The sequence below is a fragment of the Aotus nancymaae genome, unplaced genomic scaffold (genome assembly GCF_030222135.1).
Source record: "Aotus nancymaae isolate 86718 unplaced genomic scaffold, 86718_ANA_hifiasm-v0.15.2.pri h1tg000089l, whole genome shotgun sequence".
Classification (NCBI taxonomy): domain Eukaryota; kingdom Metazoa; phylum Chordata; class Mammalia; order Primates; family Aotidae; genus Aotus; species Aotus nancymaae.
This window is the reverse complement of record NW_026988504.1, coordinates 22,797,534-22,854,383: the sequence shown is the minus strand read 5'-3', so window position 1 is coordinate 22,854,383 and position 56,850 is coordinate 22,797,534. Positions and strand designations below refer to the sequence as shown.

Below are 56,850 nucleotides of genomic sequence, written 5' to 3'. Positions count from 1 at the left end.
GCGAACAGTGACAAAAAGGGGCTTGGAGGAGGGGCTTTGCACCCCTGCCCTTTAATGTCCATCTGATACACAAAACAGTCATTTGCAGCCGGGCGTGGTGGCTCACGCCTGTAATCCAAGCACTTTGGAGGCCAAGGCGGGCGGATCACCTGAGGTCGGGAGTTCAAGACCAGCCTGACCAACCTGGTGAAACCTCGTCTTTAAAAAAAAAAAAAGTCATTTTCTTAATCTATGTAAAGGACTATGCTGATGCATTTTTAAGCCCTGCTACCACCAAATGCTGTAGGTAATCGGTAACCCACCCACCTCTCACTGTAGAAATTTTGGAGCCTTGCTTCCTGTATGAGAAACAGGTTGACCTTTTTCTAGTCCAGAGGGAGGCAAAGGGCCGGTCTTGGCACAGCTTAACCTGAACAAAGTTCAAAAGTATTTCCTTGCCCTCCAAGAAACATAAACTTCCTGGTGTTGGAGGTCTTGGTACAATCATTGTAATAGGAATAAAAATTCTACTCCTTTATATTGTGCTTTTTCAGATAACTTTTTTTATTTTTTTTAGACAGTGTCTCACCCTGTCGCCCAGGCTGGGCTGCAGTGGCACCATCTCGGCTCACTGCAACCTGTGCCTCCTGGGTTCAAGCAATTCTCCTGCCTCAGCCTCCTGAGTAGCTGAGATTACAGGCGCGAGCCACCATGCCTGGCTAATTTTTGTACTTTTAGTAGAGATGGGGTTTCACCCTGTTGGCCAGGTTGGTCTTGAATTTCTGGGCTCAAGCAATTTTCCACCTCGGCCAGCCTGTCAAGTGCTAGGAGCACAGGCATGAGCCATTGTGGCCAGCCTCAGAAAACTTTCATGCCTCTCATCCTTGTTCTGGCCTCCATAACAAATCATACATAATCACCATTCCAGTTGTCCACTTTTTATATGAAATCATGATTATATAGCACTGAAATCTCCTTTGACGTGATTAAAAAAAAAAAAGAAATCGTGATTACAAGTTTTCATATATGACTTATAGGTGCTACTAGGAAGTGAAAAATCTCTGCTGAGACCTGAAGAATTAGCAAGGAAAGAGGGTGGCCATATTCCAGGCAGAGGGAACTGCATGGGTCAGGACCCCTAGGAGGAGGGAACTTGGCGATCTCAAGGAATGTATAGCTCAGAAATATTTTAAAGTGGAGTGTGGGAATAGGCTGGTGAAGGTTGAGGCTAGATCCAGGGCAAACTTTCAAAGATTCAGTAAGAAATGTAGACTTTCTCCTTGGGCAATTAATTAAAAAACATCTAGCAAGGCAGTGAACTAAGATTTATACCCAGCTTCCCTCCCCTACACCTTTTTTTGTTTTTTTGAGACGGAGTTTCACTCTTGTTGCCCAGGCTGGAGTGCAATGGTGAGATCTCAGCTCACAGCAACCTCTGCCTCCCAGGTTCAAACAATTCTCCTGCCTCAGCCTCCTCCATAGCTGAGATTATAGGCATGTGCCACCACGTCGGCTAATTTTGTATTATTAGTGGAGAAAGCGTTTCTCCATATTGGTCAGAGTGATCTCGAACTCCTGACCTTTGGGAGGCCTGCCTTAGCCTCCCAAACTGCTAGGATTACAGGCGTGAGCTACCACATCAGGCCTCTTCCACTTTTTTAATTAGCGATATTAATATCTTTCAGAGAACACAGATTTACATTCTAATTTTAATCTACCTACTAGAAAACTTTTCTTTTCTTTTTTTTTTTTTTTTTTTTTTTTTTTTTTTTTTTTTTTGAGACGGAGTTTCGCTCTTGTTACCCAGGCTGGAGTGCAATGGCGCGATCTCTGCTCACCGCAACCTCCGCCTCCTGGGTTCAGGCAATTCTCCTGCCTCAGCCTCCTGAGTAGCTGGGATTACAGGCACGCGCCACCGTGTCCAGCTAATTCTTTTTTGTATTTTTAGTAGAGACGGGGTTTCACCATGTTGACCAGGATGGTCTCGATCTCTTGACCTCGTGATCCACCCGCCTCGGCCTCCCAAAGTGCTGGGATTACAGGTGTGAGCCACCACGCCCGGCTTTTTTTTTTTTTTTAAGATGGGGTTTCACCATGATGGCCAGGCTGGTCTTGAACTCCTGACCTCAGGTGATCCACCCACTTCGTCCTCCCAAAGGGCTAGGATTACAGGCGTAAACCACCGCGCCTGGCCTATTAGAAAACTTTTTTTTTTTTTTTTTTTTGAGACGGAGTTTCACTCTTGTTACCCAGGCTGGAGTGCAATGGCGTGATCTCGGCTCACCACAACCTCTGCCTCCTGGGTTCAGGCAATTCTCCTGCCTCAGCCTCCTGAGTAGCTGGGATTACAGGCACGCACCACCGTGCCCAGCTAATTTTATTAGAAAACTTTTAAAGAGCCGGGCGCAGTGGCTCAAACCTGTAATCCCAGCACTTTGGGAGGCCGAGGCGGGTGGATCACGAAGTCAGGAATTTGAGACCAGCCTGGCCAATTTGGGGAAATCCCATCTCTACTAAAAACATAAAAATTAGCTGGGCGTGGTAGGGCGTGCCTGTAATCCCAGCTAATGGGGGGCTGAAGCAAGCGAATTGCTTGAATCCAGGAGGCAGAGGTTGCAGTGAGCTAAGATCGCGTCACTGCACTCCAGTCTTGGCAACAAAGTGAGACTCCGTCTCAAAAAAAAAAAGAAAAAAAGAAAAAGAAATTTAGCCGTGCGGGGTAGCACAGGCCTGTAATCCCAGCTACTCGGGAGGCTGAGGCAGGAGAATCTCTTGAACCCGGGAGTCATAGGTTGCAGTGAGCCGAGATCACGCCAATGCACTACAAGAGTGCAACTCCTTCTTAAAAAAAAAAAAACTTTTCAAGAACAAAGTTGATAGAGGTAGGAAGAAACTAAGGAGATACTGTTCAACCGTCTTCTAGGCAGGACCTCGCCTAAAATAGCTGAGATTTCTATTTTCTGTGTGTGTTCCTCCAGATGTCTATTTCAAACTCTGTCGCGGGTGTGTGCCAATCCTCTTTCCATACCAACACTGTTACTATCTCTTGGTTTCATCTGCCTAAGCAGGGTTTTGGATGGCAGGAGGATAGGGATGGGGGAAGCAAGGGAAGAACTGGGAGGAAGTGTGACTTTGCACTGTATGTGAGAATTGGCCTTTTTAGGGAAGACCCCTCAAAATCAATAGACAGCCTCCAAATTAACAGAGGTCGAATTAGAGAAGGAGCGTCTTGAGCTGGGGGAGGAAGGGGTGAACTGATTATCGGTGTTTGCAAATTTAGGATCCCACCACCGCGCCCGGCTAATTTTTGTATTTTTAGTAGAAACGGGGTTTCGCCATGTTGGTCAGGCTGGTCTTGAACCCCTGACCTCAGGTGACCCACCCGCCTCGGCCTCCCAAAGCTGGGTTTACAGGCGTGAGCCACCGCGCCCGGCCTTTGCTGTTGGTTTTTTTTGTGTGTGGTTAGCGGTACTGGAGAAGAGAGGTCCGGTCGGGAAAGAATCCTGGCCCTGAAGATTACACATCCGCCTTCGCATCAGCAGAACAGGGACGCTGGGAGTGCGGTCCGTCCTCCGGTTAGTCTGTCCCCTGACCCGGAACCGCACCGGTGCCGCCACTCACCGGCTGCCCACGTGCCGGCTACAGCGGCCACGTGGGGCCATAAGGAAACGCGTTTAAAAAGGTTTGTCCCCTACGCTGCCCAGTACGGAGGAAAACCGGAGGAGAGCGCAGGAGGAAACTGTACTGGCTAGAGGCCGGACTTGCAGGAGCCCAGGACTGCCTGGGGCGGGGCCTGGGGCGGGGCTTGGTGTCGACCGCTAGCGGGGAGGGCGGGGCCTGGGACTCTGAAGGGTGGGCTTTGGAGAGCAGCTGGCCGACTCTACATTGTTGCTTGGACTCTTCGGCTTCCGCCCTGGAGCAAGCCCTGGAAGCTGGGCCGCCATGGAGTCCACGCTGGGCGCGGGCATCGTGATAGCCGAGGCGCTACAGAACCAGCTAGCCTGGCTGGAGAACGTGTGGCTCTGGGTCACCTTTCTGGGCGATCCCAAGATCCTCTTTCTGTTCTACTTCCCCGCGGCCTACTACGCCTCTCGCCGCGTGGGCATCGCGGTGCTCTGGATCAGCCTCATCACCGAGTGGCTCAACCTCGTCTTCAAGTGGTGAGACAGCGAAGCCCTCCGGCATCCTGGTCCCCGCCCCCGAGGGCCCCGAGTCATGTGTAAGCGCTGGTCTCTCTCAGCAGCTGTCTCAAGGGCCTTCCCACCCCTACTCTAGTCCCTAATTTTTTCCCTTTGAGCATCTTTGTGCAGCTTGGACTCAAACCTCAGAGTCCACCCATCCTACTCATTGGACCAGTGTTCCTCAAACTGGTCTGATCGAGAAATCACCTAAGGTGCGTGTCTAAGATGTAAATATCCTATCCTCGTCTCACACTTACTAATTTAGAAACTCCAAGGGGTTAGGAACTTATTTTTTATTTTTATTCTTTTTTTGGGGGGGAAATATATATATATATATTCCCAATATATTATACTCGCTCTCTCTCTCTCTCTCTCTCTATATATATTCTCTTTATATCTATATATAGATAGATAGAGAGAGAGAGAGAGAGAGAGATGGAGTCTTGCAGTCACCCAGGCTGGAGTGCAGTGGCACGATTTTGGCTCACTGCAACCTCCACGTCCTGGGTTCAAGCCATTCTCCTGCCTCAGCCTTCCCTGTAGCTGGGATTACAGGCTCGCACCACCACGCCCAGCTACTTTTTGTATTTTTAGCGATGGGATTTCACCATGTTGGCCAGGTTGGTCTCGAACTCTTGACCTCGTGATCTGCCCACCTCAGCCTCCCAAAATGCTGGGATTACTGGTGTGAGCCACTGCACCCGGTGAGAATTTATATTTTAACAAATACCTATGGTGATTTAAGTGGAGAGTTCTACCTCTCAACTTACTTTTTCATTCATCTATTCATTCATTTGCTATAATTTTTCAGAAGCATGCTTAGTGCTGGGCATCAGAGTAGCTGCTAAGAACAGAGACACCTTGCAGATTAATGTGTGGTCCTTGGACCATACGCAATGGCATAGGCAGCACTTGAAACTAGCTAGAAATGCAGACTCTCAGGCCCAGGGCCAGAGCTACTGAATCAAAATCTGCATTTTATCAGGGTCCCCAGTTGATTCCCTGTGTGTGTGCGCGGTAAAGTTTGGGCTAAAGCTCTGCATTCCAGGGAACACTTTCCCTTCTTTCTCCTTCATTCACTAGTAGATGACTCTTCACACTGAGACTTAGAAGCCAGGAAGCCCAGGGACATGGGTAAAGGCCCTGTGGCCCTTGGGACTGGGCATGCAGCCACAACTCCCTTCACCTCAGCCTCTATTGCCAGATCCCCAGCCTGGGGGAAGAAAGGGAGGCTCATACTAGGTACTTCTTTTTTTTTTTTCCTTTTGTACTCCCCTGCTTTGCTCTGTTGGACATACTAGGTATTTCTTTTTTTTTTTTTTTAAGATGGGGTTTCACCATGATGGCCAGGCTGGTCTTGAACTCCTGACCTCAGGTGATCCACCCACCTCGGCCTCCCAAAGTGCTAGGATTACAGGCGTGAGCCACCGCGCCTGGCCATACTAGGTATTTCAATGGGCTGCAATGACTTGCTGAAACAGCCTCATCCTTACGGTAAAGGGAACCACAGTGGTCTCTTCAGTTCCTTCTTGCCTAATTGCCCTTTGCTTTGTGCTCTCTCCTCCCTCAAAGTCTATAAGCCTCCCTCTCTAGTCCTTGTCCCCCAAAGATCACAATCTCCCCCAGACATTATTATTATTATTATTATTATTATTATTGAGATGGAGTCTTGCTCTGTCACCAGGCTGGAGTGCAGTGGTGCAATCTCAGCTCACTGCAACCTCCACCTCCTGGGTTCAAGCGATTCTTCCGCCTCAGCCTCCTGAGTAACTGGGACCACAGGCATGTGCCACCACGCCCGGCTAATTTTTGTATTTTTAGCAGAGACAGGGTTTCACCATGTTGGCCAGGATGGTCTTGATCTCTTGACCTCATGATCCGCCCACCTCGGCCTCCCAAAATGCCAGGATGACAGGTGTGAGCCACCGCACCTGGCCTCCCCCAGACATTAATATTAATGGCTCCCAAGTGGCAAAGCCCCTATTCATTTTCCTTTCTTTCCTCCTTTTTTTTTTTTTTTTTTTTTAATTTTAATGACAGAGTTTTGCTCTTGTCGCCCAGCTTGGAGTGCAATGTCGAGATCTTGGCTTACTTCAATCTCTGCCTCCCGGATTCAAGCGATTCTCCTGCCTCAGCCTCCCAAGTATCTGGGATTACAGGTGCATGCCACCACACCCAGCTAATTTTTGTATTTTTAGTAGAGACGGAGTTTCTCCATGTTGGTCATACTGGTCTCAAACTCCTGACCTCAGGTAATATGCCCACCTCGGCCTCTCAAAGTGCTGGGATTATAGGTGTGAGCCACTGTGCCTGGCATTCTTTTTTTTTTTTTTGAGATAGAGTCTCTCTCTGTTGCCCATGTTAGAGTACAATGGCACAGTCTTGGCTCACTGCAACCTCTGTCTCCCAGGTTCAAGTGATTCTCCTGCCTCATCCTCCCAAGTACCTGGGATTACAGGCGCCCACCGCCCGCCTGGCTAATTTTTGTATTTTTAGTGTGGGGGGGGGGTGGTTCACCATGTTGGCCAGGCTGATCTCAAACTCCTGACGTCAAGTGATCTGCCTGCTCAGCCTCTTAAAGTGCTGAGATTATAGGCGTGAGCTACCACGCCTAGCACCCCCATTCATTTTCTAAGTGAGCACTTGATGTATACTAGGCTCAGTTTTCAGAGGCGAGAGGCAAGTGCCTTCTATATCTGCCTTCCCAGCATGCCGCTTCCTGCCAGCATCTCATTTGCTATCCCATCTTTTCTCTTCCTGGCCACAGCAGCCTCTTCAGTGTGTGGTTTCCCAGGGCCCAGCCAAGCACTTGCTAGACCAGAGGATTTTGAAATTTTTTTGGCCTCCTTATTCTTTCTCAACCTCCTGTGTCCATTTCCCACTCCCATTTTCAGACATGAGAGGCTCACATAAATTTAGATGTGGATAATTCAGGTTGTAACTGGGGACATGGAGGCAGGGGTAGTAGGAGGGTTAGTGAGGGAGAGAGAGCTGGGTCCTGGGCTCTCTATGGATGATAAGAGCTGGCTCTTCAGTGAAAGGGGATAGAGTGGGATGGCTGAGTATTGCAGAATGCACACACATGCATGCCACAATCTCTTGCCCCTGTATCAGTTTTATTTTTTATTTTATTCACTTTTTTTTTGTTTTCTGCTCCATCACCAGGCTAGAGTACAATGGCATGATCACAGCTTACTGCAGACTCAACCTCCTGGGCTCAAGTGATCCTTCCCACTTCAGCCTCTGAAGTAGCAGGGACTACAGGTGTACCCCAAGACGCCTGGCTAATTTTTGTAGTTTTTGTAGAGATGGGGTTTTATCGCCAGGCGCGGTGGCTCACGCCTGTAATCCCAGCACTTTGGGAGGCCGAGTCTGGTGGATCACTTGAGGTCAGGAGTTCAAGACCAGCCTGGCCAACATAGTGAAACCCCGTCTCAAAAAAAAAAAAAAAAAAAAAGAGATGGGGTTTTGTCCTATTGCCCAGGCTGGTCCCAAACTCCTGGACTTAAGCGATCTGACTGCCCAGCCTCCCAAGTAACTGGGACTAAAGGTGTGCACCACCACTTCTAGCTAATTTTTTTTATTTTTGTTGAATCTGCGTTTTGCCATGTTGCCCAGGCTGGTCTTGAACTCCTGGCGTCAAATGATTCTCCAGCCAAGGCCTCCCAAAGCACTGGGATTACAGTCATGAGCCACTGTACGTGGCCCCAGGCTAGTTTTTAAAAATATTTCCAGGCTGGGCACGGTGGCTCATGCCTATAATCCCAGCACTTTGGGAGGCCGAGGCGGGTGGATCATGAGGTCACGAGATCAAGACCATCCTGGTCAACATGGTGAAACCCTGTCTCTACTAAAAATACAAAAAAATTAGCTGGGCGTGGTGGCATGCGCCTGTAGTCCCAGCTACTCGGGAGGCTGAGGCAGGAGAATTGCTTGAACCCTGAAAGCGGAGGTTGTGGTGAGCCGAGATCATGTCATTGCACTCCAGCCTGGGTAATAAGAGCAAAAATAAAAGACTCCATCTCAACAAAAAACAAAAAATATTTCCACAGGCTTTGAGGGTTAAGGGAAAAAAGAAAATAAATAGTGTGCTTTCTTCCTCCTGTTCTCAGGTAGAAAACCATGGCAAGGTATCCATGGATTCCTTGAGAGCAATGTACAGAATTGGAGCCCCTTTTTGACTTCACTCCTCAGGCCCTCTGGAGTACTCCGTGTCCTGCTCCCCTTGCATCTCCCTGGCTGTGTGTGCATGTGGAAAGTCATCTTGCATCTGTTCTCTTCCAGGTTTCTGTTTGGAGACAGGCCCTTTTGGTGGGTCCATGAGTCTGGGTACTACAGCCAGGCTCCGGTCCAGGTTCACCAGTTCCCCTCTTCTTGTGAGACTGGTCCAGGTGGGAAGTCTCAAACATCCTCCCTTTCTCAATGTGGTTAGGATTCAGGTGAACATTTCAGAGTACTTTTTCAGCCTGGGTGGCCCAACCATAGATCTAGTCTCCCAATTACTGGCCCGGAGAACAAAGGAGCCCCAGAGAGACCAAGCTGAGTGATGGGAGGAGGGCACTCATGCTATGTACCAGCTGCCCACCTTGTATAGAGTACAGCCAAGAGACACAGGTCAGGATAGAAGCTTGAGCGCAGTGACCTCAGGTGGCAGTAAAAAGGCCTCAGAGCAGAACGAGCTATGGATCAGTGCCGGGGAAAAGCTCTCTTCTCAGCCAGGAGAGGCAGCTGTATTATTGGGGCATCACCAGAGGCCCTGGGTTCTGCCTCCATCTTCTCACAACGAGCTTCTGGATTCGCTGGCAGGCAGCCCTTCTGGACACTGCATGGTCACAGGAGCAGCCCTCTGGCCCATAATGACAGCCCTCTCTTCGCAGTTGGCCACTCGGACCCGCAGGTATACCCTTGGTATTGCCCACAATTGGGAACAGGGCTGATGGCACCATGTACCTAAAAGACCCAGCAGCATGGCAGCCTGGGAGCTGGAGTTCTGGGGTCCCTGGGGTGTGTGGTCAAGCCATGGGGTACCTGGGTGCTACAGGAGGCCGAGCTGTGTATGGACGCGCTCTGAGCTCCTTGCCTCTCTTCTTTCTAGCCACTGGGTAAGGGTGATGCCTACCCTGGCTTATTGCACGTTCCTTTTGGCGATTGGCCTGTCGCGGGTCTTCATCTTAGCACATTTTCCTCACCAGGTGCTGGCTGGCCTAATAACTGGTGAGCAACTGGGGCAACGGGGTGGGCTGAGAATGGATGCCTTTGGCAGTGGGAGGATCAGTCTAGGATCTTCCCAGCTTTTGTAGAGCCCACCCCAGAGGCCTCCCTTATGTCTCAGTTTGTTCTCTTGCCAAGCTGCACTGCAGCCGGGGGTGGGGGCGGGGAGGGTCATATCCCTAAACTCCTTGAAGCTGCTGTCACTCCACTCTCCTAGGCGCTGTCCTGGGCTGGCTGATGACTCCCCGGGTGCCTGTGGAGCGGGAGCTGAGCTTCTATGGGTTGACTGCACTGGCCCTCATGCTAGGGGCCAGCCTCATCTACTGGACCCTCTTTACGCTGGGCCTAGATCTTTCTTGGTAAGTCTCACTTTGAAGCCTGGACGGGCCGGGCCCTGTCCTATCTTGCCTGCACTTAGCCTGGTGGATCTCTGGTTCATTATAGCTAAAAAAGGACACATTACCTATTCACATAGACTCTCACAGGCACAAAGCAGAACATAGGAGTGGGCCCCAGGGGCAGATGGCCAAGAGGCAGTGGCCTTCTACGTTCCAGTCTCTCCTGGCAAGGACTCTTCTTCCCCACAGGTCCATCAGCCTAGCCTTCAAGTGGTGTGAGCGGCCTGAGTGGATACACATGGATAGCCGGCCTTTTGCCGCCCTGAGCCGTGACTCAGGGGCTGCCCTGGGCCTGGGCATTGCCGTGCACTCTCCCTGCTATGCACAGGTGCGTCGGGCACAGCTGGGAAATGGCCAGAAGATAGCCTGCCTTGTGCTGGCCATGGGGCTGCTAGGCCCCCTGGACTGGCTGGGCCACCCCGCTCAGATAAGCCTCTTCTACATCTTCAATTTCCTCAAGTACACCCTCTGGCCATGCCTAGTCCTGGCCCTCGTGCCCTGGGTAGTGCACATGTTCAGTGCCCAGGAAGCAGCACCCATCCACTCTTCCTGACTTCTTGTGTGTCTCCTTCTTTCCTTTTTCTCCCACAAAGCCAATGTTCTGTGACCACCACACTCCAGGAGGCAGCCCCATGCCCTTCCAGCCCCCAAGCAGGCCCTCCTCTAAATCTGCTTTCCTACCACCTGGTCTTAGCCCGAAAGATGGGCCTTCTCTCTCCCAGAGAAGCTGGTCCTCCCTTTTCCTTTCCTCTCAAGCCCCCAAAGAGCAAAGGCAACAGCAAGACCAGCGGGTTCCTGCAACACTGTGAGGGGCAGCTGGGGCGGCCCCAATAAAGCCCTCAAATACTTTGAGATTCCTTTCTTGCCTGTGCGTACCTCTCCATAGGAGGACTTGCCTGTGTGTGCACAGGCGGAACCCTTGCCAGGCTGCTCCAGCAGTCTCTGTGCCACCTCCAGTCTTGTTTCCAGGGGCAGAGAGGCAGGAAAGGAGAGGGCTGTAAACTCAGATAAGACCTCTTGGCCCCTGGATCCCCTGCCTCATCACTGCCTAGGCCACATGAGAGGTCCCATGAGATGCTTTGACTATATTCAGTGTAACCCTGACTTTCACCTACAGGACAGATCTTGCGCCCCAACCTCCAGTTTCCTAAAATGGCTTCTGGTCCAGGGGCTGGAGCAAAGAGTAGTGTTTTTGGCTAGGAAGGAGGATGAACTACTCCATTTGGGAGCCCAGAGAATAGAGACATTGGCCCCAGAAGGCACTGCCAGAAACAAGTTTATTTACACAAGGACACACAGTGTAACGGGTTACAAAATCCTTAACTGAAATCCATATCCAGGGAGACAAAGCAAGGAGTGGGTTTACATGAGAACCAGACCAGCCACAGGGAGAGGGTGGGCAAGGGGCCCGGAGTCTGGGGCTCAGCAGAGAGGCCTGGTACACTGGGCCTAGCCCCGTCCCCATCCCCCAGGAGGATCTAAAACATACACACATAGCGCACAACGAACCAATGAATCGATGGTGCTGGGGCTCCTGCCCCTCCCCTGGCTCCCTCAACCCTGCTCAGGCCCCCAATAGGATAATAAATATGTAAACAGATTGGTGGGGCCCTGGAGATGGGAGGAGAGAAAGTATATGTGGTACTGGGGAGGAGGAGGGAGGAAGAGTCAGCCCCCTAGGAGCCACTTCCCATCTTTGGTTTCCTACAGGCTGGACAGCATTCCCTGGAAGCCTTGTAGGCCCACAGCCCCTGGCAGGGCTCCTGGGAAAGAGAAGGGGCAGCACTCAGCCCCCTCCTGGTCTTAGCTCCCTTGGGCTTGGGGCCAGCAAAGGGAGCCCAAGAGGTATGGAAGCTCCAGCAGAGGGCCAACTCCTGGATCCCTGGGTTCTGGCCTTACCCCTTCAAGAACCCCCACTCTCACCATCCCTAGGCTCCAAAGCAAAAGGCCCCAGGAGGGAGTGAGCCCCTGCCCCTTCTCCCTGCAGCATGCTGGATGGCTAGGGAAAGCTAGTCCTGACAGCAGGGGGGCTCTCACCAGCTGGAGCCCCCCTGCAGGGACCACCTTCTCCCCCTGCCCGGGCTGTGCCAGCAGAGGGACAGGGAGGCCATCCAAGTAAGGTGGGGAGCAGGCCTGGTTCTGCAGCTCCTCCTGGCCCCTGAGAACCCAGGAAACCAGTCCTCTCCTTCCCCACACACTTTTCATCCCCTCGGCCCCGGGAAAGGGGAAGCAGGCCCTGAAGAGTGTGAGGCAAGATAGCCCTGCTCACAGACCGCAGCCATGGCTTGGGCACCAGCCTCCCATCAGTGCTGAGACCAAGGAGGAGGAGGAAAGGGATCTGTGCAGAGATGCAGAGGACGACAGAAGGGGAAAAAGTGGAGAATCGCAGAGTGGGTGCCCACCTCCCTTCCACTCTGCATCTTAGTAGTGGACCCTCCAGATCCCCCCGAGGCTGAAGAAGGGAGGAGGGTGAAATTAAGGCATTTCCCCCCAATCAGCTGAAACCAAGGCACCGACTACCTGTTCCCTCCTCACTCGAGGGGGGGCCCAGAACTGGAGGGTACTGTCTGGGTCCCGTGTCCACCTTGAGCTGGCCCAGGCTCCAAGGGGGAAAAGGACAGAATGCAGGAAAATGGGTGGAGGGACACCTGGGTCAGGGCTGGGAAGACACCTCCCACCCCCTGCAGAGGGAGCAGGCTTCTAGAGCTGAGGTGGAGGCCACAGGACTGGGGGCCTGAGGCAGCGTGGAGGAGCAGGAGGGGCAAGGCTGAGAGACCCACACGGCACACCTTGTTGAATGTGTGACTTTTTGTTTTTAATAGAAAAAATAAACAAAATCACAATGGTGAAGCCCAGAGGGATGGGGGCCGGGGCATCACAGGGCAGGCTCCTGCTCCATGGGCTCCTCTGCTGGCCTGTTGGGGACAAACACAGGGGAGGGTGTTGAGTTGGGCACACCAGCAGGGGTGAGGGCAGAGAGGCGGCAGGCGTGCTGCTTACCTGGGGCTGTGCTCCCGGGCTGCCGCAGCCTGTACCTGCTCAGCCCCCACCGACAGCAGGGCCATGGCGCTCACAGTCTCAGCCTCCTCGGTCTCACCTGCCTGGGCCTCCCGCAGGGAACAGCCCAGACCAGTGGCGAACTTCTGCACACAGCTCCAGTGTTTGCCTGTGGATGAGAGACGGGCAAGGGGTGAGGGAGGGCAGACAACACCCACATGAACTGCTCCAGTCCTGGTGCTCCCACAAGCTCCACCCCGCCTTGGCAGCCCGAGCCCCTCCATGAGTCCCCACGCACTCTGGATCTCGATGACTTTCTCTAGTGTGGCCACTGCATTGATGTTGGGCTTTTGCTGCAAGACTGCCTCATCCAAGGGCTGCAGCTGGCAGGGGAAAGAAGAGAAGGCTTAGGGTGGGGAGTAGGGTTGCGATACGTACCCCTCTAACTGCCCCGCTCGGCCCCAGATATCGCTCATGACGGGCAAACATGGTCTTTTTGGACAAACCCATACTCAGAAAGCCTTCCCTGGCCTTTAGCTATTCCTTAGGACCAAAGAAAAGCTTCCTAACGGGCTCCCAGTGCTGGCTGGCCCCTCAGCCCCCTGGCTTGCCACCTCCCAGCCCCTTCCCACCCCTCACCTCTACACTGAGCAGAGCCGAGACACAAGCCTCAGAGGCATCACAGATGGCGGTCAAGTCGTGGCCTCCCTCCAGGGCCAGCACCACCCGGCCCTCTGCCAGGGTCATCAGCTGTCTGGTCAAGTGGCCAAAACCTTTGGGGATGGGTGAAGGGAGGAGGATGAAATGGTAAAAGGTATTCAATTCAAGAGTCAGTAAGAAAAGGAGAGAAAAAGAAACAGGAGAGGCGTGGTAGCTCATGCCTGTAATCCCAGCACTTTGGGAGGCCAAGGTGGGTGAATCACTTGAGGTCAGGAGTTCAAGACCAGCCTGGACTATATGGTGAAATCCTGTCTCTATTTAAAAAAAATTTAAAAATTAGCCAGCCATGGTGGCAGACACCTGTAGTCTCAGCTATTCAGGAGGCTGAGGCAGAAGAATCACTTGAACCCAGGAGGTGGAGCTTGCAGTGAGCCAAGATTGTGCCACTGCACTCCAACCTGGGCAACAGAGCGAGACTCCACCTCAAACAAAAAGAAAAAGAAAAAGACAAGAGGTGGGACAAATAGCACAAAATATGATGGCAGATATAAACTCTAATAGATCCATAATAAAATACAATGGTGGCCCGGCACAGTGGCTCACACCTGTAATCCCAGCACTTTGGGAGGCCGAGGTAGGTGGATCACAGGAGATTGAGACCATCCTGGCCAACATGGTGAAACCCTGTCTTTACTAAAATACAAAAAAATTAGCCAGGCGTGGTGGAGTGTGCCTGTAGTCCCAGCTACTCAGGAGGCTGAGGTTGCAGTGAGCCGAGATCACGCCACTGCACTCCAGCCTGGGCAACAGAGCGAGACTCCATCTCAAAAAAATAAAATAAAATAAAATAAAATGTCCATGGGCTAAATGCCCTATCACAGTCAAAACATTAACAGACTGGCTAAAGACTCCGATGACCAGCTGCTTTCAAGGAGCATCACTGCAACACCAGGGACCACAAGCTCCATCGCTACAGCTCCTGCAGTACGAATGCTCTACCCTCTGCTACCCCATTTCCACCTGCCGGCCCCTCAAGGCCAAAGTTGGCAGAGGACGATTTGGGGGAGTCATCAAGATGATTCCAAGTCTAGGCCCTGCCCCTGCTTTCCCCATCCCCTGCAGTATCAGTCTGTTCCCTGCCCCACGCCCCACTGGACTCTATCCTCACTATTCCACTTCCTCCCTCTATCCCCCAGCACGCTTACATCTGGCGGTGACAGAATAGCCACCCAGTGGAGACAGATGTCCTTCAACAGCATCAAACCCGGCAGAGACTAGGACCACGTCAGGTGAGAACTCGTGGGCAATGGGCATCACCACTGTCCTGCAAAGGGATGGCCCAAGCTGAGCCTGGCAGATGGCCAGGCCAGGCGTCGTCCCACTTATCATGCCAGAGACAACCCCCTCTACCCACACTGAACTGAGTGCCTTCTGTCCCCTCCCACCGCAGGGCTCGGGGGCTCCCTGTGACTCCCATGGCCCTTTTTAGTCCCTACCTGAAGGCTGTAAGGTACTCCACGTCTCCAATGGGGGGGTCCACACCTCCTGTCCATGCCACATTGACATTGTACCCCACGCCTGGCCCTCCACCAACCTGGCACCAGAGTTGGGGAGAGGGCTATTCTCACTGCCTGGGGATCCCAAACATTGCCCCTGCCCTCACCCCTGCCCTCACTGCTGCCTCCAGGTCTCACTCCACTGACCTCTGCTCTGCCTGGAGGAGCAGTCAGATCAGTGTGGTCCTCCCTCTAGGAGCCCAGACTCCCCAGGTACTAGCACCACCGGGCCTCTGTGGCTCCCAACCAGGTCCCACTGTGCCACCTCCCAGAGGGGCCAACAGAGTCTGCATTTATGCCCAGGAGCTCTACCTCTTCAGGAGCCCCAGAGCCTGGAAAGAAGTTGCCGTTGTCATAGCGATGCAGAGAGATGTAGAGCACAGAGGGGTCATTGTAGAATGCCTGCTGGGTGCCATTGCCATGGTGAATGTCCTAGGAGGGGAGGTGGAAGCATCAGGAAAATGGATGCAATGGTCACAATTCCACCTGTCAGCTGGGTGCTGTTACTCATGCCTGTGCTCCCAGCAGTTTGGGAGGCTGAGGGCTGGGGGGATTGTTGAGCCTAGGAATTCAAGACCCACCTGGACAACATAGCAAAACCCCAACCCTCAAACCAAAAAAACTCCACCGGCCCCACCCAAACCGCATGGTGGGCTTTGGGGGTATACCCACCCTAGCCACAGGGCATCCGTATTCTGTTTACAATGGCATTGCCCACCCCACGCTTCTCTAACTAGGGTCTGAGCCTCTGTGGTGTGGCACTGTGTAGGGGATACTCAAAGCCATGGGAATGGCAGATCTCCTTACAGAACCCATTCCACTTCACAGTTTTGGGGAAAACATTAAGGCTAATAGGGAATTTAAAACAAGCAGATCACATTCTTTTTCTTTTTGTTTGAGACGGAGTTTCACTCTTGTTGCCAGGCCGGAGTGCAGTGGCACGACTTGACTCACTGCAGTCTCCTCCTCCCGCGTTCAAGCGATTCTCCTGCCTCAGCCTCCCAAGTAGCTGGTATTATGGGCATGTGCCATCACGCCCGGCTAATTTTTTTTGTATTTTTAGTGGAGATGGGGTTTCACCATGTTGGCGAGGCTGGTCTCAAACTCATGACCTAAGGTGATCCACCTGCCTTGGCCTCCCAAAGGGCTGGGATTACAGGCATAAACCACTGTGCCGCGCCTTTTTTTTTCTTTTTTTTTTGAGACAGAGTCTCACTCTGTCATCGAGACTGGAGTGCAATAGCATCATCTTGGCTCACTGCAACCTCTGTCTCCCGGGTTCAAGTGATTCTCCTGCCTCAGCCTGCCGAGTAGCTGGGATTACAGGCTCTCGACACCACACCTGGCTAATTTTTTGTATTTCCAGTGGAGACGGGGTTTCACCATGTTGACCAGGCTGGTCTCAAACTCCTGACCTCAAGTGATTCACCCACCTTGGCCTCCCAAAGTGCTGGGATTACAGGCTTTGAGCCACTGTGCCCAGCCACAAACACTTAAGATTCTGAAGAAGGATCCAACATTTACATAAATTTTTAAGCCAGAATTGGGCTTCCAAGAGATTTCATCCTTCCCGAGGCTCGCTCCTGGCCACTTCCCCAGCTCACAGAGTGGCGTGTGCCTTTGCCTCCACCATTAGGAGCAGGGTTTGAGAAGCACCTGTGGTAGCATAAGCAGAGTGCTGGGGCCAAAAGGCCTGGTCTGAAACCCAGTGCCAGTATCTCCAGCAGAGTGGCCTTGGGTGAGTCACACAATGACTGACACCTTCATTTGCAGAAATGGACATCCCTGTTCTTACTACTCAAGGTGGCCATAAAGTACTCATTGGGTTCCTGGTATACAGTCCCCCCGTAGTCGTAGGCGGTGGGAGAAAAAATCGGCTACTAGCAATGGCAGCAGCATCACTACTGTCCATAGGAAATCCTGGGACTTCATTGCTTGAAGCTGCAACGTGACGGCCAAGATGGAACAGGAGCTAAATGTCTTTCTTAGAGAGGAGGGAGCCCTGCTAGAATGTGAGGTTAGTCATCCGGCAGGAGCCCCAGCACCCTTCCTTCCGCACTGGGCACCTGAGGACGAGGATGACTGGGCTGCTTGGAGGTGGCGCTGGGGGAGGGGACTTCCTGAAGGCCAACCCTGGTCCCAGCTCTGCCCACCCCTGCCCAGCCCCACCAGCTCACTGCCTACCCAGTCCACGATGAGGACCTTGCCCACGTTCAACTTCTGTTGCAGGAGTTTCGCTGTGATGGCTACGGAGTTGAAAAAGCAGAATCCCCTGAGGTGGGTGGGGGAGAAAAAGGCGGGAGGTCAGCTTCAGCATGATGTTTGCAAGAGACAGGAAGGGGCGAGGGCAGAGAATCTAGGGCACTCACATGGCTGTGGACTCCTCGGCGTGGTGCCCTGGGGGCCGGATGATGGCAAATCCATTCTGAAGAGGTGCGGGCAGAGGTCAGGGACAAGATCCAGGCAGGAAGGCCGTGGAGGGGGTGGCACAGGACAGAAGCACAAGCCAGGCAGGGAAGTGAACACAAACCAGAAAAGCAGATCTATATGTTCAACGCACAGTTTTGCTGGGTTTTTTGTTGTTGTTGTTGTTTATTTTGGAGACAGGGTCTTGCTCTATCACCCAGGCTGGAGTGCAGTGGCGCGATCATGGCTCACTACAACCTCGGCCTCCCAGGCTCAGGCAATCCTCCCAACTCAGTCTCCCGAGTAGCTTGGACTACAAGCACACGCCACCATGCCTGGTTAATTTTTTGTAGAGACAGTGTTTCACCATGTTGCCCAGGATGGTCTCCAATTCCTGGGCTCAAGCTATCCGCCCGCCTCAGCCTCCCAAACTGTTGAAATTACAGGCGTGAGCCACTGTGCCCAGCCTCAACGGACCATTTTGAATGCCAACCATGAGGCCTGAGCAGGGAGATAGTACTTCTGCCTCGAGACACCCGGGAGTGCACTAGGCATTAGTGTCTTTTTCTGGTCCCTCATACACCTTAATCCCAGCTGACACCTCCTTCCCACCCTGGTGTCCAAGAATTGGGCTTGCAAAGGACAGTCCCTCACTGAAAGGAACCCAAGGCTGCCCCTGTTCTCCGCCTCTAGGAGCAGGACCATGCCAAGGGGCACCGAGGTCACAAGCACATGCTCACCTTGAGCTCTCCCGCAGCCACCTTGAAGGCCAGCTCCAGCAGGCAGCCCACCGCCATGCGCACAGCACTGGAGGAGTGCATCTCATTCCACACAGTGTCGCTGTCCACCTGCAGGGCAGGAGAGCAGGCTTCAGCATGCCCCCTGCAGGGGGAGGGCAAGAACAGGGAAGGCACCTGGACAGTGGGCCAGCCACCGTGGGAGGCAGGGAAGAGACAGCGCTGGGAGAGCCGCCCACCCACCCCCACTGCTGCACTTCCTACTCACCCCGATGCCCCCACAAGGCAGCACGGCATACATCTTCTGGCTGATGGGGCCTGCAGGGAAGAGGGACAGAGCTACACTACAAGTGGCCTCGGGTGGATCATTTGAGGTCAGGAGCTCATGACCATCCTGGCCAACATGGTGAACCCCCATCTCTACTAAAAATACAAAAATTAGCCAGGCACGGTGGCACATGCCTATAAACCCAGCTACTTGGGAGGCGGAGGCAGGAGAATCACCTGAGCCCGGGAAACAGAGTTTGCAGTGAGTTGAGATTGAGCCACTGCACTCCAGCCTGGGGAACAGAGCGAGACTATCTCAAAAAAAAAAAAAAGAAGTGGCCTCAACTGCCAGGGCTACAGGCTTAGCCACTAAAAATGAGGGGTCAGACCCAAGTATAAGGCCTTGCAGCCCACACCAGTTGGGAGCTGTCAGTCCCGTTCTTGGGGATGTCCTACCTCTAGGGTTGGAAGGTAGGCAGAGAGGAGCATGATAAGCCTGGAGGGGAGCAAAGCAGTCCCCCCAGCCGAGCATCCCCGGATGGGGATCCTCCTGCACCGCACCCGACACATGCTCTATGTTAATGGCGCCCTCTGGAGGTGTATGATGTGATAACTGCCACCTCTGCAGCAGTGATGCCCTGTGCCCAAGGGGACAACCCTCCTAGCCTGGCTCGGCGGTCCTCCTGACAGCCCCCATCTCACCCTGGCACTGGACATGCCCTGCCCACCCGCCCACGTGCCAGCTCACCGAGCAACTTCTTGCTGTCCAGCTTCTGCCGGTTGAGGGGGCTGGTCCCATAGAGCAGGGTGTGGTATTCAGAGTGCACTGTCTGGATCTCGTCTAACGTGGCTTTGCGACCCCGGATCCGCTGTCAGGAGGATCAGTCAGAGGGGTCACAGAAAGGCGCAGCTCTCCCAGCCCCTCTCCGCCCGATAGCCAGGGGCACACAGAGCCACTTGCTGGCCTCCGGAGCTCCAAATATTTTTGAGAAAGTAGACCCTGGCTCCATCATGACCCTACTCCAGGATCCTCCCACAGTCAGCTGGGGACCATGCAGGACTATAGGCTGCAAGGGATGGAATGGAGGGGGGCAGGGGGGGTGGGGGGGCAGAGAACTGGCCCCTAAGTGTGGGGGTGAAGAGAGGATGAGGAAGAGGCATGAAGAGAGGCTTCTCTAACAGGGAAACAAAGGCTGGATTTCAGTTGAGGGCCAGAGGAAGAAGGGGCTCCCTTACCTCGCACTTGCTAAGCAGGCCTGTCTCCTGCAGCCGGGACCAGATGCTCTGGATCCGGCCAGCATGTTCAGGGTGCACATGTGTGTTTCCGCACATGCACTGGTGCTTTAGCATGAACGTGTCGTAGACCACACCTGGGCCACAGACCCACTGTCAGCCAGCACTGCTCTGGGCCCAGGGTCCCAGCCTGGCTACCTCGATCCTCAGCAGGGTTCATGGAGCTCTCTCCGACCCCCAGGTCCAAATTCCTCCCCACCGCAGCCACCCTCCCACACACCTGCCCCCTCTCCGTTTGTTTGTTTTTCTCTTTGAAACAGGGTCTCGCTCTGTCAGCCAGGCTGGAGTGCAGTGGCGCTATTGGCTCACTGCAGCCTCAACCACAGCCCCCACCACCCTGTGTTCAAGCCATCCTCCCACCTCAGTGTTCTGAGTAGCTGGCACTACAGGCATGCGCTACCACACCTAGCTTTTTTTTTTTTTTTTTTTTTTAAAGAGACGGGGTCTTACTATGTCGCTCACACTGGTCTCAAACTCCTGGGCTGGGCTCAAGTGATCCTCTCTCTTTGGCCTCCCAAAATGCTTGGATTACAGATGTGAGACACTGCACCTGGCCTTTCCTCTCCAGCCTTTGCCTCCTCTCAACTCCTGAAATTCCTTTGCTCCATTATTGCCTGTCGGAAGCTTCCGTGCTCCTCAACCCCAGCAAGGCTGCCCTGGACACCCCACAGGTCCGATCTCTGCCGGCTGTACCCCTCAGCTGCACCCTTCTCACAGCACCTCCTGCTCCCCCTCCTACCAAACCCATGTCTTGCTCCCCACTGGTGACATGGGACCGCTCTCAGGGATGTCTGTGTCCTCCCAGAGCCCAGCCTGTGGCAGCTTCATGGGGAAGAGGACTCTGGTCTCATCCCAGACCTCACAGGGAGAAGGAAGGGAAGGTCGAAGGGCAGGGCCCAATAGGGGCAGCAGGCTCTCTCTACCCAGCACTTCAGGCTATGGGGCAGTCCTTCCTTCCGTGGGGTGAGAAAGATGCTGCCCAGTGGGCAGAGGTGGAGCTACCCATTCTCCCAGCTGAGGCAGAAGGCCCTGCCACTACCACGAGCAGCTCTGGGGTACACGTACAGGGAGAGAATGAAGGCCTGTGTCCCTGCCTTTCAGGGTGCCTCAGGGGCTCCAGCAGCCTCTTACCCCTGCCTACTGGCTAGACACTACGCACAGGCCCCCTGCCTGGCCGAAGGACATAACTGGTGGTGGGGACTCACCTGTGGTGAAGAGGTGCTTCACAGGCTGGTCTGGAGGGCTCTTCATGCCCCCAGGGGCAGCAGGGGAGGACTGGGTGCGGCCCAGGGCCTGGTGAGGCACAGTGGCCAGGCTGAGGGGCGCCTGGTACACCTGCAGTGGCTGCAGCTGCTGGGCATCTGAGAATAGCTGGAGGGGATGACAGTGGGAGGGGGCCTAGGTCAGACTCAGCCCGGACAGGGGTGAGGGCAGGGCCTCCAGGGGAGTCCCAATCCAGCACTTTTCTTCTAAGTCTCCTCCTTCCCCCACCTCCTCCCACTTGCTCCCTCCTGGGACAGGAGACATATCTCTGAGACAGAGAGGGATGGGGGGGATGTGATGAGTCACATCAAAGAGTAGCATTGAGGTAAGAGGCTGAGAGGGGCGGGGGCGGGGGGGTGGGGCGGGGGTGGGATGAGTCAGGCCCAGAGGGCTCCACTGTGTCCGCAATGAATGGAGTGCCAGCTAGGCGCGAGGCAGACTGTAGTAACAGCAGGGGCGTGTGTGTACACACGCGCACAGGCACGCACAGGGACCGACGCACAGCCGGCCCTACGCAGGCAGAAACGCAGATACAAACAGGCCATGTGTGCACACGCACACAACCACATATGCGCGTGCGCGCGCACACACACACACACACAGACACAAGCAGAGAGGCAGACCAGTATCATAGATGCAGGGAGGGAACTGGCAGCCTAGGACAGACACAGCTCTGAGATCAACACAGACAGCTCCCCCTTCTCCCGATGGCCTCCTTCCCACTCCCCTTTTGCTCTCTACAGAACGCTGCTCCTGCAAGGCCTGGAAACTGCAGATGGGGGAAAGGGAAAGGCAAGGGCAGAGGCAGCAGCGGGGAAGGATAGAGCGGTGGTGACTAAGGGCTGGGACCACGGACCAGGGATGGGGCTCACCTTTTTGTAACCAGCACTGGGCTCCTCCGAGTTGGGCCCCTCCTCAGCACCACTCTCGCCCTCCTCGTCCTTGACCTGGATGCAGTCCTCCTCCTCCCCATCCTCCTCCTCCTCCTCCTCCTCCTCCAGGTCTTCCTGTGTGCTCTCACTCTCTGTGGAGCCCTCCCGGGGCATGGTCAGGGCTCCCTCCCCCAGCAAGGCCTCCTGCTGCTCCGTCAGCTCCTCCTCTGTTTCCTCAGGGTGAGTGGTGGGCTGCCTGGGCAGCTCCCCTGTTTTGGTGAGGATCTGGTAACAGAAACAGAGGCACATCAGCTGGGAGCAGCCTGTAACCCAGACCGGTCTATCCTTCCCTCCCTCCCTTCTTCCAGGCAGAGCTTCTATGTGAGTTAGAAAAAGGCCAGGTGGCTCCTCTGAGAGGAGGCCTCTTTTTTTTTCCTTCTTGAGACAGAGTCTCCCTCAGTTGCCCAGACTGGAATGCAGTGGCTCGATCTCAGCTCACTGCAACCTCTGCCTCCCAGGTTCAAGAGATTCTCCTGCCTCAGCCTCCCCAGTGGCTGGGATTATAGATGCATGCCACCATGCCCAGCTAATTTTTGCTTTTTTTTTTTGAGATGGAGTCTTGCTCTTGTTGCCCAGGCTGGAGTGCAATGGCGTGATCTCGGCTCACTGCAACCTCCGCCTCCTGGGTTCAAGCGATGCTCCTGCCTCAGCCTCCCGAGTAGCTGGGATTACAGGCACCTGTCACCATGCCCAGCTAATTTTTGTGTTTTTAGTAGAGAACGAAGTTTCACCATGTTGGCCAGGCTGGTCTCAAACTCCTGACATCAGGGGATCCACCCACCTGAGCCTCCCAAACTTCTGGGATTACAGGCGTGAGCAACTGCACCTGGCCTGAGGTGGACTTTTCTCCCAGCCTGGTGCTCACCTGTGTCCTGCCCCCAGCACAGCCCCAGGCCATTCACCTCTCTAGGCTCACCTTGCCCAGCTGCAGCTGCTGCTGCTTCTGCTTCTCCAGGAACTGCTGGTGCTGCTGTTGCATGACCAGCTGCTGCAGGGCCTGGGGACTCTGCGGCAGCGGTGAGGACTGAGTGCGGCTCAGGGGCCGATGCCGTGGGAGCTTGCCCACTGTCCGCATGCTGGTGGCCACACGTTCACCCGTCACTAGTGGGGACTGCCCGTGGAGCGGCACTATGGAGTTAGGGGTGACGACTAAGCACCATTGTCAGGGCACCTGAGTGCCCCCCAAGCCCGCATCTTGCCCCCATATCCCCTCTGGAATACCACCACCTAGTCAGGAAACACCCTGGGGGACCTGGAGCACCCTCCACCCAAACCTGAGCCCCATTCTTCCTCTTCCCCACGACTGAAGAGTTTCACAGCTCTAAGGTACCACCTCCAGGAAGCCTTCCTAGATTCACCATCTTTTCCCTTTGATTTGCTCAACTGAATAAACTGAGTACACATGTAGTCTGGAGCCCTGTTTGAGTGAACAATGACTTGTTCTCCCCAAGTGCAACAAGGCCTCCTTGATCGTGGACCCCCGTGGATCATGCCAGGCCAGGAAGCCCCGGGAGCCAGGATCATGTATCTTTCAAGCAGAATCTCTTCTAATGCCAACAGGTACTTAAGAGCTGTCTAAAGCTGTGCTGTCCCATCCCATGGCTACTGGTTACACGTGACTACTGAGCCCTTCAACACAGCCTATCTAAAGTGAAATGTGACGTAAGTGTGAAGTATACACTAGATTTCAAAGACTTAGTATGAAACAAAAAGCAAAATATCTCACTGGTAACTGCATGTTGGTCAGGCACAGTGCAGCTCATACCCGTAATCCCAGCACTTTGAGAGGCCAAGGCAGGAGGATGGCTTGAGCCCAGGAGTACAACAAGACCAACCTGGGCAGCCAGGCACAATGGCTCATGCCTATAATTCCAGCACTCTGGGAGGCCGAGTCGGATAAACTACCTGAAGTCAGGAGATCAAGACCAGCCTGGTCAACATGGTGAAACCCCATCTCTAATAAAAATACAAAAAATGAGCTGGGCGTGGTGATGCATGCCTGTAATCCCAGCTACTTGGGAGGCTGAGGCAGGAGAATCACTTGAACCTGAGAGGCAGAGGTTGCAGTCAACTGAGATCATGCCACTGCATTCCAGCCTGGGCAAAAAGAGTGAAACTTCGTCTCAAAAAAAAAAATTAGCTAGGTGTGGTGGCTGATGTCTGTAGTCCCAACTACTCAGGAGGCTGAACCAAAAGAACTACTTGAACTCAGGAGGCGGGGGTTGCAGTAAGCCGAGATCCCGCCATTGCACTCCAGCCTGGTGACAGAATGAGACTCTGTCTCAAAAAAACAAAACAAAACAAAGACCAGCCTGGGCAACATAGCAAGATCCTGTCTCTACAAAAAAAAAAAAATCTTAATTAAAAAATAAAAAGCTGCTGGGTGAGGTGGCCCACGCCTATAATCCCAGCACTTTGGGAGACCAAGATGAGTGGATCACAAGGTCAGGAGTTCAAGACCAGCCTGAGCAACATAGTGAAACCCTGTTTCTACCAAAAATACAAAAATTAGCCAGGCGTGGTGGCGCACACCTGTAATTTCAGCTACTTGGGAGGCTGAGGCAGGAGAATCACTTGAACCTAGGAAGCGGAGGCTGCAGTGAACTGAGATCGCACCACTGCACTCCAGCCTGGGCGACAGAGCAAGACTCTGACTCAAAAATAAAAATAAAAAAATAAAAACCTCATGGCTGGGCATGGTGGCTCACACCTGTAATCCCAGCACTTTGGGAGGCCAAGATAGGCAGATCACCCAAGGTCAGGAGTTTGAGACTAGCCTGGCCAACATGGTGAAACCTGGTCTCTACTAAAAATACAAAAAATTAGCTGGTGTGGTGGCAGGCGCCTGTAATCCCAGCTACCCAGGAGGCTGAGGCAGGAGAATTACTTGAACCCAGAAGGCGGAGGTGGCAGTGAGCCGAGATTGTACTGCTGTACTCCAGCCTGGGCGAAACTCAGGAAAATAAATAAATAAATAAAAAGATATGCACATGTATTACAGAAATGCTAATATTCTGGATATACTGAGTTAAATATATGTCGTAAAATTAATTCCGCTTGCTTTTTTTTTTTTTTTTTTGAGATGGAGTCTTGCTCTATCGCCTAGGCTGGAGTGTAATGGCGCGATCTCGGCTCACTGCAACCTTTGCCTCCTGGGTTCAAGCGATTCTCCTGCCTCAGCCTCCTGAGTAGCTGGGATTACAGGAGCCCACCACGGCACCCAGCTAATTTTTGTAATTTTAGTAGAGATGGGGTTTCACTGTGTTGGCCAGGCTGGTCTCAAGCTCCTGATCTCAAGTGATCTACCTGCCTTGGCCTCCCAAAGTGATGGGATCACAGATGTGAGCCACCACGTCCAGCTCCACTTGCTTATTTTTACATTTTTCAATGTGGTTGCTAGAAATTACATATGCAGGTTGTGTTATGTTTCTACTGAACAGCACTGCTCTGGGATGTGAACTCCAAGATGGCAGCAGATTTTGTCAAGAACAGTGCCTGGCATCCCATAAGGTAGCCCATGTTTCTAGATTGTGGAAGAAATCCCTGCTGCTGCTGATGCTGCTGAGGGGAGCTGTGACAGCAGGGCTTCAGAGTATCCCTGGCCGTTGGTCCTGACCTGAGCCCATCCCTTGCACAGCTGCCTGCCCACTCACCAGCAATGAGGGTGCTCTGCTGCCGGGCCTGCTCCAGCAGTAGCACGTGCTGCAGCAGGGAGGCATGTCCATGGGGGCTCCCGTCACCCTCCAGTGCCACGCCCAGCAGGCAGCCAGGGATAGAGGATGTGCTCATGAACTTGCCGGTCAGCATGCCACCCTGCCGAAGGGACTGGAGGGCCTGCCTCTCGGCCTCCTGCTGCGTCGACAGCTTCGGGGAGGCCTGGGGGGTGGAGGGAGGGGCTTATACAGCCTCAGTCCTGCCAACTTTGGACCAGCATCCCCATCTACCCGCTATCTACCCACCAGCTCTGGGTAGGGCCAAGAGATCTCCCTTACAGCTTTGGAAGAGCAAAAGCCCCAGCTGGGGGCATCCAGGACCTCTGACCTCAACACCAGAGGGAGGACGGGGTATGTGCCCTGTACTTACGGTGAGGTGCGAGTTGGTGACAGTGACCGTGGCCTGCAGCCCTAGGGAGATGTTAGGCAGAGAGGGAGATGTGTAGAGGCTGAACTGGTTGGGGGAGCTGTCCAGAGGGAGGGCTCGGTGCTGGGGGAGCATCTGGGAAGTAGTCAGAAGAGACAAATATAAGAGTGACCAAAGGGGAGGCGACAAGGGAGGGCAACCTGGGGCCAAGGCCAAGGTCTCTGAATGGTGCCCAATTCCCTCTACCCTGAGCTCCCACTGAGGGAGACTGAGCCATCAGAGCTCTTCACAGTCCTGTGGGACAAATCCCCCTTCGAGGCAATTAATTCCAAGCAAGGATTCTCCAGCCTATTCATGTGGGCAGAGAGGTCTCTGGTGGGCACTCAGCCAGACAGACTGGAAGGAGCTGTACTCTGTCTTCCAAGGGAGAGAGAGCAGCTCTGTCCCACCCCAACCAGCCCTCAACCAGGCCTGTACCTCGGTAGGGATGTTGGGAACTGAGCCAGTAAAGCCATTCTCAGCGATGGTGCTGTGGGAGCTGTTGGGAGAGCTAGGGCCGGAGCCTGGTGCGCTGTTACACACGGACGACGCTATAAGAGAAGTGGCTGTCACCTGGGCCTGCTCTGAACTAGCCCCTGCCCCCGATTCCCAGACCCTCAGAACAGGTAACAGGAGAGCAACCCTTACCCCCAGGCCCAGCACCTGTGATTTCAACAGCTCTCTTCTTAAAGGTGCTAATAACAGTCCCATCCTTGCGACGCAGGAGGGGACTGCTTCTCCGCTCTGCCACCTTCTGTTTTAGCCTTGAACGCACTTTCAAGTTGGGTTCAGAGGCTGGAGAGAAGGTAACCGAGATTCAGATACATGCATAGAGCACACACCTGCAGCCGAGTCCACTGTGGTCAGGCCTGACCCTGCCACAAAGCCCACCCCTGCCTCCCAGGAGCCATATTCTGGGAGGCCAGGTTGGGGACTCACCTGTTTTGCGGAGGGGAAAGTCGTCTCGACTGTCGTAGGGCCCAGGCAAAGGCAGTTTGTAGGAGGGAGGCGTCCCAGGGGGGCCGCTTTGGGGAGGGGAACTCTGGTCCAAAGAAGCATGGTGGGCTCCCCTGGAGGTAGGGTTGGGGATGGAAGCAGATCGAGGTCACCACCCAGCCTGCTGGACCTGCCACCTGGCAATCTCCACTTAGGAAAAATCCTTTGTATACAGGAAGAGTACATGGATCTCGGGGAAGGAATGAGGAAATAAACAGGGATGGGGGCGTCCTATCTCCAAGGAGAGATTGCAGGGCCTGTATATGGGCACCAGGCAGAAGCCCCTTGCCATCCTGTAGCCAGGCAGCCCCTAAGCGGCTCACCTCTGCCCACCCACGCCTGCCCAGGGCCATTACCAGCATTTGGGGTGCTGTGGGAGGGAATGGTTGAGGCCGCCTGGTGTGGGCTCCTTTGACTTCGACAAGAGGAATTCCTGGAGCCTCAGCTTTACCTCGGTGCTGGCAATGGCACCTGCAGGACAGGGCACAACTGACCTGGTTGCTTGGGGCCAGACCCCCCCACGGCAGGGGCAGGTGTCACGGGCAGGGCCTCAGGAGGTCCCAGGAGGCCACGCCTTACTCTCTTTGCTCTTCTCCTTGTTCCGCAGGATGAGCAGCTGCTGTTCCAGCCGCTGCTTCTCCAGCTCTTCCTGCCGCTGCTGCTCCCGCTGCCGCTGCTGCTCCAGCTCCTGCTGCCGCTTGGCTGCCAGCATCTCCTGCTGCTGTTTGGCTGCCAGCATCTCCTGCTGCTGCTGCAGGGGCATGGGGAGGGAGGCAGGAGTGAGCCAGGCCCGGGCGGGGGTCGGAGGTCGGGGCAGCCCCCCGCGCCCCCCTCGCTCACCTTGAGGTGCTTCTGCAGCTGGACCTCATGCTGCCTTGTCAGGTGGTCATGCTGTTTCTGGAACTCAGCGAACAGGAGCTGCTTCTGCAGCTGCTGCTGCTGCTTGAGTGCCAGGAGCTCCTGCTGCAGTTGCTGCTCCCGCAGTGTGGGGTCCACAGAGCCCACCAGAGCCCCCCGTAGCTCCACAGGGCTGGGGCTGCCTCCACCCCCACCCCCCATGGAGCTGGGCATGGCTCCTGGCAGCACCGGCTTCACCTCCACTGCGGGCAGAAGAGACAGGAAGGAGTTAGCAGACCCAGCCCCAGACTGCAGGCATGCCTGGGGCCCAAAGGCTACAGGGTAGGATTCTAGGAGACCCAAACAGAACAGAGATAGAGGGGAAGTCAAATCCCTCTGCTCCATGGATGCAACATTTTGCCTTAATTAAATGAGGCTGAAGCCATGAAATTCAATAGGAAAATATGGGCCAAGCGCGGTGGCTCACACCTGTAATTCCAGCACTTTGGGAGGCTGAGGCGGGCGGATCACTTGAGGCCAATAGTTTGAGACCAGCCTGGCCAACATGGTGAAACCCCCTCTCTACTAAAAATACAAAAATTAGCTGGGCATGATGGTGCACACCTGTAATCCCAGCTATCCAGGTCGCTGAGGCGGAAAATCTCTTATACCCTGGGAGGTGGAGGCTGCAGTGAGCCAAGATCTGCAGCTGCACTCCAGCCGGGGCAACAGAGCAAGACTGTCTCAAACAAAAAGAAAATATGCATAAGCATGAAGCTGTACCTGACAGATTTTGAGTACTAAACACATTTTATATATGTGTGTATGTTTGTGTATGTGTGTATGTGTATGTGTGTGTGTGTGTGTGTGTGTGTGTGTGTGTGTGTGTGTGTCTATCTACCTACATATATATTAGAGACAAGGTTTTGCTGTGTCACCCAGCCTGGAATGCAATGGCATGATCATGGCTCACGACAGCCTCGACCTCAAGCAACTCTCCCGCCTCAGCTTCCCAAGTGCTGGGACTACAGGAGCACGCCAATGCACCAGGCTAATTTTTAAATCTTTAGTAGAGACAGGGTCTCACTATGTTGCCCAGGCTGGCCTTTCACCCCTAGGCTCGAGTGATCCTCCCACCTCAGCCTCCCAAAGTGCTAGGATTATAGATATGAGCCACTGCCCAGCCTTCAACATGTTAATTTTGTCATTGATAATCAACACACCTCTGGGCATTTTATAAGAATGACTCATTTAAATGTCATGGTTAGGTAGAACTTGGGTACTATTATCACCCCATTTTCCTGATGAGGAAACTGAGGTTTAGAGAAGTTGAAGTAGCAACCAAACACAGCCAGGCAATCGAAGAACCAGAATGTGAGTGCAAATCCTAAGCTTTTAACCACTGTCCTGTGACCACTCCCATTTCTCAACACCATGCTCCATGCAAAGCCTCATACTAGAAGAGAAACTGAGGCACAGAGGTTGGTTCTAGAACTGATGGGGCCCTTGGTAACTCCAGGAGAGGCTGGTGGAGACCTTCTGGATATTCCTATTCTCTGTCCTATTCTGGGGCCTCATCCCTACCTGGGGCAGGAGGGAGAGGCTGTGGGAATGGGGGTGGGGTGGGAACAGAAGGCCTTGGGGAAAGGGGGTGCAGGGCTGCACCAAGCCCGGGACAGGAGGGGGCTGGGAGTCAGACTCGCTTCCTTTGCTGGATTATCTCCTTTCAACAGTTTTATTGTAATTACCCTGAAAATGCCGCTATATATAGAGTGAGCCAAACAGCAGCTGTGCCTGGGGGGAGGGGGAATGAGAGGATGGGCGGGCAGGCAGCAGGGAGGAGGTGGGAGGAGGAGACAGGAAAGGAAAGGGAATCAGACAGGAAGAAGGGTAAGGGCAGGGGGAGGGCGGGAGCTTCAGCAGAGATCTCAGAACTCTCGTCCTAGGGAGAACCGTCTGGGGAGAAGGAGGCTGCCGGGGAGGGGAAGGCAGTGGAGGGAGGGCCTGCTGGGTTCCCAGACCTTGGCCAGGCCCCACGTGGACAATGGGCCGAGCGGCTCAGGGAGTGCACGAGGTTCCAATGGGCTTATGGGAAGGCTGGGTCTCCACCTCTTTGTCCCTACACAAGGTCTTCTGGTCACTGCATGTCACTCTCCACCACTGCCCTGTGGTTGTCAAGACAACTGGGCAAACACCACACCAGCAGGGAGCCCCAAGCCCAGCCCATGCCCCACAAAGCCTCCAGCCAGGAAGGGGAAGGCAGGATACCTCACTGCCTGGGAAGGCGGAAGTGAGAGAGGCAGGGCCAACCCATTCCTGTTTCTCTTCTACTTCTTTCTCCTAAGAAAGCCCTCACTCTCCTCACTGCAGCCCAGGGAGGTCACGAGGGGCTGAGAAGGCCCTCCTGTGGCAAAGTGGCCCACTCCGGCCCAGGGCTGGGCAGAAAGGACTCCAATATTCTTCTGGCTACCAGTGCTTCTGCCCTCATGAGCTGGCCTCTCTCCAGGCCACCCCCAGCATTAGGAGGAGAGAGAGAAAAAAAAAAGTTGGGTTTTTTTTTCTGAGAGTCTTACTACAACCTCCACTGCCTGGGTTCAAGCGATTCTCCTGCCTCAGACTCCCAAGTGGCTGGGATTACACCATGCCCAGCTAATTTTTGTATTTTTAGTAGAAATGGGGTTTCACCATGTTGGTCAGGCTGGTCTTGAACTCCTGACCATAGGTGATCCACGTGCCTCGGCTTCCCAAAGTGCTGGGATTATAGCCCATCGCACCGGCCGAAAAATTTTCAAAGAGAGGAAAGTGGGAGGTGGGAGGTGGCAAAGGGTGGGCTAAGAGAGGCCCCCACACCTGTGTAGATGGATCTGGATCTCTCCAGAGAACCTAGCACTGAATGAGTGTCACCAAGCCAGGAGCAAGACCTGCTGGAGGCTCAGGCCATGCCGCCGGCACGCCTGGAGTATGGCCTCTGGAACCCCCTGCAGGCAGGGTGGGGTGGGAGACAGTAAAGGCTAAGCACAATGTAGATGTCGCAGTCCCCACCAGCCAGCCTCTTCTCCCCCAAGCATGACTGGGAACATTCCTCTGTGGTTTGCCCGCCAGCCGTACTGACGACTCTGTGGCCACAAGGCCAGAGCCACATGTGCAGAAGTGGCCAGATGTGGCCAGAGGGTGGGGTTACACATACTCACTCACCCTTCTTCCCAACCCATGTCCTGCCCCAGCACCAGGAGGAAGGGTCCTTGGAAACTGCAGAAGGCCTTCCTGGAGTAGCCAGCCACAGTCCACGATGGTGGCAAGGAAATGGCAGCCAGCTCAGGACTCCTCAGCCCATGAAGTGCTCAGCAAGGCCCTGAGCTGGCCGGACGGTTATCTGTTCTTAGGCCAGGCTGGCTTGGCCCGTGGAATTCTGATCACTAAGCCAAGCGGTGGACGGGCTTCAACCTGCTGCTCCCGGCAGTGGCGGGGTTGCAGGAGCCGGATGCCAGCCAGCCCGCCCGCCCAGGGAAGGGCAGGGGTCCAAGCATGCCCGGCTCCCGGCAGATAACCCTGCCTCAGGCTGGAACTGCTGCCAGCAGCACTGGCTTCCCTTGCAGGAGCCCTGCAGAGAACACACGGGCTCAGGAAGGGGAATCTCCCACCAGACTGTCACTGCCACTGCAGCCGCAGCGATGTCAGGCCCAGAGCTACAGTGGGAGCCACAGCCCTATTGGTATGCAGGTGGCAGGGTGGGCAGAGGGCTCTGCCACGCAGCCTCGTTCCTATGCGAACTGGAAGCACAGGCGACTCCAGAATATTAATTTGCAGGGCCTGGGTGGCATGCAGCACCCCGGGGGTTTGCCAGGTGGCAACCTGCTCCACCCAAAGTGGAAGGGGCCATGGCTGCTTGGCCTAAGTCAGAGAAAGGAGGGGCATGGAGCCCCGAGTAGATCTGCCAGGCACAGACCCTGGAGCTTGGCTAGTCTTGCACTCTCAATGATCTGTGTCCTCTGTCAGCCTGGCATGAGCAGAGCAGATGGCAGCAGCTGCCATCAGCACCAAGCACCTGGAAGGGGAACTGGGTGTGTCATGATAGGAAGAGGCTCTTGGCCGCCTCCTGGTGGACCAAAGGTGGCTGGGGACCCTCTGGGAAAAGAAGAGGGTAGTTGGGCTGGGCATGGTGGCTCGCGCCTGTAATCCCAGCACTTTGGGAGGCTGAGGCAGGAGGATCACCTGAGGTCAGGAGTTCAAGACCAGCTTGGCCAAGAAGGCAAAACCCCATCTCTACCAAAAAATATAAAAATTGGCCCAGCGCGGTGGCTCAACGCCTGTAATCCCAGCACTTTGGGAGGCCAAGGCAAGTGGATTACTAGGTCAGGAGATCGAGACCAGCCTGGCCAACATAGTGAAACTCCGTCTCTACTAAAAATACAAAAATTAGCTGGGCGTGGAGGCAGGAGACTCGTTTGAACCCAGGAGGCAGAGTTTGCAGTGATCTGAGATCGAGCCACTGCACTCCAGCCACCACTGCACTCCAGCCTGGTGAGAGAGAGAGATTCCATCTCAAAAAAAAAAGCCAGGTGTGGTATCGAGCGCTTGTAATCACTAAAAAATACAAAAATTAGCTGGGCATGGCAGCGGGTGCTTGCAATCTCAGCTACTCAGGAGGCTGAGGCAGGGAGAATTGCTTGAACCTGGGAGGTAGAGGTTGCAGTAAGACTAGATCATGCTACTGCACTCTAGCCTGGGTGACAGAGCGAGACTCCATCTCAAGAAAAAAAAAGAGGGCAGACGAAGGGACACTGTTTCTAAGAGGATAGGTCAGGAGTTCTAGCTAGCAAAGAGCCCCACTGAAAGGCCAGGGAGGGCCGGGCATGGTGGCTCATGCCTGTAATCCCAGTACTTTGGGAGGCTGAGGCTAGCGGATCACCTGAGGTTGGGAGTTCAAGACCAGCCTGACCAACATGGAGAAACCCCATCTCTAATAAAAATACAAAATTAGCCAGGCATGGTGGCACATGCCTGTAATCCCAGCTACTTGGGAGGCTGAGGCAGAAGAATCACTTAAACCTGGGAGGCAGAGGTTGCATTGAGCCGAGATTGTACCATTGCACTCAAGCCTGGGCAACAAGAGTGAAACTCCATCTCAAAAAAAAAAAAAAGAAAAAGAAAGAAAAGGCCAGGGAAAGGTCACAGAGTAGGACAAGGCCCTGGGTCCTTCCCTCACCCCGCAGGGCCTCACTCTGATGGGAATCAAGAGGCCAGGCGCCTAACAGAGCCACCTCCTGTGGAGGTCGGAGGCAAGACTCTGGGGAAAAGCCCTGGGCCCTCACACCTGGCTCTATACTTTCCTCTTTCCTGGGACCAAGAGCCTTCCTCCTCCTGGGAGTGGTGGCCTCAGGAACAAGCAGCAGCACCATCCTGTCCTCTGGTTTTCTGCAGGGCTGACCACCCTGCCTCCATGGGAAGTCCTAGCCTGGGTGGCTGGGTAGGCGGGGCTGTGTGTTTCTAGCTATGCCAGAGCCAGGAAAATAGCAAAGCTCTGGCTCAGGAGCTGCCCTGCCCAGCTCACAGGCACAAGTGGCCATGGGCAGCGCACCACCTGAGTGACACTTCCTTCCCATCCTGCTGGGCCTGCCTCCTCTTCAGGAACCCCATTAGTCCAGTGGGGGCTTCTGCGACAGATTCTTCAGGCAGCTTGAGGGAAAGCCTACCCCTCTGGGGGAGATGATGTAGGTGCTCATGGGGCAACCCCTGAGACTACTGCCAGCACAGCCTTGGTCTACAAAAAAGGGTGTCCAGGCAAAGAGACACTGCCTCCAAGCAGACAAGTGGCTCTGGGCCATGAGGGGCAGGTTTTAGCAGTGCCTTGGGAACAAGAGTTCACAATAAAAATCATCTAGCTTCCCAAGAGCAAGGCCAGGCCTCCCTCCTGCTCTGAACACACCACGAGCTGCGGCCCAGCTCCAAGCCCTCTCTCAGAAACAACACCTCCAACTCAGAATCCCTGTGACAGGAACCCTGGCCAGTAGGGAAATGGAACCTTCAGTTCCCCCTAGAGAAGCCCTGGAGGGAGGGAGCTGCTGGCACAGTGCGGACCCGCCAGGCAGACCCAAGAGGCTTAGCACCCGCCTCTAAAATAAATAAAATATAATAATAAAATTAATTTTTTTTTTTTTTTGAGACGGAGTTTCGCTCGTTACCCAGGCTGGAGTGCAATGGGGCGATCTCGGCTCACCACAACCTCTGCCTCCTGGGTTCAGGCAATTCTCCTGCCTCAGCCTCCTGAGTAGCTGGGATTACAGGCACGCACTACCATGCCCAGCTAATTTTTTGTATTTTTAGTAGAGACGGGGTTTCACCATGTTGACCGGGATGGTCTCGATCTCTTGACCTCGTGATCCACCCGCCTCAGCCTCCCAAAGTGCTGGGATTACAGGCGTGAGCCACCGCGCCCGGCCATAAAATTAGTTTTTAAACAGACCCTGCTCCAGGAGCCACCAGCCCATAAGGCTAGGAGAAGGGAACCTAGGGGGCATAGTGTACAAGGCATGGGGCATTATTATTTTTTTTTTTTTGAGACGGAGACTTACTCTGTCGCCAGGCTGGAGTGCAGTAGCACGATCTCGGCTCACTGCAACCTCTACCTCCTGGGTTCAAGTGATTCTCCTGCCTCAGCCTCCTGGGTAGCTGGGACTACAGGCATGTGCCAACAGGCCCAGCTAATTTTTGTATTTTTAGTAGAGACCAGGTTTCACCATGTTGGCCAGGCTGATCTCGAACACCTGACCTTGTGATCCACCCGCCTCAGCCTCCCAAATTACTGGGATTACAGGCATGAGCCACTGCGCCTGGCAGCATGGGGCATTATTATGCCTCTTGAAATGTCTATACAGGACATAAATCAGGCCCGTGCAGACACTCCCCAGATCTAAGGAGCTGCCTTCACAAGAGTAGAGAAAGTGAAAGGGACCTTGGAGATCATGTTTGAACACCCTCATGGCACAGGCGAGGAAACCAAGCCTCTTAGGCTGCTCTGCAAACAATCCTACCAGCTAAGCAGCAGCAAAACAGGGATCTGAACCCAGGTGTCCTGACTCCCCGCGGAAGGCAGACTCCCGCTCAACACACACATGCAGCCTGGTTCCCATGTGGGGGTGGTCATATGTGCTCAGTGTAAGCCAGCTCGGGGACAGCTGAGGGTCTCAAAAACAAGAAAGAGGGGATGAGACGGGGGAGGGGTTGGGGAGGTTGTATGGGGGCTGGTGTTCAACTTTGCTCCTGAGCCCCCTTCTCTCCTTGGGCTAAAGTCCCCTCAGGGAGGAAGATCACTGACCAGTGGTCCCCAATACTGACAGAAAACAAAGCCTCCTCTCAGAACCCCAGGAGGCCCCTGAGGCCAGAATGGTTCCTGTGCTCTAGGAGCACAAACTGGACTCACTGACAGGCCCAGCACATAGGGCTGCGTAGGTTGCATCCTGAACATGGGCTGTCAGCTAAAGAGGTGAGTTGGGGCTGAAATCTCGCCCAAGCTCCAACTGCCAGGCCACGCACACTGGCATGAGGATGTGTCCACCCAGAAGAAGGGCCACCTTTTAAAAATCTGCACAAAAGAAGCTTTTATGTGGATTAGCAATGTTCCTACCCAGAGACCTGAGTTCAAACTCCAGCTCTCACTTACTGTGTGACCTTGGGCAGGTTCCTTTTTTTTTTGAGATGGAGTCTCGCTCTGTCGCCCAGGCTGGAGCGCAGTGGCTCACTGCAACCTGCGCCTCCCGGGTTCAAGCGATTCTTCTGCCTCAGCCTCCCGAGTAGCTGAGACTACAGGTGTGCACCACTACACTCAGCTAATTTCTGTATTTTTAGTAGAGACAGGGTTTCACCATGTTGGCCAGGACAGTCCCAATCTCTTGACCTTGTTATCTGCCCGCCTTGGCCTCCGAAAGTGCTGGGATTACAGGCATGAGCCACCGTGCCTGGCCAGTTTTCCTTTTTTTAAGAGACAGCCCTGGGTAACTGGCCCACCCTAGAGGGCAGAATCTGCCACCAGCACCCACTCCCTCAGGACCTCCCTCACCAGGCTGGGGAGTCAGCAGCTTCTAATTACCTTGTTCTGTCTCTTGGAGATTGGGGAAAGGCTCTTGTTCCTGTCCTGGCCTGAGGGAGTTTGGAAGGAGGCGGAGAACAGCATTTCACACCCTGAGCCCATGACGCTGTGACACCGATGACCCCTCCCCAGCAAGGACAGTTTCCCATGATCTATTTCTGTGCTCTTGTGTGACTAGTGAGGCCAATTTAGGCTCAACAGGTTCTACCACAATTCAGATACTATTTCCACATAGGCAAGCTGGGTCTGACTCTCACCTAGCAATTTTCACAATTCCTTAAGTAACACAAGTGAACACACATCACATAGTGGTTAAGAGCAAGGGCTCTGGAGTGAGAGGATGCTAGGGTTCAAGTCAGGCGCTCCCCCTTCATAGGGCAAGGTATGGGGCACCTCCCTGTGTTCCATGCAGGCATCTGTAAACTAGGAGGCAGAACAGCACCCACCTCCCAGGGTAGTTAGGCTCTCGAAAATGCATGCGGAGGAGCCTGGCACAGGGCCCGGGAAGATCAAGAGGTGCCAGGCAGGGCTATTATTAATGTCCTGACATTTTTTGTGTCCTGACTCTTTTGGCAACCTAGTCAAGCCTGTGGACCACTTCTCAGGATGTTTCCCTTTTTTTTTCTTTTTGAGATGGAGTTTCACTCTTGTTGCCCAGGCTGGAGTGCAATGGTGCAATCTCGGCTCAATGTAACCTCCACCTCCCAAGTTCAAGGGATTCTCCTGCCTCAGCCTCCCAACTGGCTGGGATTACAGGTGTGCACCAGCACACCCAGCTAATTTTGTATTTTAGTAGAGACGGAGTTTCACCATGTTGACCATGCAGGTTTCGAACCCCTGACCTCAGGTGATCCACCTGCCTTGGCCTCCCAAAGTGCTGGGATTATAGGCGTGAGCCACACACCATGCCTGGCCATCTCAGGATGTTTCTAAACTGCATAAAATCAGCCAGGCGCGGTGACTCACACCTGTAATCCCTTGGGGGCCTGAGGCAGGCAGATCACTTGAGGTCAGGAGTTGGAGACCAGCCTGGCCAACGTGGTGAAACCCCATCTCCACTAAAAATACAAAAATTAGCCAGGTGTGGTGGCTCACGTACTCGGGAGGCTGAGGCAGGAGAATCGCTTAAACTCAGAGGCAGAGGTTGCAGTGAGCTGAGATTGCACCACTGCACTCCAGCCTGGGCAACTGAGCAAGATTCCGTCTCCAAAAAAAAATTTAAAAAATCAAGTGCACAAAATGAAATACTTAGAATTCTGAAGTCTTTTAAGTGGGGCCAACTTCACAGACCACCTGGATTCTAAGGGTGCCAGCCTCAGACTCCCACCAGAGGGATGTCTTAGCACTCATTTCAGACTGTCTGAAGGTCACTCTGTGGTCCTGTCACAAACAAGGCCTTCCTGTGGGTGGCACACAACACAAGCTGGTGCATCCAGGGGCTGGGTATCGATGCCAGAGAAGGAAACTCTGAGAGCAGCCTCCCTCCCACTCCCGCACTTCCAGGCCATCTCACCTGCCTCACTGCCTCCAGGAAGGGCCACTCTGTGCTCTATGGCTCAGGCCACAGCTGTAGGATCCCTTTTGTCCCTCAAAAACATTGCTTAGCACAGATGAGCACAAGTTTCGGTGTTTGCTCTCGGACCCCCCCAGCTGCAAGCAGTCCAAAATTCTTCCCCAGTCTCTAATCTCACTAAGCCCCACTGCAGGAGAGAGAGCTCTCCAGTTCTATTCCACATCCTCCTGGGGTGAGGACATGGGAGACCCTAAGCCCCTCTTCCCACAAAGCAGACACAACGTGAAACTGACCTCAGAGACCCTTAGAGTGTCAGGGAAGGAAGGGCCTGAAGATCAGCAACTCAATTCCCCCAGTTTTCAGAGAAGGAAAGTGAGGCCAGAGAAGGAAGAGACTTGTCCAAGGTCACCCGGGAAGGAGATGGAAGACCCAGGGCTTAATCCCAGCTCTTCTGGCTCTCTCTCTGCTCCCCACTAAAAAACAGAAGGGGAAACACTGAGGCCCAGTGTCAAACTAAATGAGGGATGCAACAAGGAGCCAAACTCTGTATTAAGGATCCAGAGACCTAGACAAGGGCACCTGGTTGGCCCCAGAACATCAGAGCCCAGGCATGCAGAGAGAATGAGGTCGAGTGTAGGGAACCCCCAGAAACTTTGAGGCAGACTGACTCAAGGACCTTAAGCTCAGGGGATCAGAGCCCTGGTGGAAGGCACAAAGCACCTCTCACTGGTGCAGACAGACTTAGTGGTTGACCCTGGGATGCTCTCTGGAGGAGACGCAGATTCACGTTTCCCAGTCTAGCCATTTTCCAGCATACACCTGGGCACAAACCTACCGGCAAGTAAAAGGTACACTAACCATTCAAAGTCTGCAGCTGTTGCTAGGACTGTTTGCTCCACACCTGGGGTGGAATGCCAGTGGCTCCAGAGCAGATCCGCCTCCATCGCCAAGCACAGCACAGCCCTGGGTGTCCAGCAGGGTGCCCTGCCCACCTGGCTGTTTGCCATAATCCCCCATTCCACTGGGGTTTAGACACCTGCTCCCTGGCAGCTGGAAACATCCTCTCTCCCGACTGACAGGCAGCTGGGAGTTGGGTTTACCTCTCTGGGGTGACGGCCTCCCTCCTCCTGCACAGGCCCTTCTCCCAGGAGTCCCAAGACCCACCAAGGCCTTCCAGGGATGCTGATGACCCACTGGCCGACTGCTGGGCCCTGCGACCCCTGTTCACTCATCCCTCACTCAAAGCATGGTCTGAATCTATTCGCATCAGAATCACGTGAGACATGAGTTTAAATCATTGGCTCCTGGGCTGCCCTAGAGAATCCAAACCTTTGTGGTGAGGACAGGGTGTCAAGGCCTGAGAATCTGCAGTTTAATACCTTCCCTTGGTAATTCTGATGCACCCAAAAGTTGGAGAACCACTGCCTCACAGTGTCCCCAGGCTGCCTGCACTCATTTCTGCTGCCAACCTGACAGCTGTTACAGCTGTGTGTGTGGACACAGTTAATCTGATTTCCTGTCTGGCAGCTGTGTGGCAGGGAAGGGAGAGCTGAGGGTCTCAAAAACAAGAAGAGGGGATGAGGCGGGGGAGGGGGGCAGAGGAGGCTGTATGGGGGCTGGTGTTCAACTTTGTTCCTGAGCCCTCTTCTGTCCTTGGGCTAAAGTCCCCTCAGGGAGGAAGATCACTGACCAAATGGTCCTTAGTATTTACAGAAAACAAAGCCTCCTCTCAGAACCCCACCAGGCCCCTGAAGCCAAAATGGTTCCTGTGCTCTAGGAGCACAAACTGTGGACACTACACTGACAGGCCCAGCACATAGGGCTGTGTAGGCTGCATCCTGCACATGGGCTGTCAGCTAAAGGAGTGAGTTGGGGCTGAAATCTCGCCCAAGCTCCAATCGCCAGGCCACACACAATGGCATAAGGATGCATCTACCCAGAAGAAGGGCCACTTTTTAAAAATCTGCACAAAAGAAGGTTTTATGTGGATTAGCAATTTCCCTACCTGAGTAGGAACCAGAGACCTGAGTTCAAATTCCAGCTCTCACTTACTGTGTGACCTTGGGCAGGTTCCCTTTTTTTTTTTTTTTTTGAGACGGAGTTTCACTCTTGTTACCCAGGCTGGAGTGCAATGGCGCGATCTCGGCTCACCGCAACCTCTACCTCCTGGGTTCAGGCAATTCTCCTGCCTCAGCCTCCTGAGTAGCTGGGATTACAGGCACGCGCCACCATGCCCAGCTAATTTTTTTTTGTATTTTTAGTAGAGACGGGGTTTCACCATGTTGACCAGGATGGTCTCGATCTCTTGACCTTGTGATCCACCCGCCTCGGCCTCCCAAAGTGCTGGGATTACAGGCGTGAGCCACCGCGCCCGGCCAGGTTCCCTTTTTTAAGAGAGAGGGTCTTGTTATAGCACCCAGGCTGGAGGGCAGAGATCATGTCTCACTGCAGCCTCAAATTCCTGGGCTCAAGCAATCCTCCTGCCTCAGCCTCCTGAGTAGCTAGAACTACAGGTACATGTCACTATGCCTGGATAATTTTTTTTAACTTTTTTTTATAGAGACAGGGTCTGGCTACATTACTCAGGCTGGTCTCAAACTCCTAGCCTAAAGTGATCCTCCTGCCTCAGCCTCCCAAAGTGCTGGGATTACAGGTATGAACCACCATGTGCAGCAAGTCCCTTAAGCAGGTCCCTTAACCTCTCTTGAGCCTTCTCAACTATAAACTATGGCTATGGCTCATGCCTGTACTCTCAGCACTTTGGGAGGCTGAGGCAGGCGGATCACAAGGTCAGGAGTTCGAGACCAACCTGGCTAACACAATGAAATCCCATCTCTACTAAAAATACAAAAATTAGCTGGGCATGGTGGCGCATGCCTGTAATTCCCAGCTACTTGGGAGGCTGAGGCAGGAAAACCACTTGAACCCAGAAGGCGGAGGTTATGGTGAGCCGAGATCGCACCACTGCACTCTAGCCTGGGCGACAGAGCAAGACTCCATTTAAAAAAAAAAAAAGAGAGAGATGTTAAAGAAAGTACCTGATAGCTTTGTCACTTAGTGCATTGTAACAGTTCCACTCTCACCCTGAGTCTTACCCGTCCTATCTTCCTGTCATGCTTACACCTACATACCTACACACACAACCAAACCCGGAAAGTCTGAAGAGCATAAACAAGAACATTCACGGAAAGCCCCAAGGCCAAACTTGGACCCCATGGCACTTCCCAGTGTCCAAAGCATTCCTTCCTGGCACAAGCAGGATTCACACCCTGCCTCCACGGGAAAAGCTGACTCCTCCTCCACGCCTTCTTATAAAGTCCTGCACATTGTCTGGGCATCATCTCCACCCAGTACAGGACAAAGGGGAATCCAGGGCCCACATAAGGAAGGCAGAGAATTCCCCAGCTCAGTGTCCTTGAAACTCCCATACTAGAGTTTAAACTCCCAGGCTCCCCAGGCCAGAACTAAGCTTGGATGCTGGTAATGCCCACTGTGTACTGGGGGGCTGTGGCAGGGTGGCCAGGCAGTGACCTCACCCATCAAGGGAGACCTCTGATCACCATGAGCGGATGCTGAGATCCGGCCCCATCTTCAGGAAAGAACAGCAAAGTGGCCCCATCCTTCGGTAGGTTAAGACTCTGTCTCACCCGCTGGGTGACTCACTAAAGCTGTCTCTATTCACCTAGAGGTCTGAGCCCCAGAATAGAGGCCAGGAATCCTGCCAGCAATCCTGGACTCCAGCCCTCCCCATGCGACATTCATTCATCCATGTGCCAGGCACTGTGCTAGATGCTGTGCAATGGCAGCAACCAAGACAGCCCAGAGAGCAAAGACTGTCCCTAAAATAGGGTTCCCAAGATGCTGCTGGAGGTGGCAGGCAGGCGCACCCTCAAAAGCCCCTTGCTCCAACCCCTTAGGCTTGGGAAGTCTGTGCAATTCACACTGTCCAAAGAAGCATCCCTGGACACCTGCTTTTTCAGCCACAGGCTCTTGCATCCTGTCTGGAGACCGATCAAGAGATGGGGAGAGGGGGTGGGGAGGGAAACACCAGGCCGCCCGGGCCCTCATGGCCGTGTTTATCTGGGGTGGATTTTTTTTAACCCAAAGGTTAAAGTGTTTCTATTTGAAACATCTATTTACATTCCAGAGTCCAAAAAAAAAAAAAACAAGGCAGCCGAGCTCCAGGCCTATATCTGTCCCTAGCCGCGTCACAGACACAGCATCAGAGCTGCGCAGGGGGAACATTCTTAGCCCTCTCCCCGAGCCGCTGAGGTGACTCACACCTCCCTCCTGCCAGCATGGACCAAGCCACCACTCGGAAGGCTTGGTCCACCCCCAACACCACCAGCCAGTGTCGGGGGTGGAGTGGGGAGACAGGCATCTGGAGAGAGGGGCTGCCTGGGGGTCCATGCAGGGGCAGCCAGGCTTAGGGAGGGGATGAGAGAGCAGGATCCCAACCTTCGAGGTTTCTGGGGTACAGTCTGAAAGGAGGTGAGTAAACAAGCCAAGGAGGAAACTCCGGGCCAACTGCTGGCTGCTGCTGGTAGCAAGGAACGGAGGGGACAGGGCAGGATGGGTGGACCTGATAAGCCACACAGGGTAGAGCTGCCTCAAGCAAATGCTCCATGATTATTCTGCCTTTCAAGAGACCACCTTACGTCCCAGAGGCCATGGACTAGGGGCAAGCAGGCAGTCTTTTGCTGGACCTGTGGACTCCAGACCAGGATAAGAACCAGCCATCTGGGTTTATTCCTCATCCCAGGGGCCTGTGTAGGTGGCTCCCAGGCATATGCCCCTACCTCAGGGGACTTCGTGGGTACCCTGTAGAGCTGGTCCTCAAGGTTACACCCCCATCCCAGCCCCAGCCTACAGGGCTGGCCCCAGGGTAAGGCCCCTATCCCCGGGGCCTGCATGGATACCCTGAAGGGCCATGCCCCTACGTGAGAACACTGCATGGGTATCCCTGCCCGGGCAGATGATAGGCCATGTTCCAAAGATCTTCTGAATCCTCCCAAAACATTCATTCTCTGACACATCCAAGTCACACTGCAACCTTATCCCTCGGCAGCTCAGAGCCAAAGCACAGGGACCTGCAGAGGCACACAGTTCCCACCTTCCAATTCGAAGCTTGGGATGCACACCCACATATCCATAGGCAAAGACTCCCCATTCACACGCACACACACAGACACCCACACTTGAGTGCCAAGTCACTACCAGGAGGGGCCAAGCAGGCATGGGTCCAGCAGGCCCCTCCCTGGAGGAAGCATCTTGTGGTGCCGGCCTGGTGGGAGGCTGTGCCAGAAAGGCTTGATGCTGCCAACAGGTTCCCGGGAGTGAGGGAAGGAGTGGCCCAGCTCTGGGGGACCCCACCCCTAGCCAAGAGCCAAAAAAGGTTACTGCTGAGAGGGTGGCAGGATTAGGGGGTCCTAAGCCCATCTGAGCCAGAGTAACACCTCTTCATCCTCATGACATGGGAATCAACCCAGACCTGGGGAGAGGAGCGCTATCGGGAACTAGCTAGGGGCAAAGGCAGCCAAGCCCCTCAATATCTGAGCTGTCAGCTTCTGCCTAACTCCATCACAACTGCACCAAGCCTCCCCAAGTGTCTGATTCTCAGGAGATTCCTGGCTGGGGACTTGGCGGAAGTCACTGGACTTGATGCTCTAGTCCTTCAAGCCAGAGGAGCCGGGGTAACCTTTATTCCTGTGGACACCTAGCTACGCCTTCTACCCCTGCCCAAACCTGGGGAGCGGGCAGCAAGGAGGCGGGTCACTGACCCACTTCCTCCCCTCTGACCACAGTGCCAACTAGGCCAGGATCCTCCAGTAACCCCCAGCCCCTAGCAGCAGATGCCGACCCTGCCAGAGACCAAAGTGACTGGAAGTGAAGCAGCAGAGTAGAGCTGCGGGGCACAGGGGAGCAGCAGGCTCTGGGCAGGGAGGGCAGGGGCCTCTCTGAGCAGGGATCCCCCAGCCCTGTGTATTCTCAATGAAACTCTCAATACAGATCTACGCAGGACACTATCTGCGAAAGGCTCGGAGCCAGATGCTCAGCCCAGGGACAAGGATACCCGATGACAGAGGGCAGGCAGGGACACCAAGGCACTTACCTGTCACAGGGATGCTGTGCAGAGAAGTTCGAGGCAGGATTTCCAAGGATGGTTCCCGGCCTGACATCCCATCTGCTGAGAAACAGGATTCTGTCTCATAGATGGTCTGCAGCATCTCCACAAGTCCCTGAGCCTTGGGCACCAGCAGCATGCCAGGGAGGGGGCCGCCAGAGGCGGGAAGCCAGCCCAAGGAAAGGTGGTCAGGTGGCCCGCACTGCGCAGGGGTTCCCTCAGGCCACTGCCAATGGGACCCGCACTGTGGGGAAGTGCCTCATCCGGCCTGGGCACTCCTGGCGGCAGGAGGGGCAGGGAGGTCCAAGAGCTGCAGGCCCAGCTCTGCTCTAGAGGGGCATCCGACCACCAGCCTTTCCTTGGTTCCCGGGAGCTGGGATATGGCTGAGCACTTGGGACAGGAAGGGGAGCTCAGCGGGCAGGCGGGCTCTCTGTGTTCCCTCCCAATCCTGGGTGACAGCTCTGGGCCCGGCTCCCTGCTCCTCCTTCCCGAATGAGCCGCCGCCGGCAGCTGGCAGGAGACTGAAATAGCAGTTGGGGGAGGGCCCTGTCTATAAATAGGTGGAGCATGCTCAGGGAGCTGCGGGCCGGCTGCCAGGAGGCCCCATGGGGGGGGAGGCGGTTCTACCCCAGGAGGAAGCGCCAGGCGAGGGGGATGGGAACGGGGGAGGGCCTGCACTCAGGGCCAAGGCCACAGCGCTGGGTGGCCAGAGGCTGGGCTGGGGAAGGGCGCCGGCCGGGGTACCCATGCATCTGGGAGCGGCTCTGACTGCTACTTTTGGCAAGCAAGCCAGGGGATGGAGACCAAGAAGCCAGACTCAAGCCTCCGTCTGCCCTCTTGCCTTCCAGAGCAGGTAAAGGAATAGGAAGGGTCTGGGAGAGGCTGGCAGACAGGCACCTTCCCTGGAGTTCTAACAGCCCCATGGAGGTTTGCTTAACTTCTGCCCTCCCACAGAGCTGAGAAGGAGTGGAGTGCCTCCTCACTCCTTCAACCAGCAGAGAGACCCCCGAACACCTGCCAAATGGCAGCTCCCTCCCGCTCGTTCTGGACTGTCGCCTCCAGAGGCTGCTCAGTCTCAGCTTCTTTCTAGGGGGTAGGGATATTCTTCCTGGGCAGACAAGGGTTCCCTGGTCCCCTCTCCTCACCCCAAGCCTGGGAAAGCGGACCAGGGAACACCTGTCCATTCTCGCAGCACAGGTAGCTCCTCCCTAGCCATGTGCCAGGTGTGGTGCTAAGAACATCACATACATCATCTCATTCTGCATGGTGACCTTGGGAGAGAGGTACAGATAGGAAAACTGAGGCACAGGGAGATGGTCACTCACCCTGGGTCATACAGCTGCTTAGATGGCAGGGCTGGATGTCTGAGACTCAAGTCTGAGCTCGAACCACCACTACACTGCCTCCCATTTCCCAGGGTTTCTATGAACAGGTACAGTAAACCCTGTGCTCAAGTAGGAAGAGACTTGAGGTTGGTGCCTTGCTAGGGAGAGTCAGGAGTCTTTCAGCATCCAGCCAGTCCCCACCAGCCAGCCTCAGGCCTGGCAGCACAGACTCTGCTCCCTGGGTCCTGGTGCTGGTGTGCCGTGAGGACCGGTGCCACTCCCATGCCCTCCCCACCGCTGGCCTGCCCCTTCTCCTCAGGTTGTGCTCCCACTGGTACAGAGATCCCACTTGACCCCCTGACCTCACTAGAGCCTTTTAATAGCCTGGTTATTCCTGTGTCTGCATCCCCCTCCCCCTTCCTGATGTCACAGTTGCTATTTTGGAGCCCCCTCCTTGCCCCCCACTCCAGGCATGGAGCCAGGGACACCTGTCCTCTCTCTGGACTGGATGACCTCACCCTCTTGTTGGGAGCCCAGGAGGAGCTGGCCAACCAAGGACACAGTGGCTGTGGCTCCTGGAGCCCAATTTCCCAGCCAGCTTCCACCAGTCAGGGATGGCAAAGGGGTCCCCTGCCCTCAGACTGGGAGTAGGAGGATTGGGGGGACCACACCTATAAGTAGAGGCAGGGTTTGCCAGGCCCTAGACTGGCAAGATGTATATGTTGCGAGGAGGTACCCAGTGGACCAGGAAAGAAACAGGGGTCTGGAGCTGCAGTTTCTAAGCCAGGGCAGATTCTAGAAAAAGACAATGGAGCAGTACTCCCTCAGAGGCCTAGCGCTGGTGGACACCTCACTGTATGTCCGGGGATCTCGTTTATCACCCCTTGTCCCAAGCTCATCCTGGCCAACAAGGCCCTCTCTCAAGAGGAAGGGAAGGGAAGGTCTCCATCAGCAGGGTGATGGGCAGCAGATTCAAGGGAGCCCAGAAAGCCGGGAGTAGCAACCCCTCCCAGCCTAGGACTCCACCCACCCAAGCTAGGAGCAACCAGAAGGGCTGGCTAGCCCTGTCCCAGCTCTCTCTGCCTGCCCCAGGCACAGGAGTGTGGCAGGAGAGCCCTGTTCTAAAGAAGAGGAAATCATCAGTTACCAGGACTCAAAAGCAGGGCCCCCAGAACCTGGAGCACCCAGACATCGAAGGAAAGAGGCCTTCCTGCTTTGGGAAGATAGGAGCACCCAGGACATGGACACCCAGAGGTGGCTAGAGCTGGGAGCTTGGAACAGCCTCGCAAAGTGTCAGACATGGCCAGAAAATCCTCAGTGCAATTCCCAGAATCCTCCGAGGGAATGAGAGAAGAGGTCTGGGATGGGGACAAGTGTCTTTTTTTCTTCTGAGATTCAGGTATTACAAGGTCCTCCTAATGTCTAACTTCAGTCCTTCATGCTTTAGCCCCTCTCCTTGCAGTTCATTTCTCTTTTCCATCCTCTCCCATCCAGTGCTCCCATGTATCATCCCATAAACCTTACAGAGCACCCACCAAGCATCGGATACATGAGCTTCACCCAGACCCAGGACTGTCCTCCCCAGACTCACTCCACCCCTCCCTCAAAGGCTGCACTCTGACCTCCTAGCTCTCTGAATCTGAAGAAGGAAAGAGCCTAACGCTGGCTTCAGGTTCCATTTCCTGAGCCCAAAGGCTGCAGGGGTGGGGGGACCCTGACCAAAGGGCAGAAAGCAGGGTCTGCTTAGCGCACAGTGAAAAAGCTCCTGGCCGAGGAGCATCCTGAATGGAGTGTGAGATGCCAGCTTCCCTAAGCCCCAGATACATCAGGCCTGCCTGCCCTCCTGTTCTTTCCCGCCCTTCGAGCCCAGCCGTGCTGGAGCCCATCGGCAAGGCCTGGGAGCCGCCATGTGCCAGGTCCCAGGCTAGGTGTTGGCTGAACTCTCTCATTTGAAGCCAAGTCCAGGAAAAATGTGAACACCTACTTTGGCATATTCTACTTCCCCTCAGGGTTGACCCTGCCTCCTCTGGCCATTCCATTCTAAGCCTTCAATCCCTTTGGAACGACAGAGCAGGGAAAAGGAGGGGAGAAGCAGGCCCCAGTCTGCAGTGAGCACAGAGGTGTGCCAGGAGGCATCTCGGGAGAGAAGGGAGGCCGGGTGTCCACTTCCCAGACCCCTGCCCCATGCCAGGACTGACCCACTTTCTCACTACCTGCCTTCCCTGGGGGCACAGAGGCAGAGCCTGAGGCTGGGAGGCAGGATGCCGAGGTTCCTGGCTCCACCCCACACCCATGCCCCAGTTTCTCTGGTCACCCAGAGACCAGGGTTGGTGGGGGGGAGCTGCCCTCCCTCCTGGGAAAGGGAAAGAGAGAAAGTGTGAGGGTTCTGGGAGGTGCTGGGCAGGCAGGTGTTGTTATGAAGCTTATCTCCCTCCCACACTGGGGAGAAGGATCCTGGCCGTCTCCTCCATGGCCCCGCTGCCACCCAGACTGGCTTGCACAGTGGGCCTCACTCTTGCCTGCTCTTCTGGGCAACAGCACAGAGGAGAGGGTACAACTAGAGCTGGCCTGGGTCCCAGGCCCCTGGGCAGCTCCTCCAACCTGGTTGGGCAGAGCCTGAGCTGCAGGAAAATTCTGTCGGCCTTTCAGCCCCACTGAGGAGAACATGTAGAAGCAACCAGTTCCAGAAAAAGAAAGTAAGCCTCAATCCTCAAGACCCCTTTTGCCTGAAGAAAAGGCAGAGATCAGGGAATGTTCTCAGGGAAGCGGGCAGTCCCATCAACAGCCTCCACCCGTGCTTCCAAGACTGCGAAAGAGGTAAATAAGGTCAAAGGCTGGCAGGCAGCCCAAGCCAGAGGGAAGTGATCAGCTCCCACCTCCCTGGGTGGTGGGCCCCAGAAGGAAATCACTGGCAGTCTCCACCTGCTGCCCCTCACCAGAAAGTCTCTCTTGCTAACATGTTCCCCGTGACCGGCAGAGACGGCTCATCTCATGTTTTCTTCTGCCTTCCACAGGCTGAGCCTGTTGGTGATACTCAGTGAGGACTTGCCACACAGAAAAAGCTTTACGAGGAGAGGAACTGAGAGGAACTACAAGCTCTGCCCCTTACCCAGCCTGCTGCTCTGCACTCTGGGGAAAGAGGCAAGTGCCGAGAGAAGTGAGGAGAAGGTGGGAGGCACTCAGGGGCTGGAGCAGACCCTGGGGACCAGCCATTTCCATCCTTCCCACCTCTGTCTCCTGCCCCGGGGCCCCATACCTTTCCTTCTTGGGGCTCTCTGCAGGGTATCTACAGGGAAGTGGACACCCGCGTGCTCTGGCTACAATTCGTGGTTTCATTTTACTTCTGCGGAGTTCCAAGGCATGTGGTTTCCAGACTTCTGCCAGGCACTGGGCACCCCAGCCCTAGCCCAGATGCCAGCCCCAGCTCTGGGAATAGCAGATGCTAGGCCCCTCAGAAAGGAAGAGCTGGGGGGAGGCTGGCTATCTCCTTGGTCCAGGGCAGCTAGAACCCCATAACTGGGAGAGCCAGTCCCAGAATCCCAGGAACACTCTGCAGAAAGGACCTCAAGCAGACATCCCCAAGCAGTGGTCCCAGTTCCAAAGCCTCTCAACAGTCCTAAAGTGAGGTTCCCATCCCTAGCCCCCTCCTTTTTTCCCCTCCTTCCCCCACACAGAGAAGACAGCATCTCCCCCTGCTGGGGGGAGCTGGAAAAACCAGCCAGGAGGCAGGACCCATCCACAGGCCCACTCGGATGCCCCTCCCAGCAGGGCCCAGCAGTGACTCTCAAGCCGCCGGCCTCCAGCGCTGGTGGACACGCCCTGCTCCTCCAACACTCCTGTCAGCTCCCGCAGAGGTGGCTGCAAGGGAAACAGACCGCCAGCGTCTGGAAAGGTAACCCAATAACTTCATCTATCCTGGGTTGATTATGATCACATTTCCCTGCAAGGGAAAGAAACCCCAAAGCTGGGAAATATCCTTTCCAAGCCACCAACAAGAGTTAAGACCCCAGCCCCATGGGAAGCAGGGACTGGAAATGACTCCCAGACAGGTCGGCGTCACAACTCAGAGGAAAGAAGCCACTGGCACGACTGCCCGACGCAGCTGACCTTGCTGGGGTAGTGTCCAGCCGAGACATGCAAGGGACAGATGAGGACCCAGGCCTCTCCTTTCCCTTCGCCACCCAGCCTCAGAGGAGGAAGCAAGAAGGCAGAGCTAGACAGCCCACCTGGCCCAGCACCTATGGGCTGAATGAGGGCAAGGGCAGAGGCAGGAATACCTGACGGGGAACTGCAAACCCTGCAGGAAGGATGACAGGGAAGAAAATGTGGGGTGGCGTGGATTCCTCCCTGATGCTGCTTCTGTACAATCCTGCAAATGGGTATTCATCCTAAGCCCTAATTGCCCTTATCTCTAAAAGGAGAAACATCCACCCACCCCTGCATAAAAAGATGGGAAGTATGACGGCCATGGAGGGCTGAAGTTGAGCAAGATGGACCTTTAACACTGCGGACGGAGACAGCCAAGGAGACGGCAGCCATTACTCTGACCACACTGCCCCAGGACCCTCCCTGGAAACAGCTGAGGGTCTAGCTCAGGCCACCAGAACACAGCCTCCCAGGCACACATCCAGACCCAGCTGCACATAAAGTTGCCTGGAGTCCCCCCAATAGACTATTTCTGGTAGCACTGGACAGGGTCCTAGGAGCAGAAAGGAACAGGAAGGCTCAGAGTAAAAGACCCCAGATTAGGAATCTACCATGTGCAGGGCACAAGAGAGGCAGTCTACCTCCGAGGAGAGCCAAGACTCCTCTACACATGTCATCTCGCTCCCACCCAACGCCAAACACCCGCACATGGAGGTTAAGGCCCAGTGCCCTTGGAAACCTCCACTGAGAAAAGAGTATGGAACACAAACATTCCACCGAGGAAAGAAGCCACCATCACAAAAAGGAAGCTGGGCATTCCGCTACAGTAAAGAAATTCCTCCAACATCATCCCAGACCGCCCGGAGAGATCCAGGGACACACATATCCCCTCGGGCCCACCTGTCTTGGCTAGCAGAGCAAGGTGGAGCTGGAACGGAGCACCCCTAAGTTGGGAGGGCAAGCATCGGGGGCAGAGTAGGACCCATGCCTTCCCAGGACCCGGCCAGACCGTCGACCCCTCGTTTCCCAGGTCTCCCTCATGGGCCTTTCTTGTAACACTTCTCCACTCCTGACCCCCTGATTCCCTTACAGCTCAGACAGAAAGGTCAGCTGGCCTGGACGGGAAACCCACACAGCCCATTGCATCCAAAGCTACCCCAGGGTGCTCTTCTCCAACCTCCCAGCTCTTACCCGACTCGTTGGGAGAGTTCATGCCGGCTCTGGGCCCGCAGGAAGCTGGCGTTGGGGGCTGGGACGGGAGGGGGTGGAGCTGCGGTGATGTCAAGAGAGACAGACGATAACAGACAGACGGACGGGACGGGAGCCCGGGGCCGCCGTGCCTCTAATGCCCATCCGAGGCCATCCTTCGGGGCGAGGCAGTCAGGCACTCAGAACGGCATCCCTGGGGAGAGATGGAGCAGGGTTAGAGGCCCCTAACTCAGGAATCTGAGAGCTGAAGGAGACCATGGAGCTTGTCAGTTTAACCCTGGGGATGAAAGGGATGAGAGGGATGAGAGGGAGGGATACCTGCCCACAGCCATGGTGGAAGTCAGCAGAACTGGAGAGACCCTGGTTTTTACTAACTGATGAGGCTCCCAGAGCCCAAGGGATAGGAAATGGCTATGGTGGCCACACCCAACACACCCCTTTTCAGGTGAGTGTCTACTGCCAGGTGGGGAGACCCTATAGATTCCTAATGGTGCCTGCCATGGGACTAGGTGCGTACCAGAGGAGAAAGTGCAGGGGGGCTTCTGGCCTCTATCCACAGCAGCGGGGAGATGCAGGGTTGATCTGGAGTCCCTGACAGAAGTTAAGGAAGAAACTGGTATCCCAGCCTCTGTAGCCTAAGCCGGGACTCCTAGGGGAGTCTTCTCCCCACTTTCTGATCCTTGTGCCTCTCAACTCTGGAAAAATGATATGCTTCTGTTTTGGTCTCCCCCATTCAACAACAGACCAGGACAAGAGCTCCTGTTTCCAGGAACTGAAAAAGTCAGAGGCCTCTCCATCCCAAATCAAGTACCCATGGCCTGGCAGGTGCAGGGCCCCAGCCCAGGGCTTTGTGGATCTTGTACGGGTAGTGCTCTGTGTAAGGAGGTCTGGTCCAGGGAGGTATGAAATTCGGCCTGTGTCCTGCCTGCCAAGCCATGGCCTGACATGCTGAGTCCACCCAAAACAAGGGACAGTTTTTCCCAGTTTGTACAAAAGAAACAAAAGGCCCAGCAGTAGCCCTGCTGAGGCCAATACAGTAAAGGAGAAGGTATTACAAGATCATGGCTTTGCCAACCCATGCCCACTCCTCCAGCCTTCCCCCGCCCCAGCTCCATAGTTAGTCCTCAAGCCTCAGACACTATGCACACAGCCACCTGGCCCATCCCTAAACAGCCCACAATCCACCCCAGACATGATCTCATTCATTTGCTTCCAAATGAAGGCAGGCCCTCCAACACCCAATGAAAGCAAGGTAACAGGAAGCCATCAGAGGAGGCTGCGAGCTGCTAGATATTTAAGCTCTAACTCTGCTTCCCAAGCCTCGAACCAGCAATCAGCTCTGCCCCCTAGACAGCCCCACCTCCTGGCAGGATTAATTCTCAGTAAGCCTTGCATTCTCATCAGATTCCCAAGGGTGGGGTCCATTTGGAGCCCAGAAGCCAGCTATGGCAGAAACACAAGAACATGAACAGACACACACACACACACACACACACACACACACACACACACACGAGAGAGACCTTGCTTGCTGCTGTCTGCTCTTGCCCACAGGGCTTGGACACTATGGCTGGAGAAAAGAGCACTCAGTTTTGGGGGCAGAGTTGAAGCGGCTAAATTGCTCCTGACAAGCACAGGTGTGGGATAAGGACAAAAAAGGCTGTGCAGGGCTGGGGCCAGGCTCAGGAATGTGGCAGGTAGGGCTGCTGGTGCCCTGGCAGGGCCCACGTGGGCAGACAGTTCAGCCTGTGCCCACGCCAGGGCTGGCGCCCAGTCCCGCTCACACCCTTTCCCGTGGGCTGGAGAACACAGGTTCAGAAATTCCCACGATTCCCAGCAGCCTAAGTAGCCCAGCCCATCTCCACAGTGAGAGGCATCTCCACAGTGAGAGGCACCTCCACAGCAAGGTGCTAAGGGGCACAGCCCTGGTGGTACAGAAGCCAGTTCAGCTCAGTCCGCAGCCCCCATCATCCTAACCCACCCACTCTTCCTCTGGGTCTCAAAGGTACTGATCCTCACCCCTGAGGCAGAAGAAGGGAGCGGCTCCCTGAACTCATGGTAGGCTCAGGACTCAGCTCCATCTACTCCTCCCCATCCTATAAAATTCAGCAGGATCCCTGGGCCCCATCCACCTGTAAAGAGTGTCTGCCAACACCCCCATCAATCTCTCAAGAGAACCAGAGCCACAGGCTGGGCCTCCCTGAGAAACAAAGCAGTGTTTACGGCCTGATCGGGACAAGCACGGATTCTTGTCTAGGGTGGGGCATGAAGGGGAGAAGGGGTGCCTGATGTTTAAAACCTGAGCTGTTTGTTCCCACATCTGCCAGAGAAATTCGCTGGGTCTCAGTGGGCAGACAGGGACCAGGAGCTACGTCCCAGATGACCTAACACTTGGATGCCAAACCAGGAAGCGGCCCAGCTTCCAAGACATCGTAAGTAAGCAGATCACCTGGCCACCCTGAGGGTCCTGCCCCACAAACTCACACCCACTCTTCCTTCCAGACAGACTCCTACCCTAGGGGTTCCAAATCACCTCCCACCTCCAGCCAAGACAGCCGGGCAAGGATGAATGAAGGAAGCGGGCTGCATCTCACCCTACAAGCTCATGGCTGAACTGGGGGAGGTAGGGCAGAAACCCTAGGGAGACACCCCCCATCCCATTCATAAGCAATAAAAACTCTGGCAGAGGGTGGGAAGAGGAAGGCAGACAAGTGAGGGATACATGGTACAACGCAATGCTACAAAGGCCGCAGCTTCACAATGCTGCCCCGTAGAGATCTTGTACCTTGAACAACTCCCTCGGCATTCCTGGGGAATCAGGTGTCCCTTGGAGACCCTCTCTGGAACCTAGACTCCAGTACCACCATGAAACCCCTTCCCAAAACCCGCTCTGGCAGGGCCAGAGCATCCAGGCCAGGGCACCCCCTGGGTCATAGGTGACAGGGTCAAGCAGTGTGAACCAAGTCTTGGGAGTCTGAGATTGTTTCACTCTACCCCAACAACTTATCAAAAAGTTACAAGCCGGCCGGGCTCGGTGGCTCATGCCTATAATCCCAGCATCTTGGAAAGCTGAGGCAGGCGGATCACCTGAGGTCAGGAGTTTGAAACCAGCCTGATCAACATAGAGAAACCTCATCTCTACTAAAAAAATATAAAATTAGCCAGGCATGGTGGCACATGCCTATAATCCTAGCTACTCAGGAGGCTGAGGCAGGAGAATTGCTTGAACCCGGGAGGCAGAGGTTGCCGTGAGCCAAGATCGTGCCATCATTGCACACCAGCCTGGGCAACAAGAGCAAAACTCCGTCTCAAAAAAAAAAAAAAAAAAAAGGTTACAAGCCAAGACATCCCACTCAAAGCCACTAGGGACTTGTCATCTTGACCCTCCTGACCAGGCCACAGCCTACCCCTATCCTCAGCCTCCGAGAGCTTCTGTTGCCTGGTGCCTCCCCCAGGATAGGCCAACAGAAGGCCAGAAGAATCGGAGCCATGAAGAGTGGCTGACTTGGATGTCCAGGCCCCAAACCAGGGAAAGGGGGAGGGTGACAGGGGAGGAAAAAGGCACCAGCCTGACAAATTCATTTTTGCAATCGGCCCATTTCTGTTTGTCTGCTCAGACACAGCTCCAGGCATCTGCACAAGCCAGATGGAGGAGGCTGCTATTTCTAGAAAAAAAAAAGGGGGGGGTGGTGAGAGGGGAGGAAGGGAGGAGGCGGAGGCAGAGGGCAGAAGATGGGATCTGTTTGCCCTAAAACCTCAGGCAGAACGATACCCTCTTCCCAGCACTACCAGACAGGGTCCCCATTCAAAAAAGGGCTGGAGCTGGGCCTGGGGTGAGGTGGTATGGGAAAGAAGAAAGGCAGAGAAAGTTTAATTAGCTAAAGTCAGCTACAATAGGCCCCCTCACAGGCTGCATCAGGTTTTCATTCATAAGCAAGCTACAGTGCTCCAAAAATGCCAAGAACCACCCCCCGTGCTGTCTCCCCCTCCCCCCGCCACCACCAACAGGAGTGAGTCCTCTAGCAGGCTGGCTGAGCCTGATGCTGTGTTCCAGACATCCCTCCTCAAAGGGATGTGAGTAGGAAGAATTAATTATTAAAGAGCAGCTGGTACTTCAGCACCAACTGCGCTACCCCCAGTTCCTATAGCTGATCCCCCATCCCCCACTATGAGGGAACACAAATGACCCCCCTAGCCCGCAACATTCCCAGGCCCCATTTCTAAACATACAGTTAAGACGCCACCCCTAGGGAAGGAAAAGCAAACCTTTGTCTCTGCAGCTACTTGGGGTGGGTGGGGCACGTGAAACTGCTGCCCACCCTCCAAATTACATGATCCAGCCAAAGTAGGAGGATATATTGGGGAAGAAGGGGAGGATGGCACAGAACATCTCCTCCATCCTTGCCCCCAAGTAACCCGCACCTGAGACCTGTTTCTCTGGTCTCTGGCATGCGCACATTCCCAGGATAGAGTGGAGATGCTGGGGGCCCATTTCCTGTACTCAGATAGACCCCTACTGCCTTGTCAAGAAAGCCCAGATCCAAGTTCAAATAAAAAGAGGGCAAAGAGAGGAGTCAAGAAAAAAGGAAGTAGGAAAACCAAGATCTCCCCAAGCTCTGCGTTTAGGGAGGGAGAGGAAGGAGGGAAGACTGGAGTGAAGAAGCAGGCAGCCCCCAACATGGCTCACCCACCATCCAGCCCAGTGAAGCATCTCAACAGCCAGCACAGGCTCAGGGTGCCTAGGACTTGGCCGACTGAAGCGCATCCCTGCCTGCCTACATCCTCTGAACCTAAGAGGAGGCAGAAGGCAGAACCCAGACCCAGGCTGCAATCTTGCAAGGCAACCTGGTCAGGGGTCCTTTTGACCAAGACTCCTGGATCTTGCCCTCCCCCCTACCTCCTTTTGTTCCCATAATCTGGCTCTATCCTCCCCTCCCAGTTGGATGCTGAAAGCAATCACCACCACTTCCCCAAGCTCCAAACCTAATTCCAGGTCCCAGAAGCATGGTGGTCACTGACAGAGTGATGGGTCCCTCTGCACCCTCCTAAAAGCAACTGCAGCTATTTCCTTTCATTTTAGGGACACACCTCAACTCAGAAAGGGTATCAGTCAGGGGTATCAGGTGGTCATCTCTCCCAAAGGAAGCACCCAACCTCCCCACTCCAACAGCCCCCCCAGGCTCCCAGATTAATTACTTATCACCCAGCCAGTTCTCATCTTCCCCAGGGCCCCAGAGAAGGGTGGGGTGGAGAAGCTGACTCCCCCAAGTTAACAAGGCACGGGTAGTGCCCCCGCCTCCATGAAATACAGACCCGGGATGAAAAATCGGGGCATCCACCCTAGACAAGAAGGAGTTGAGGTGGGGAGCTCCATTTCATCTCCTAGTTCTCACATCCTGCTCCAGGGTGTCAGACAGGAGAAGAGGGTGGGAACAAACGCAGTAACGCCTCAAAGGAGAGAGGGTGAGAATAATGGGAGAGAGGTAAGGTGGACTCTGCAGTCCCCCTCCTCATGCACGAAAGTCAAGGGCATAAAATCAAGATGCGTTCCGAGCTTTGGGAAGAAGCGCTGTGGGTGGGCAGCACCCTTCACCTCAGAGTACCAAGAAAAGGGTGTCCAGCGAAGAGCGGTCTGCACAGAATCTAGGTGCAGGGCTCAAATGGCTCAGCAACGCAACATACGCCGCCGGGATAGGGGCAAATCAGACAACCCAGGTCGGTCTCCGAGCCATTTGGGGGCGCGGGGCGCGGGAAGGCGGGCCCCTCCCTTACCTGCAGGGAAGGCGCCCCATTCTGGGAGGGGCAGGGAGAGGCGCGCGCAGCAACCCCGATGCCCCGCTCCGGGGCTAGCGATGCTCCCGGGGGGCGCCGGCTGGCACCCGGGCCCGGGAGGAAGGATGGGGGCCGCGTAGCGCGGCGCGAGCGCGGGGAGCCCGGGGACAGGGACGACAGGAGGAGGGGGCACCGCTTCGCGTCCCGGGGGCAGGGGGAGATGGGATCTGGGACGGGGCGGCGCGCTCACCCGCTGCGGCTCGAGCTCCGGCTTCGCGGGCGGCGGCGGCAGCAGCGGCGGCGGCAGCGGCGGCAGCGCCTCCTCGACGGCTCCTCCATCTTTGCGGCGGCTCCTCCGGCTCCGCTCGCCGCCGCCACCAACAACAACATTCGGAGACGTCACTCCCGTCACGTGACCCGACCCGGAGCTAAAAATAGACCCAGACCCCCCCCACACCTCACCTCCCCGCAGCCACCACCAACCCCTCCCCTGCCTCTCGGCCCTCCCCGTCGCAGGCGGGGCCAGCGACGCCAGCGTGACAGCTCCTTAAAGGGCCAATGCCCAGCGCAGGGTTGGGCAGAGACGGGGTAGAAGGGAAGGGATCGGAGCCCAGCGAGTAGAAGTGGAAGGAGCGCTGCAGGGGCAGAGTATGAATGCTGGGGCTCAGCCTTTGGGTTGTACAAGTTTCCTCCCTGTACTTCCCAGACTTCCTTTTCAAACCGTGGATGGTGCAATCGTTGCCTGCCTAAGTTGCTCCCCTAACACGCCCTCCCGCGGTCGGGGAGGGGAACTGGGGATGGATTCCCAGGGGCTGGGAGGGCCACCGCAGCCGCTGCAGCGG

At 54.9% G+C, this 56,850-nt stretch overlaps 2 protein-coding genes across 12 annotated transcripts; one reads left to right on the top strand and one right to left on the bottom strand.

The window, feature by feature from the left end:
- The first annotated feature begins 3,681 nt into the window (after nt 1-3,681).
- G6PC3 (glucose-6-phosphatase catalytic subunit 3) lies at nt 3,682-17,537 on the top strand. 4 transcript variants are annotated; one of them, XM_064369289.1, is made up of 7 exons: nt 3,824-4,139; nt 8,445-8,551; nt 8,967-9,057; nt 9,256-9,374; nt 9,589-9,730; nt 9,959-10,097; nt 14,623-17,537. In XM_064369289.1, the coding sequence occupies exons 1-7, from the start codon at nt 3,922-3,924 to the stop codon at nt 14,641-14,643; spliced, it is 837 nt and encodes a 278-aa protein (XP_064225359.1). In that variant the 5' UTR covers nt 3,824-3,921; the 3' UTR covers nt 14,644-17,537. The 4 variants fall into 4 exon arrangements, with proteins under 4 accessions (XP_012299378.1, XP_064225360.1, XP_064225359.1 ...); XM_012443955.2 differs by lacking the exon at nt 14,623-17,537 and having other exon boundaries at nt 3,682-4,139; nt 9,959-10,621; XM_064369290.1 differs by lacking the exon at nt 14,623-17,537 and having other exon boundaries at nt 3,682-4,198; nt 9,959-10,621.
- On the bottom strand, nt 11,028-56,396 carry HDAC5 (histone deacetylase 5). Of its 8 annotated transcripts, none has more exons than XM_064369282.1 (27): nt 56,259-56,396; nt 50,219-50,429; nt 43,544-43,618; nt 27,836-28,095; nt 27,575-27,746; nt 27,352-27,466; nt 26,939-27,069; nt 26,648-26,794; nt 26,438-26,550; nt 25,964-26,095; nt 25,534-25,756; nt 22,797-23,008; nt 21,821-22,105; nt 20,891-21,056; nt 19,629-19,762; nt 19,141-19,261; nt 18,394-18,443; nt 18,129-18,236; nt 17,352-17,407; nt 17,167-17,254; nt 15,295-15,414; nt 14,923-15,020; nt 14,632-14,750; nt 13,406-13,539; nt 13,065-13,149; nt 12,770-12,935; nt 11,028-12,684 (listed from the first exon to the last, which is right to left on the bottom strand). In XM_064369282.1, the coding sequence occupies exons 2-27, from the start codon at nt 50,238-50,240 to the stop codon at nt 12,645-12,647; spliced, it is 3,372 nt and encodes a 1,123-aa protein (XP_064225352.1). In that variant the 5' UTR covers nt 50,241-50,429; nt 56,259-56,396; the 3' UTR covers nt 11,028-12,644. The 8 variants fall into 8 exon arrangements, with proteins under 8 accessions (XP_064225352.1, XP_064225354.1, XP_064225353.1 ...); XM_064369284.1 differs by having other exon boundaries at nt 43,544-43,615; XM_064369283.1 differs by lacking the exon at nt 56,259-56,396 and adding an exon at nt 50,754-51,037 and having other exon boundaries at nt 11,043-12,684.
- Between the last annotated feature and the right edge of the window lie 454 nt (nt 56,397-56,850).

What these genes read in the sequence shown, in the direction of transcription:
- G6PC3 (XM_012443955.2), top strand. Translation starts at nt 3,922, where the DNA reads ATGGAGTCCACGCTGGGCGCGGGCATCGTGATAGCCGAGGCGCTACAG. An exon ending in GCTGGCTGGCCTAATAACTG is followed by an intron (nt 9,375 to 9,588) that starts GTGAGCAACTGG and finishes CCACTCTCCTAG; the next exon opens with GCGCTGTCCTGGGCTGGCTG. An exon ending in CTGGGCCTAGATCTTTCTTG is followed by an intron (nt 9,731 to 9,958) that starts GTAAGTCTCACT and finishes TCTTCCCCACAG; the next exon opens with GTCCATCAGCCTAGCCTTCA.
- HDAC5 (XM_064369281.1), bottom strand. Translation starts at nt 47,840, where the DNA reads ATGTTAGCAAGAGAGACTTTCTG. An exon ending in GAAGCACCTCTTCACCACAG is followed by an intron (nt 19,763 to 20,890) that starts GTGAGTCCCCAC and finishes TCTGTGGCCCAG; the next exon opens with GTGTGGTCTACGACACGTTC. An exon ending in CTATTCTGTCACCGCCAGAT is followed by an intron (nt 13,540 to 14,631) that starts GTAAGCGTGCTG and finishes CCATCCCCAAAG; the next exon opens with GTTTTGGCCACTTGACCAGA.